Source organism: Trachurus trachurus (genome assembly GCF_905171665.1).
Source record: "Trachurus trachurus genome assembly, chromosome: 7".
In the NCBI taxonomy this organism is placed as follows: domain Eukaryota; kingdom Metazoa; phylum Chordata; class Actinopteri; order Carangiformes; family Carangidae; genus Trachurus; species Trachurus trachurus.
In genome coordinates this window covers 930,794-1,001,790 of record NC_139901.1, presented here as the reverse complement: position 1 = coordinate 1,001,790, position 70,997 = coordinate 930,794, and the positions used below count along the sequence as shown (strand labels likewise).

The window sequence follows — 70,997 nt, the reverse complement described above, 5'->3', positions numbered from 1 at the left end:
AACAACAGATATGACTTCTTCTCTCGGGTGGTTCCTCCAGACTCGTACCAGGCTCAGACCATGCTGGACATCGTCAAAGCACTGGGCTGGAACTACGTCTCCACGCTGGCCTCAGAAGGAAACTACGGAGAGAGCGGCGTTGACGCCTTCATGCAGATCTCCAGAGAGGCTGGTATGTTGGGGTTCTGGTCTTGTTTGGCCTGCCCTGTCTCCCTTGTAGTAGTTTAGTTTAGTTTTTTATTTGCACATTATATAACCTGCATAAATAATGAAAATAGTAAAATGAAACATTGTGCAGGAGAGGTAGAAGCCAAAAAAGGCTTATAAACATACCTCCCCTATGTAAAAATCAACAACAACAACAGCGGTGGTCTTCATAGTAAGAAGATGATGCAGAAATTCAAAACATAAGAAATAGAAAAGAAAGAAAGACAAATTAACATAGAAAAATGAAAGATACTGGGGCGGTGCGTAGCGCAGTGGTTAAAGCGGCCGCCCCATGTAGAGGCGACAGTCCTCAACGCAGGCGTCCCCGGTTTGAATCCCGTGTCGGGCAGACCTTTCCTGCATGTCATCCCCCCTCTCTCTGCCTCCCCCTTTCCTGTCTATCTATACTGTGTGCTATCAAGTAAAGGCAAAAAATGCCAAAAAAATAAACTTAAAAAAACAAAAAAAGAAAGATACTGAATTAATAATAATAATTAAAAAAAAGAGAGTCTACACACAGTTGGAAAACACCCTCTCTCTCTCTCTCTCTCTCTCAGGTGGGCTGTTACCTGTCTCCGTCTCTCACATGAAATGTTCCTTGTCCCTCTCAGGTGGGGTGTGTATCGCTCAGTCAGTGAAGATTCCTCGTGAGCCGACGGCCGGGTTGTTTGATAAGATCATCAGACGCCTGATGGAGACGAGTAACGCCAGAGGAGTGATCATCTTCGCCAACGAGGACGACATCAAGTACCCATACAAACAAACATACCTGAGATCAGAGATCATATCAAGCCAGGAATCAAGATTACTGATCTGACTGATCCTGACTCCCCATGTGTTTTTCTGGCAGGCGCGTCCTTGAAGCAGCCCAGCGTGCTAACCTGACGGGTCACTTCCTGTTTGTGGGCTCAGACAGCTGGGGGGCAAAAAGTTCACCGATCTCAGAGTTGGAAGACGTGGCAGAGGGTGCAATCACCATCCTGCCGAAACGAGCATCCATAGATGGTGAAAACAACAACACACAAACATCATGATTGTGTACTGTGTGTATCTGTATTTGTTACTGTGTATATATATGTGTGTGTGCTGTTGTATGGAACTGAGTGTTTTTCTGTGTGTGCATTACTGAGGGCTTCAGCGTGTATGTGTGTGTGTCACTGTGTGTCTTATTGTGTGTTTGTTCTCCAGGTTTCGATCAGTACTTCATGTCTCGATCTCTGGAGAACAACCGCAGGAACATCTGGTTCAATGAGTTCTGGGAGGACGACTTCAGGTGTAAACTGACCCGACCTGGAATCAAGTTGGACCCTGACAAGAAGAAATGTACAGGTATCCTCCTGAGACCCCAGCTTTTTTCTGGTGTGCATTTTTTATTTCTCCTTGCTATCTGGGATCAGTAGGACCTAATAAGTACCAAATTATTCTGAAATGCCACATCAGATTGGCCTGAGTGTCATCCTGAGGTTAAGTACTATCAGTCTGAAGTGGAACGGTCAAGTAATAACGAGTAGTTTTTAATAAATATGAATCCTCCTGAGCCCCTGCGTCCTCATAGGAGGACATTATTTTTGCCTCTTATGATACTCCATTTTTAAAAACTTTGACCTATTAGCCACATTTAGGGACACTGCCTGTGCTATCTTGTGGTGATATCACAAATTACACCAATTTCTAATACACTGGTTTCATTCATAAAATTTGGATTTAATTCTTACCTTGGTCTTTTATCTTCCGGGAACTGCCATAGAAGGCTCCGGCTGAAATTCCCGCCACCCCCCCCCCCCCCCCCCCCCAAAGAAATTGGTGTAATTTGTGATATCACCACAAGTTGGTGCAGGCAGTGTCCCTAAATGTGGCTAATAGGTCAAAGTTTTTAAAAATGGAGTATAATGGTGCTAAGAGGCAAAAATGTAATGTCCTCGTATGAAGACGCAGGGTCTCAGGAGCCACACTCTATGGGATGCGGTCTGCGTGTTGAGAGGGGTGGTTAAGGTGATTAAATGGGATGTCATGTGACATGGTGTGTGTCCCTGCAGGTGAAGAGAGAATTGGTCGGGACTCATCCTATGAGCAAGAGGGGAAGGTCCAGTTTGTGATTGATGCAGTGTACGCTGTTGCTCATGCTCTGCACAACATGCACCTGGATCTGTGCCCAGGAAACTCTGGAGTCTGCAGCGACATGGACCCTGTGGAAGGTCGCTCACTGCTCACCTACATCAGAGCAGTGAATTTTAATGGTGAGAAATCATTCCAAAAAAATAAAAACATGCCTTAGAACAACTTCTGAGATGAAAACACCTCACCTGGAACAGGGAAACGTAGCCTCATATACCAGCCTCTCCCGGAAATGCATTTCATTTCATTTCTGAGGGAGAGTCTGGCCTCATCCATGGCCTGAAACTTTCAGAAGACCGAGCCAATCAGTGTCGCCGCTCAGATTTCTGTGATTGACACAGCACGTTGGCCAATCAGGGACCGACTGGTGCAAAGCCCTGTCACTACACTGGGCGACTCTTACCACAACAAATATGGCGGAGCTATCTATCAGTAGCAGCCTACAAGGGAAGTTCTTACTGAAATACCATCCGTTACAGCAATTAAACAAGAGCAAGAGTCGGCGCTTGTTGAGTTTCTTGAAGGAAAAGAAGTTTTCACTGTTCTTCCAACTGGATTCGGCAAAAGTTTGATATACCAACTTGATGATTGGCTGAATGGGGATGTCTGTCAACGCTACTACTCCCGCCCAGCTCCCGCCCACCCCAAACGCTCACAGGGGGAATGAGGCCAGACTCTCCCTCAGAAATGAAATGAAATGCATTTCCGGGAGAGGCTGGTTTACGAGGCTTAGGGAAACGAGGGCCCCTCCCAAATATAGACCTGAGGGGAGAACCTCATCAGTTCTCGAGTTATAGTCAGATTAAGGCAATAATTCGTTTTTTTCAAGTGTCATGTAAACGTACTGAGTGAGTATCTGGTGGCGAGGCTTTGATGAGTAGGACCTGGTAGATCACTTTGATGCAGCTACCACGGTGTGGCTCCACCACCTGCTGAGACAGGTCAGGGGTGTGGAGCTTGGTGTTCTCACCCTTTCAGTTGTAAGCTGGTTCCTGGGAAAGGGTGCAACAATGGGGAACAGATGTGGTTTAGGAGGTGGACCTACCAACTAATCAGTGGACGGGTATGATGTTACTCTGGTGTTCTGATTGAGAACATGTGGCCTCTTCCTAACACTGCCCCACTGATCCATAGTTTTACTGCTGGACTGGATTTCAACATGTGGATAGCAATGGACAAACCTGGAGGAGGAACAGTCTGATGTGAACCTGAGTGGTGTTTTGTCATACCTATTCCACATAAAACATGACATTGTAGCAAAAAGTGGGTCATAATGTACCTGGAACAAGGTACTTTGAGCAAAAGATCATGGGATCAGTAGCTGCATGTCCTGGATAGCAGATGATCACCACTTTTTGGTGAGTTGGATCAGAGGGTGGAGACAGGACCGACCTGATCTGGATTAAGTCCCTGTCCACAAGATCCTCACCTGCCACCTTGGTAGATGCCAATAGTTAAAGGATAACTATGCAAGTCTGGGTTTGGTCCTTTTTTTTTTCTACAGAGCTCCCCCTACAGTTTCAGAGTGCATGTTTTCACCCTAACCCTCCTCCCTCCCCCTATGGCCATGTGCATTTGTTTTCAATGAAGCCGGTGAGAAGGCAATCTGTGGAGTGATGTCTACCAAGGTGGATAATATTAAAGCAGAAGTAAGTGATCCGGTGGTTTTGGCTAACTTCCTGTCAGCCGATGGAGTTAGCAGTCCCCGCCCTCGTCCCTACGTCACCACATTCACGCGCATCCCTTGGCTGCACACACAGAGAGGACCGCCCCTTTATGCCGTTCTCTCTCCTCATTGGATAAAGGTTGTAGGATACAAGGAAAGTTTTCTCCTGGGCTTACAGCAGAGCAGAGTGACTGACAGACCCGTGTTTCAGACCAAACACTCTATATAAGTGATTGCTGTCGGAAGATAGAACTATTTAAGACTTATATTAACACAAATATTCCGCTTACTTCTGCTTTAACAAGAGATTACGGCTTACCGGGCGTGTTTGTGCCATTGTGCTGTAAAGCAGTCCATATTTCTCCCCAGACGAGATATGGGACAGAGGCGTTTATCTTACAAGGTTGGTTTTCGAAGGAAGTCAGAGAGCCTCCATTCTCACAACAAGTAATTTAGCCATCACAATTACTCCGAAGCTGTTTAATTACTGTAAGGTAACAAATCTAGCATAGATCCTCTTTAATGAGTCCCAGGCACAGGAGACTCCTGAAGCAATTTGGTATTAGGAAGTCAGAATAACTGCAGCCTCAGAGGTCATCAAAGCAAAACAACTCAACTGGTAATGGAATTCAGGGAGAAGGGCTTTCAATTATCCTCATGGCTTTGGTTCTGAACATTCATCAGTTGAGTCCAGAGGACTAAGGATATTTTTGGACAAGAAGCGCCTGACTGACACCTCTCCAACAGAAGGAAGTTATGGTAGGAGGTCATCAGGTTGGACAAAAATTTTTCTGATGACCCTAGACTTGCTGAACAGTCCTGGTTGACTCACAACTGTTTCCTGGAGGTCAGGAATTCGACTCCACTGGGCTGTTTTCTGTCACAGATTCAGTTTGTGGTCTTCATTAACAGGCTCTGTAGTGGTAGTCAAGGTGCAGAGAGTTCTGGTGTGGTTTCCTGTGGTTCTGTTGGTTTCAGTTTACAGTACAGTGAGAGGCAGCTGGACCAGAGTCTGGACCACCCAGTCTGAGGTCCTGGGACACTGCTGGAAACTGGTGGAGGTTAAGGACTTCAGGTTTCTTAGGGTCTATTCACGATTGACGATTACATGGTGAGGACATCAAAAAGGAGATCCGTGTTGGCAGTGATGTGGACCATTGGCTCAGAGATCCAGGACATAAAGCTGGAGGAGAACCACCATCAGGACAGACAAGAGCCATTCAGATCAGGATGAGGTTTTCAAAGACTTTCATAGCAGCAGAACAAGCTGTAGCAGCTTCATCTCATGAGACATCAAATCTATATTTTATAAAGATGAGAAGCTGCAGCAGCTGGGAGAGGGAGATGTTTTAATCTGTAAGTGCCGGGACTGCATGGTCTGTCCCTTTGCCTGTCTCTCTACATGAGACCTCGTCTTTGGCTGAATATTTAACCAGTACAGGAGACGTGTGTTTGTAGTTAGATGTTGCTGTAGTTAAAGAGTTTGACTAAAATGAGCACAAGGAGATCCGTTCTATTCATTTCTGATTCAGTTCTGTTCTGGTCCAGTTCTACCCACAGTTTATTCTGGTTCACTTCTGTTTTGGTTCAGTCACACCCTGGTCTTCTTGTTTAGCTCTACACTGGTTTTATTTTGGGTTAGTCCAGTTGTGGTTCTGTTCTGTTTTGGCTCAGGACTGAACAGAAGTGTTGGTCACAGCAGCTTTTTCTTTATTTAGACAGAGATAATAAGTTAATGCACTTTACATGTTTCCTCTGAGGACTCAACGTGTTACTGCGTTACTGTGTGTGTGTGTGTGTGTGTGTGTGTGTGTGTGTGTGTGTGTGTGTGTGTGTGTGTGTGTGTGTGTGTGTGTGTGTGTGTGTGTGTGTGTGTGTGTTTGCGTGTATGTGAGAGAATATTAATAATTAAAGTGAGTAGATGCTGAAGACTGAAAGAAGAAAACATCATCCAGATGTTTTTATTCACATTAAAAAATGAGAGATAAAAAGTGTAGAAAAAGGTGTCACTGATGATCTTTAGTCATGTTAAATAACATGAAGAAACAGATTTTGTCTGTTCAATTTATCATGACTCAAGCAGAACATGAAACTGATCATGAATGTAAAGCTCAATATGAAGCAGAACATTAAGCTTAATCTGTTTTGACTTTTATGTCACGTAGCTCAGATTGGATATGAAACAGCAGCAACTATTTTTTTCCCTGTTTCCAGGTGTCAGTGGATGACAGGAAGGAAATGGGTGATTAAATCATCAGTATTTTGAATGGAGGGGTGTCAAGATATGTGGGGATGGAGGAGCATGTGTGCTCATTTCCATGTGTTTCCATATTCTGACTGTTTGTAAAAATGGGCTATACAAATAAAATTGCCTCGCCTTGCGGAAGATAGATAGATAGATAGATAGATAGATAGATAGATAGATAGATAGATAGATAGATAGATAGATAGATAGATAGATAGATAGATAGATAGATAGATAGATAGATAGATAGATAGATAGATAGATAGATAGATAGATAGATTGATGCCAAAGGAAATTCCACAGTGGCCAGCTGCTCTCCCACACAATAAAAACATAAACACCATAGAATCACAAATAACAGTTGATAAATAATGTCCGTCTCCAGCTCCAAGGTGCTTCAGTGCACCATGAGGTGTCGTAGTGTATTTGTCAACCTGTCTGTCTGTCTCCAACAGGTAGTGCAGGTACCAGTGTTTTATTCAATGAGAATGGAGATGCTCCTGGTCGCTATGACATCTTCCAATTCCAGATGACCAATCACAGCCACCCTGGATACCATGTCATCGGTCAATGGACCAATAATCTGAGACTAAATGTATGAAGCTGATTGAAACATTACTTTTTTTGATTTTTAGACTGTGTCATTTTCTACCAGTCTCTCTCTCTCTCTGTACCTCTCTCTCCCTGAGCTTATCTCTGTACCTGTCTTTCCCACAGGTGGAGGATTTGCAGTGGTCTGGAGGAGACAGATCAGTTCCAGAGTCCATCTGTAGTTTTCCATGTGAACCAGGAGAAAGGAAGAAGATGGTGAAGGGTGTCCCCTGCTGCTGGCACTGTGAGGTAAGACATCACAATGGAAACACCTGACTTAAACCCAGAGACCATGATGTCATGGGACCATGTCATCTCTTATCTGTCTGTCTCTCCTGTCCTGACCTGTCTGCAGCTCTGTGATGGCTATCAGTATCAGCTGGATGAGTTCAACTGTGAGATGTGTCCGTCAGACATGCGCCCTACGCCCAACAGAACGGGCTGTCGTCCCACCCCCATCATCAAACTGGAGTGGAACTCCCCATGGGCCCTTGTTCCTGCCTCTCTCGCTATGCTTGGTATCCTAGCAACCAGTACTGTGGTGATCACCTTCATCCGCTTCAATGACACTCCCATTGTCAGGGCGTCAGGAAGGGAGCTCAGCTATGTACTACTGACAGGTGAGTTCCACAGACAGGTAAATAGCTTACTATTAATGGGGTGGGGGGTGCTCAGCCATGAGCAAGCACAAACTACACATAAACTTAAACCTGGATTAAACCAAGTTTAAACCTGATCTGAAAAAGATTTAGTCTGTCATCATGTTTGAACCAGGATTAAATTAGATTTAATACATACTCCAGATTTAAACCAACTTTTAATCAGACTTTATAAGACTTTAACCAAATTTGAGCCAAGATTAAACCAAAACCAAATTTAAACCAGGATGTTACAAGACTTAAAGGGATAGTTCAACATTTTGGTAAATTGGCGCATTGCCATAATCCCTATAGTCATAGCAGTAGGTTCATTACCTTTAATTGTCGGTGCAAGCTATTTTTAGAGCGGCGGAGCAGAGCCATTAGCTGCTCAGAGCTACGCTACGGAGGCTCATGGTATTTCTTGGTTTCCCCCATCAAACTCTTAAAGGGACAACGAGGAGTTTCTATTCGGTTATAAAAAAGTCTCACGTTAATGTGGATGAATCTCCGCTACCCACACTTGTTAATGGGCCCATTTTCGATAAATATATCGTTCTGTCTCTATCGTTATTTTGTTATTATTAGTGGTGGCGGAGATGCTGGTCGAGCCGACCAGTGTTTTTTACTTTCGGTTTCGCAACGAGTCATGAGAATAACGCAGCTGAATCGCCGTTTATGGTCGGAACTCCGACGGTATGTGAACCTCTTTGAACCTCTGACTTTAATTCTTGATGAATGAAAACATGAGTCCGTCTTGCGCCGGTCAAAAGAATTTTACGGTGCGCGCGGAGGCTCATAAATGTAGTGTGAAAACGCTTCGCTTTTCCAAAACTCCTCGTTGTCCCTTTAAAATACACAATCCAACAACTCCACAACGCTCTGGTGGACAAGTTGTGAGCTGCACATTCACCACGCTATGAGATAATAACAGAACGTTACCAGACAGAGTTGTTTTAGAGGGAAATTCATGCAAAACCGCTGATGCACGTTGCGTTCAGGGACAGTTTTTCAGCAAGCAGTCTCTGTATTTACCTCGAAAACGGCTCAGTTTCGTAACGTTCCATTATTATCTCATAGCGTGGTGAATGTGCAGGTCACAACTTGTCCACGAAAGCGTTTTGGAGTTTTGGGATTTTGTATTTGATGAATTTGATGAGGGAAACCAAGAAATTCCTTTAGCCTCCGTAGTGTAGCTCTGAGCAGCCTGCTGCTCCGCTCCGCCGTTCTAAAAATAGCTTACACCGACAAATAAAGGTAACGCACCTACTGCTATGATTATAGCGATTATGGCAATGGGCCAATTTGCCAAAATGTTGAACTATCCCTTTAAGTACCACAATCAAATCAGACATTAACCAGATGAACCATTATCCAGAGCATGACATCACCTTCAATTCTCTCTGGCTACAGGTATCTTCCTGATCTACCTTATCACCTTTCTGATGATTGCGGAGCCAGGTGCGGTGGTTTGTGCGTTCCGGCGCCTGCTTCTGGGCCTTGGCACGGCCATCTCCTACTCTGCCATGTTGACCAAAACCAATCGCATCTACCGCATCTTCGAACAGGGCAAGAAGTCAGTGACTCCACCCAAATTCATCAGCCCCACCTCCCAACTTCTCATCACCTTTACCCTCATCTCTGTCCAGGTGAGTGAACAGGTGTCACATGACCTCCTATTACTGACTGCAGCAACTCATCACATGACTCAGGTCCATCTCTCCATGTGTGGCATCAGGTCCTTGGTGTGTTTGTGTGGTTTGGCGTCATCCCCCCTCACACCACCATCGATTATGAGGAGCAACATCCCCCAAACCCCGACCTGGCCCGAGGGATCCTGAAGTGTGATATGTCTGACATGTCAATTATTTGTTGCCTCAGCTACAGCATTGTGCTCATGGTAATGTACTGATCCCATACTCCCATACTGGTGATGAAAAGTATGAAAAGTTGTAGAGGCTTGTGCTGTCTGTGCTGCTTGGAAACCTATGCTGTTTCTGTTGCTAGGTGACATGTACGGTGTATGCGGTGAAGAGTCGTGGTGTCCCGGAGACCTTTAATGAGGCAAAGCCGATCGGTTTCACTATGTACACCACCTGTATTGTCTGGCTCGCCTTTGTACCAATCTTCTTCGGTACCGCCCAGTCCACTGAGAAGGTAAGAGCCAGTCCAGAACCTGGGGGGACAGAGACAGACTGGATCAAGTGTTGAGTCAAGGTTTTGCAGACTTGTGTTTTTTGGTCCTCAATGCATTGTTGACAGTCGGAACACAGGACACAACAAAATGTTTTTCATTTCACCTTTATTTATTCAGGGCTCTCTTTTTCAATGATGCCCTGATTACAAAAACACACAATTATACAATATACAAATACAGTCAAAATCATAATCCAAAATTACATTCAGGCTGTAGAACATTTGATAGTAAGTTCTTAAAGCTATCTAAAGAAATAAGATGATCCAGTTTCAGACAGTTTTGTAGGTTATTGTAGGAGTTTGTAAAACCAAGATATCCTGCGAACGAGTGTGCAAGTTTTTTTTTTTTAATAACAAGTGTGTTTATTAATTTTTTTCAGAATAAATATTCACACTACAACAAGTAAAATACAGGTACAGAACAAAACTGTCACAATAAGGCTCATCTTAAATGATACAAACATCACAGGGCAGTAGCATGTGTTATTTACACAGTCCATAATATAAATAATCCATCATCTCTCTTGGAGAAAAGCATTTCAAATAAAAAATAAAAGGAGCGGAAAACAAAAAAACAAACAGACGTATAATAAATACATGGTAATTTCATTTGTTGATGGCTTACATACAGGGGGAACATGCCTCCAATGCTTTCCTCCCCTCCAAGAACACCATAAAAGATCTCCACATACCTTTGATCCTTCCATGATTGATGCATAGAAGCTTGGAGTCAATCCCTTCTTAGGATGTTGATTTGTTGCTATTTCTTCAATAGGGCTAAGTGTAGGTAGAGATAAAGACTTCTGTAACTTAAATATATACAGTAGCTTCTTATTTGCAAGTGAGATTAAGCTGGTAATATAAACAGGTAAAATTTCAAGTAAGGCTTTGTAAATAAAAAACATGCAATGTTGTTCCCTCCTTACACTTAAAGCAGATATCAGTGGAATGTTTTTGTTAATATAAGTCCTAAATAGTCCTATTTTCCGTCAGCAATCACTTACATGAAGTATTTCAGCCTAGACACGAGTCTCTCCGTCACTCTGCTCTGCTGTAACCCGAGGAGAAAATTTTCCTTGTGGGATACAAGTGTTATCCAATGAGGAGAGAGAACGGCATGAAGGGCTGTGTGTGCAGCCAAGGGATGCGCGTGAATGTGGTGACGTAGCACGAGGACCAATTGATGCCTGACAAGGGCGGGGGCTGCTAACTCATGGTGCGTTCAAAGAAACTCGTACTTTGTGTTTTTCCTTCCTGTGAAGTCATACCAGTTCGATCTGGTACGAGTTCACAGGTCGGAAGTTACGAGTGGCCGTTATAGGGAACTTTCACAGACAACAGGATGGTAAAAACACGAGCTACGGGTTACCTGGAACGCTACCAAGTCGTAGTTGTGACTTGAAGCTGTAACTTACGGTTTCAAAAGCCTGCCTTGAACGCAGCATTAGCCGAAACGGCCGTGAAGCTGATATCTGCTTTAAGGATAGCCATCCAACCCTGTTATAAAGAACACAGTGATGGGTTGGGAACACATCTCCAGTAATAAAACGAAGAGCAGAATGATAACGTGCATCAAGGGGTTTCAATGTCGAGGGATGCATGTAAATGACATCACCGTAATCAAGTGTGTGCAAAAAAAATGTGCAACAAATATTCTGCCAGCCAGGTACTGAATGGGTGCCTCCATGTGGCAACCGTAAGACATCCCAACAGTCACAATTACATGCAGACTTTTTGCTACTTGACCACTAAACATTTTTGTAATTGCTGTAAAAGAATGTAAAGAGGGTGCTGTATTTCTATCTTTCAAGTTGAGTTGCAACTTTACAAACTCCAGTTTATAAGCAGAGCAGCTGACAATGTTACAGAGTCCCATTATCACACTGCAAAAGTGTTTTTTTTTTTGCCAAATATCAACAAACTAATAAAAAAATACTTTTTATTTTGTTGTTGGGATGAAATTCAATATTTCATTTGAACTGAAAATGTGATGTGTGAAAACAGCTGTTGAGTCTGATGACATAGAACACTATCTCCTGAGTGAATGAGCTGCATGTGAACACAGAACATGAATCAGAGTTGTGAAAAGTTTAGTAGTCCTGTGAGGGAAAATAAATCAGCAGTTGTCAGTGGGTCGGTTCAGTGTGAGTTCAGGTACGAGAGAAACACAACAGCAGAATTAGACACAAAGTGCAGCCATTTCCAGGCAGAATGGAACAGATGGATTATACAGATTATAATCCAACACAGGATGTCATTATAGAATAATAACTTTGTTAAAACCATAGTTACAAAGAGCTTCAACAACCAAATACAAAGAGACAACAAAGCCAAAAATAACACAAAGAGAGAGACAGCAGCATCAAATTTAACCAGGGATGCAAAGAAAAGAAAAGAATGAGCAGATTCATCTTCACATGTCTGATTTACCTTTTTAGCTTAGTTTAATTAGTTTATAGTTCATTTACTATCAGTTTACAGATCATCTAATGCCAGTTTATAGATCAGATAAATAAATATCATTGTAGTTACAGTACTTCAATCAGCTGTTCATCTTATAGAATCTCTGGAGGTGGGTGAAGACGTCTCACCTCCCATGTGAAGGTTGCCTTGAAAGCAGAAGCTTGTTCACCCTGAGGACGAAACAACAGGAAATACAGAGAGAACAGCAGTTCAGTGTTCAGGACAAGGAATCCCAGAAAGAAGTAATAACTAAAATTAGAAGTAAAATCATGGGAAATCCTCCTCCTGCTTCTCTGTGATAACATTCAGTTTTCTTTCCTCATTTCTTCTGTTGAGGAGCAGAACACACAATAAAATATAAGCTGTTTTCTTTTCTATCTGAGGAAGACAGAACAAACACAGAGCTGCGGGAGGATTAACGCTCCAAGTGTGTGTGAAGGTTTTTACAGCAATGTAAGAAATGTAGGAGTTCTGCTATTGTCAAATGGCTTAGCACACACAGAAACACACTTGAATCCTTATAATAAAGAAATACAATAGAACCAGGCAGCACTGTGTGTGTCTTTGTGTTTGTTGTGCAGACAGGTGATGTATGGAAACAGGAGCCTCACTCATATTCCACAAATAATCACCACTTAATCATCTGAACAGCAAAGGCAGAACCTGAGACTCAATGTAAGAACCTAATCTCCACCAAGAGAACATGTAAAGATTCACATGTGCTCTGCAGCATGAGGCTGTTCTGTAGATGTGAACAAGCTTCTATGTGCAGAGTGTTTCCTCACTGTGTCTTCTCTGTCTCTACAGATGTTTATCCAGACAGCCACTCTGACCATCTCCATGTCTCTCAGTGCATCTGTCTCTCTTGGGATGCTCTATATACCCAAGGTTTATGTCATCATTTTCCATCCTGAACAGAACGTCCAGAAGAGGAAGAGGAGCTTCAAGGTCTCAGCTTCATTGTGTTACCTGTTGGTTGCTGTGTTGTATATATATACAGTATGTTGTGTTGCCCGGCCTGCATTACTGTGTTTATCTACAATGACTGTCTTCCCTGTGTGTTGCAGGCTGTTGCCCAGGCTGCGTCTCAGAAATCGGTGGGCGAGAAGCAAAACGGAGAGACCAAGATTATACCTGACAGATCGCAGTAATGCTTCATAAATACTAAGAAATCCTACAAACTGAAGGTATTGAAATGCCACAGTAGCCTATGCACTGACAAAATGAAAAACATTTACTACATATACACAAATAACAAATCTATGTTTAATGTTTCACCACTTTGGTCCAGACTGAAACATTTCAACAACTGTTAAAAAAAAAAAAACCATGGTGATCATCTGCGACTTCATTAGACTAACATCTCTTCATGACATACAATATATATGACCACATAACGGACATTCCCATCCGCCTCATCTGTATGCTGTTAACTCTCAACAACATCAATTAGAACCTTGTTGTATGTGCTTATCTGGTCAGTAGGCGAGGTTCTGTCTTTAGATGATCTGAAGGGGAGAGTGTCCTCATATGACTGGTAGGCAAAGTAATGTCCTCAAATGATCAGTAGGTGTTCTTATGGTGTTATGGCTGGTATGGTGAGCTACTGTCCTCATATGGTCAGTAGGTGGGGTGATGTCCTCGTATATGTTCACTAGGTGAGGTGATGTCCTAAAAGGGCTGGTGGGTGAAGTCAAGTCCTGTTCAGTTGTTGAGCTAATGTCCTCATGTGGTCAGTAGGTGGGGTTAGGTCCTTGTATGGTCAGTAGGTGAGGTTCTCATCATAAATGCTTAATAAGCAGGGTTTTGTCCTTGTATGGTAAGTAGGCAGGGTTACATCCTTACAGTATATGGTCAGTAGCTGAGGTTACATCCTTATATGGTCAGTAGCTGAGGTTACATCCTTATATGGTCAGTAGGTGAGGTTACATCCTTATATGGTCAGTAGGTGAGGTTACCTTATATGGTCAGTTGGTGAGGTTACATCCTTATATGGTCAGTAGGTGAGGTTACAGTACATCCTTATATGGTCAGTAGGTGAGGTTACAGTACATCCTTATATGGTCAGTAGGTGAGGTTACAGTACATCTTTATATGGTCAGTAGGTGAGGTTACATCCTTATATGGTCAGTAGGTGAGGTTACATCCTTATATGGTCAGTAGGGGAGGTTACCTTATATGGTCAGTAGGTGAGGTTACAGTACAGCCTTATATGGTCAGTAGGTGAGGTTACAGTACATCCTTATATGGTCAGTAGGTGAGGTTACCTTATATGGTCAGTAGGTGAGGTTACAGTACATCCTTATATGGTCAGTAGGTGAGGTTACATCCTTATATGGTCAGTAGGTGAGGTTACATCCTATGGTCAGTAGGTGAGGTTACATCCTTATATGGTCAGTAGGTGAGGTTACCTTATATGGTCAGTAGGTGAGGTTATAGTACATCCTTATATGGTCAGTAGGTGAGGTTACCTTATATGGTCAGTAGCTGAGGTTACCTTATATGGTCAGTAGGTGAGGTTACCTTATATGGTCAGTAGGCAGAGATCTTTACATGTTCTGTGGGTGGAGCTAAAATGAACAGGATGAAATGAATCCTGACTCGTGGAAGCTGTTGTAGATATTTATAGAGACTTTGATGAATATTTCAGCTGCTGTTTAATGATTCATGTTGATGTTCAGTGTAGTTGCTCTGCGTGCGCCGGAGCAAGGCATTATCGCTGCAGGTTGGTGGTTCAATTATTTGTAGAATAAAATAAACTGTGTCCCAGACACAAATGGAGTAAGGAACTTGCAATTTAGAATATCTTCTGCTCTACTTGCTTTCTTTTAACATTTTTTGTATTTCACCAAACACTTGGGGGTAAAGAAGCAACAGATAGTATGATTCAAGGTGGAGGTGAACCATGGACAGCTTGTTTCTGTGCTGAGTTTGGACCTGATGCCTTAAGGTCATACAGTCAAGTCAGACAAATATAGACAGGTATAGTTGGGAACAGTCAGGTGCAGTCTTGTACTTGGCCCCTCAGGGTTAAAACCAACATCGACACCATATTTCATTCCATTGCAAGGTGAGTCAATTGCAATCAAATATAGACGGATGCAGTGCTGTCAGGTAAACTCTGTCGACACTGTCCAGAAGCTTCAGTTACAGCTGTGTACTGCTGTATTGAAGTTACACTGTCTGAAGTTGTCTGTAGTTATTAGTCTTGAATCTTAAATGACTGTATTACTATGTATTTTCTGCTAAATGTAAGTGAACCAGATCAAAGGTACTGTGTGGAAGTACTACTGATGGTCTAATCCTCTGTTCTCAGGTTGCTGCTGACCAATCCCTGGACAGAGCCTGATGACATCACGATCAGGAAGATAAAATAGCAACATAAACACACACACACACACACACACATACACACCTACAACCAATTGTCCTTTCATCCTTTTCCATGATATTTAACAGCTATTCATACTTGACCTCATGCAACTCCATAAACTCTGAAAGACTTGATAGCTTGGTCATTTCACCTGTGAGTCAGAACTGAAGAAACCTCTTGGATGAGAGATGAAACATCTGTAAAGTATCTACAACCAGGTCCAGGTCTACAGATCCCGTTGCCCTCACTTAATCTCTTTTTGAATTCATCTAACTTCTTACAAACATCTCAAGACAAGCACATGATGAACCCTTACACATGTCTCATTAAAACACAGGAGAAAGTTATGAATGAAATAAACTTTGTATGTGCAGACACTTTAATACTGGTACTGGTAGTATTAACCAGCATGACAGTTTCATCAGATATAAATATAAAACCTTTTTTATTTTATTGGTTGAAATATACATTGGTATTGTTCTCTCTACTGAAGTAAACCTGTGGACTTCTTGTCTGACATTCCAGTGCAAGAGTTTCATTAAGAAACATCATTAACACATTAAAAACTGAAGATGTGTGATTTTGGCCTGACAACATCTCCATCTTTAAAAAGGACCTATGCAAGGTTTTTTTTTTTTTTTTACCTTAACTAAACAGGTTTGGAGTAATTGTGATGGTTAAATGACTTGCTATGGGGAGAATGGAGCTCTCTGCCTTCCACCTACTGTCTCTCGGCCGAAAAACCAACCTTGCAAGAGCAGAGCCTCCGACCCAGTGTCCCAGCTCTCGTCCAAGTCTCGTTTGCGAGAAATATGGACTGCTTTATGGCATTGCGACACAGTTAGGCCTGGTAATCTGTAATCTCTTGCTCAGGTTACCCACCTCAGTCACTCCATGGATTGTCTTCTGGCGGGCTTCATTAAAAACAAAGGCACATGGCTGGGGGGAGGGAGGAGGGTTAGCTGTGAGTTTTTACGACAGTGAAAATATGCACTCTGAAAGTGTAGAGGGAGCTCCGTAGAGAAAAAAAGCAACCAGACTTTAACAGTTCCCCTTTAACTGGTGAAAGTTAACTGGATAAACTATAATTGATTAAACTGATCCACAGTCCAGTTTGTTTAGAGGAGATATCCTCCTGTGGACACCTGACTCACCAAGAGGGTTTGTTCATCCTGAGGTTCTCCATCTTCAAAAACTGTTCAGCAGAAAAACTGTGAGACCAGAACTCTGGAACCTGTTCAGGAAAGTGTTCAGACTTGCATCTCTTTTAACAAACATTGGTCAGCAGGGAACAGCTGACTGTTAGGAGGAATTTGCTCTCCTGATCAGGTTGTTATGTTGATAGTTGTGTTGTGCCTCCCCAAAATGGCCCAGTGTGAGATCTACAGGTCTCCTTTAATTGATTTTTAGACACAGTACCAAGAGTTACCACTGACTGAGGGGAGGCACTGTATCACATCTGTCAATACATTGTTGGAGAAATACTAATTATTAGCTGTGTAGCATAGCCTAAATGCTAAAACAGGGCTAAGGTGTCCACTGTGTGCTGATGGTGAGTTGCCATTGGTTGGTTGCATTTACTCTTTGTTGCAACACAGTTGCTGGGGTTGTCAGGGAGGTTGAATTCATTCATTTGATGACAACTAAATGCAAGGGTTTGCAGGACAATATCCAAGACTGCACAACATCCTTGCTGGTGAGCAACAGCAACAGCAGCAGTGACACTAGTAGGGGGCATCAGAGCCCCAAACAACACTTGCTCACTTGTTAAGTTAACTTTTGAAACTTTGGAGATGGTGGGAACCAGAACCTGAATCAGCTGGTGTGATCACATAGTCTGATCCAATCAGGAGTCTGACACAGCTTTCTGTGGGCAAGGTCTGACACAGGAACCACCCAATCACATCTCTTCAGGTGTGTTCAGATGTTCTTTTGTCAGAAGCAGGATATGCATTCCTCCTGTGCTGCAGCTGCATCACTAGCTACTTTTAAACCTGCTTATTTATTCATTCAATTATTCATTCATTCATGTTCAGTGTAGTTCAGACAGAATTGAATATTTCAGGCAGAGGAGCAGATGTGTGTCTGTATGGTCTTTGCAGCTGGATGCAGTTGGTCTAAACTGAGTTTTTTAAATATATATTCTGTGTCCAATCAGGCTACACTCTGTCAGTCATGTGACCAAAACCTTTCAATTCAGGATGAAGTGTCAAGTCAAATACAAACTGCAACTAGTGTGTGGTAGTTCAGTTGTTAGTAACACATTGTTATTGTTATCATAATTATTTGCTTACACAACAAACAAATTGTCAGATCCTGATCCTGATCCTGATCCTGATCCTGACCCCTATCCCAATTTAGAAAGTTCAGTTTCAGTTTTTATTTCTTTCTCTCTCTTTTTTTAAAAATCAGTTGGATTTTTTTTTTCACTGGAAATCACCAACAAAACTCATGAAGTCATTTAGTGGTCAGCTGTTCTGAAGCTTTTGATCATTTATAATAATCCTTGATTGATTTCTCTACAACTGGACAACTCCAACATGGGATAGCCTACAATAGAAGGACAACAACAGAAGTGGTCTCTGTAAAGCATCCTCACAGAGACAGAAGAATCCCAGTCTGTGGTGTTTCTGCTGCTTTTCTCACAGGCAAATCGGCAGCTTCAATTCATCCTTTAATTTTCTGTCTGTGAGGAGACATCTCATGACTTAATACTTTGTGGACAAAGGTATGTGGACTGGACACCTCCTCTTTGGTGCAGTGCATCAGGTTTTACAGAGCTGACCTGGATTCATGTTGACTTTTTTCACCCTCTGCTCTCAGTGAGGAGGATCGGTTTAACTGAGACTGATTGTGAGTCTTGGGTGATTCATTCCAATGACATTCTGAGAAGCTAGAAAATAATATGTCATCCCCCTTTTTACATTTTTTTTCTTGTATAAGATTGATTACAGTTAGGCTACTGTACATTGTCTGCATGGTCAAAGGGGGTTCAGCAACAATGCATCTCTCCATTGCAATAATAAATCATTTATGAATATTATGTTTTGTATTATATCATTACAGTTTTTAATGGGTTGAGCTGTCAAATTTGAAACGCAAATATTTTTAAAGCTACTGAGCAAAAAACGATCTTGCACATTGATGTAGCCTATGCAGTTGAAATATGGTTCAAAGAACAGACAACACACCTAAAGATAACTAAAGAGTTTTGCCAAGAACCCTCAGCCCTATGTTCCCACATTTCTAACTTTTGTTGTCACTGAAAATTAGGCCCTATGTTCCCACAGCCCTTTGGTCCCACCATTGGTTGGGTTTAGGCAATGAAGAAAGGAGTTGGTTAAGTTTAGTAAAAAGACCAGGTACAGTAGAGGCTAGACAGGCCAGATAGATAGAGTCCAGATAGGTAGAGAATCCAGTGGGAACATAGGGCTGAGGGAACATAGGGCTGTGGGAACATAGGCAGCTAAAATCAAGATTTTATGTTTATTTCGTGATAACAAAGACGATTATCATAATACAATATCCTAAAGGCAAGCTCAGGTCTTTTTCTGGCCTGACCATTGCGTTTAGATCAAGATTGTTTGTTTCTGTCTGATCCGGTTCCTGCTTCGTAAGTCGACTGCTTCCGTCTGTCACATCCAACATGGCGGCCTCCGCAGCTTCACGTGAGGTCTTCACGGAGGGAGTGAGAGCCGTTCTCCACACCTGGCCCGTCTTACAGGTAACTGTCCGCAGAGGTAACAGAGCAGACAGACACATGATATTTCAGACAGGCAGGTGACAGACAGACAGGCGGTCAGTGCTGCGCCGACGGTCCGAAGCTAGCAGGGTAAAGCTAACAGGCTAACAGAAGCTTCACTAAGCTCAGACCCACTAGATAGATAGATAGATAGATAGATAGATAGATAGATAGATAGATAGATAGGCTTAATTAAAGACACACATCCCAAAGAGAGGGCCATAGCACCATGAAAGTAAAACACATAGGCTACAAGATAGAAACATTAGTAATCTACAATCATAAACAAAACATGAGAACAAAAAGGAAAGCTCAATACGAGACCAGACCATTAGGTAGTTATAGAGGCTTTTAAGCTAGTGTATCCTAGGCTGGAGGAGTATCTGATACAGCTTCTCACCGGGTTATGTATACTGCTATGATGACATACGATAGTATATGTATGTCGCTTGGAGCAGTGTGAATGTCATCATTAACAGTGTTAGAGCGCCATCTACTGGAAACAAGGTGAAAGAATAGGCCACACTGAAAGTCAACATCTAATGTTTATTATCAGTCAAGTGCGTTTATGGTGTCTATCTGCTTGTCATGGACTCGGGAGTGAGGCAAGACACGAAAGAAATGTTGGCGTATCCCTTTAAACCTCATATTTTATATTCGTTTATCTCATATTCTTCAGTTTTGTTGTCTTGAGGCTTTGTTTACTTCTACATCTGATCAGTTTGACCTGTTATATAACTAGGCCTACCGTATGTATTTTCTCTATTGACTGAACTTATGTGAATATGTTCATCACACTCTGTTTAATCCTGTGTGTGTGTTTTTTTTTTTTTTGCTTACCGAGTTGGGCTTACACATTTGTGATTTGAATCTTGCGCACAGAGACACATGAGACTGTGATCCAGCAGCACTGTTTATTAAAACTGTTTCTTTTGTTATGGAGTTCTTTACGTGAACAGATGAAAATATCTAAGCAGACACTCCTGATGGACATCACATAATGAATTACAAACCTGGCTGCTTCAGGTTTGTTACCAGTTGCTCATGCAGAGCGCTTCAGCTCATGAAGTCATGAAGCCAAATGCACCTAGTTTGAATCCAGTTTAAATCCAGTTTGAATTCCGGTCAATGCAGTTTGAATCCAGTTTAAAAACCAGTTTAACTCTAATACCTGTCTGTGTTCACATACACATCTGTCTGTCTGCTCACATTATCTTCTCACTTGAATGCCTGTTTGCCAAATAAGGGTCGGCAAGATGAGCAATTCAGAAATATCTCAAACAGATGTTTTAACAGCATGCATCAGATTGTCTGTCCATCTGTGTTTACATTAAAGGGATAGTTGAGGTTTTTTTTGAAGTGGGGTTGTATGAGATACAAAATTACAAATGGCTCACAATAATGTCTAACGTGTGGCTAAGTGGGGGAGAGCAGAGAGCTGTGTAATCCAGATATTATACCTAGGAGCCATTTGTACCTCATACAACCCCACTTAAAAAAAAAACTCAACTATCCCTTTAACTTCTGTCTGTCTGTCTCCCTCAGATTGCTGTGGATAACGGGTTTGGGGGAGTGTACGGGCAGCAGAAATCTGAATGGATGGTGGATGTTGTTCAGCAGTATTTCCATGACAACGGTAGGTAACTATGTTAACATGTCAGTTGACAGTCTGTGTCTCTGTGAATCAGTCAGATGGACTGAGTTCGGCAGGTGTTTACTATTTTATTTATTAATCGATCAGCCGATCTCCAGAGCTGCAGCTAACCATCGTTCTGATTAGACAGCAATCTGCAGGTTTTTAATTAATTATTGCTTCCTAAAACAGGTCAAAGCCCTAGGGGGATTTCTCTGTTAACTCAGAGCAGTAATGGTTTTTTTTAAGGTTTCCATAAAAACACTACAGCAGGTCATTCACGTGTGTGTGTGTGTGTGTGTGTTGTGATCAGCCGACCTGCAGCAGTATGAGGTTGAGGACTTCATCTCTGACCTGATGGATCAGGAGTTTGACACAGTGGTGGATGATGGGAGTTTACCTCAGGTACACACTAACAGTAACGCACACACACATTGACTTACTGCTAGGGATGTCACAATTACTTGTTTTCACAATTAATCGTGGTGTTGAACGCCACAATTAATTGATCTTAAAGATTCCTAAATACCGTTACTTTCCCAAAAAAGACTGTCGGAACCGTATGGGGAGATGTGCACCAAAATAAAGGTAATGCTCAGATACTGGTCCATTTAACTAACGTAACATTGAATTGGTAGGAATTTAAATGCTAGTGTGTCATTTGTATTTAAAGCCCCTGTACGGAGCTCCTAACTGGATACGCAAAAGTCTCTGGTTTCTGCTGACGTGTCTCTGTTACCTACCAACAGCAAATGAGCCCATCAGTGTGAAGATACGCTCTGTCTAAGTCGTCTAATTCTATACCTCTGGAAGGCATGGTCGGGTCGGACCACTGACCAAACCATACCAATAGATACATGACGCTGCAAAAAAAAAAAAAAAGCAAGTCCCGGGAAACGGGGAAATGCAGTCTTCATTCCGGCAAAACACCACCGCTTTCGTCCACAGGGGGCCGCCAAAATCAACACTAAATGAAAAGTCTGTACAGGGGCTTTAAAGAAAAAACTAAACGATTAAAATAAACTTAAACATTTGGTATAGATGACAATTTAGGACCTGAATATTTCAAACACTTCCCCTGGGGATTAAGAATTGGTCATATATTAATAGATACTTGAAATATTTTGTGTAAACAATGAATAATGTAATTATATTTTGACTACCGTATATTTGATTTTACACATTCATAGTGTTGTTAAATTAATTCATGCATAATAATCGTGATAATCGTAACACCGTGATTATTTCTCTGACGATAATCGTACCAAGAAAATGTATAATCGTGACATCCCTACTTACTGCAGAACCAGATGCTCTACTTGTGTCCAGGTATGGCTGTTAACCCGACTCCACCTGTCTCCAGGTGGCCGGCAGGCTGCTGCAGATGTTCACTCAGTGGCGGCAGGGGGCGCTGCAGCCGCTCCAGCACACCATCGACAGTCTGACCCAGAAGAAGAGTCAGAGGGCAAAGGTCACGGCTCCTCCCACAGAGTCTGATGAAGAAAGTGACAGTGAAACACAGGTGAGTGCCACCTGTAAGGTAAATAGCTCTGATTGGACAGTTAAAGGACAATTCCGGGCAAATTCAACTCGGGGTGTATTTTCCTAACATTTTAGGTCTAAAAGAAGGAATCTGAAGATTTTCAGTTTAATTGCTCCTGTTTTGCGGTAGTTGTGTCTGTCCCCGCATCGCCACGGCAGCAATGAATGGGAGCGGATGCAAGTTCCGCTGCTTAGGCTGTTTACATCCCTCAAAGCCGCAATTTTTTTCCACAGACAGCGTCAGATGGCGACTCAAACATGCACCGAGAAGTTTATTTACTTCAAGCAAGCCGACATGTTTGTAAAACTAGATCTCAGGCATGAAAATCACTCACCTTTTGGCGAAATTCGCCGTTTTGAAACCAAAATACACTGCTCAAAAAAATAAAGGGAACACTTAAACAATACATCTCCGATCTCAATTAATGAAATATTGCAGTTGAAAATCATTATTCAATGTATTGTAGAGTGCGTTGAGAACAAAATAACATAAAAATTATCAATGTAAATCAAAATTATCATCCCATGGAGGTCTGGATTCAGAACCATACTCAAAATTAAAGTGGGAAATCACATTGCAGGCTGCTCCAACATCAACGAAAACTCCTCCAGACAAGTCAAAATGAGGCTCAGTAGTGTGTGTGGCCTCCACGTGCCTGTATGACCTCCCTACAACACCTGGGCATGCTTCTGATGAGGCGGCGGATGTTCTCCTGAGGGATCGCCTCCCAGACTTGGAGCATCAGCCTGGACAGTCTGTGGTGCAACGTGGCGTTGGTGGATGGAATGAAACAAGATGTCCCAGATGTGCTCAATTGGATTCAGGTCTGGGGAACAGGCAGGCCAGTCCATAGCATCAATACCTTCATCATGGAGGAACTGGTGACACCCTTCAGCCACATGAGGCCTGGCATTGTCATGCATTAGAAGGAACCCAGGGCCCACTGCACCAGGATATGGTCTCACAATGGGTCTGAGGATCTCATCCCGGTACCTAATGGCAGTCAGGGAACCTCTGGCTAGCACATGGAGGGCTGTGCGCCATCCAAAGAAATGCCTCCCCACACCGTTACTGACCCACCACCAAACCGGTCATGCTGCAGAATGTTGCAGGCAGCATAACCTTCTCCACGGCGTCTCCAGACTCTGTCACGTCTGTCACGTGTGCTCCGTGTGAACCTGCTCTCATCTGTGAAGAGCACAGGGAACCCCTGGCCAATCTGCCAATATTGGTGTTCTCTGGCAAATGCCAATCGCCCTGCACGGTGTCGGGCTGTAAGAACAGGCCTCACTTCTCGGACGTCAGGCCCTCATACCACCCTTGTGGAGTCTGTTTCTGACAGTTTGAGCAGAAACATGCACATTAGTGGCCCGCTGGAGGTTGTTTTGCAGGACTCTGGCAGTGCTCCTCCTGTTCCATCTTGCACAGAGGAGGAGGTAGTGGTCCTGCTGCTGGCTTGTTGCCCTCCTACGGCCCCCTCCACGTCCCAAAAAACATGTTGGTACCGATACCAAAATGTTGGTATCGTGACAACACTAATAATGTTATATAGCATGTGACCATACTTTATTATAAACTCATACTGTCTTGTAGTTCTGCTTGAATTTCTTCTCAAAATGCATCAGATTGATGCTTTCAAATATGAAATATTCAAATTTTTCTTACGGGGGAGCATGCCCACGGACCCCCCTAGAGGGGTCAGATCCTTCTCACCTTTTTCAAACGGGAGCTTCCGACTGCACCTGAACACACCGAGCACGGCAACTTGGGTCTCGCGCGAGACTCCGGGAGACTTTGAATTAGATCGAGTTTTACAAACATGTCGGCTTGCTTGAAGTAAATAAACTTCTCGGTGCATGTTTGAGTAGCAGAGTAGTAGTATCTGTGGAAAAAAATTGTGGCTTTGAGGGATGTAAACAGCCTAAGCAGCAGAACTTGCATCCACTCCCATTCATTTCTGCCGTGGCGATGCGGGGACAGACACAACTACCGCAAAACAGGAGCAATTAAAGCAGAAGTAAGCGATCCGGTCGTTTTGGCTAATGCTGCGTTCCAGGCAGGCTTTTGAAATCGTAAATTACAGCTTCAAGTCACAACTTACGACTTTGTAGCGTTCCAGGCAACCCACTCGTGTTTTTCCGACCTGTTTTACCTGTGAAAGTCACTATAACGGCCACTCGTAACTTCCGACCCGTGAACTCGTACCAGATTGAACTGGTATGACTTCACAGGTCAGAAAAACACGAGTTACGAGTTTCCTTGAACGCACCATAACAGTCCTCGTCCCTACGTCACCACATTCACGGCGTTCCTTGGCTGCACACACAGCCCTGCATGCCGTTCTCTCTCCTCATTGGATAAAAACTGTAGGATACGAGAAATGTTTTCTCCTCGGCTTACAGCAGAGCAGAGTGACTGACAGACCCGTGTTTCAGTCCAAACACTCTATGTAAGTGATTGCTGTCGGAAGATATAACTATTTAAGACTTATATTAACACAAATATATCACTTACTTCTGCTTTAAACTGAAAATCTTCAGATTCCTTCTTTTAGACCTAAAATGTTAGGAAAATACAGCCCCGAGTTGAATTGCCCGGAATTCTCCTTTAACACACTGCTGAGCCCAAGAAGAACGATCTAAACATTGGTTATAATATATTATCATTGATGAACTGGTCACCTGGTTGATAACAGGCTCCTATAACAGAAGCTGCTGTTCGTTGGGATATGTTGTTGTAAATCACTGCTTCCAACCTCTTCCAGGCCATGTTCCACATCTGATCCCAGAACCTTCTAGCTGCACATTGTAGAACAATATAATCAATGTTATTCACTTCACCAGTCAGTGGTGCTCGCACGATGCCTGATCAGTGTGTATATCAAACACACACTGTATGTACTGTGTGTAACAGTGATGAGGTCCAGCAGACAGGACGTGACAGTGAGGATGAGCTGTGATCAAGTGTCTCTGTTCTCAGCAAATGGAGTGTGAGTCATCCAGTCCATCAGTCAGCAGGACGCACCCCCATCCTCCTCCTCCTCCCTCTCAGGATGAAGAGGACGGCTGGACGGTGGTCAGGAAGAAGAAGTGAACAGGAGGATGAAGGGCAGTATGAACTGTTGAACTCAGAGACTGAAGCAGCTGACCTTTGACCTTCAGGATGAGAGTGTGTGACCCGCTGGAGCAGATCTACGTCAGTCTGAGATCCTGCCGGGTCGACCCGGTCTGCTTGGTCTCATCTGAACCTGATGTTTGGATCATGTGTGAACCTGAAGGACAGAGTCTTCAGACCAGAGCCACTCTGGTTTTTTATATTAAAACTCTTTAAGATACTGTGTCCTGTATGATGTCATCATACCCTACCTGAGTACACCTATTACACTGTTACATCACACTGTTCATATTTTTACTCTACACATCCCAGAAAACAACTGAAATTTTAAACTTACTATTCTCTGACATTGTTATGACACTGTAAATTGACATTTTTACAACTGAACATACTATTGACTTTTAAACTTAATAAAAATACGATGGTTTTATGACATAGACTTACCATACATTACATTTTTAATGACTATGTTATGATAGTTTTATGACTTAATAAACTGACATTTTGTGACACAATATTTTTAAATTTTTTCCTATAATGTTTTTATTACATGTTATAAAATGACATTTTATGATAATAATAAACTTTATTTATATAGCACCTTTCAAAACAAATGTTACAAAGTGTTGTACAACAAAGTGACTGACAACCAATAAAATGACAACCAAAACAATTAAATAAAATCAGGAAAGGAGTGATTTAAAACATAACACTGATGAAGCTGACCTAGCAGATCATTCCAGAGCCCTGGGGCCCGGACTCAGAATGCTTTGACCTTTGTCGTCAGTCGGGACCCAGGGACAGTTAAAATCTCTTTATCTGAGGATCTCAGAGTACAAGCAGAAGTGTGAAAAGATACAAGGTCTGTGATGTACAGGATTGAGACTGTTGAGTGCTTTAAAAGGAATCAATAAGATCTTAAAATCAATTCTTAAACCTTCATGGTAGCCAGTATAGGGAGGCTAAAACAGGCATGATGTGCTCATGTTTCTTAGTTCTAGTTACAGTTTTTCTCAATCGCTTTGGTGCTTTTCTCAGATCTCAGAAGTTCTCAAACTATTAGTTCAACCTCCACAACATTTAGTCATTTGTTCACATCATAGTAGCAGTTTCTTGTTCCTCTGAACAATTTGCAAATGTTTTTGGACATGTATCAGTTGCTCCATCCTATCTGAAAGAACTAATCATTCCTTACTGTCCTACCAGAGCACTCCGCTCCCAGAATGCAGGTCTGTTAGTGACTCCCAGTATCTCTAAAAACAGACTGGGAGGTAGAGCCTTCAGTTACCGGGCTCCTTTACTGTGGAACCAGCTCTCTCCATGGGTCAGAGAGGCAGACACTCTAGCTACATTTAAATCTAGGCTTAAGACCTTCCTTTATGACAGGGCTTTTAGTTAGGGCTGGTTCAGGTAGCTCTGAACCATTTTATAGCTACGCTGCTATAGGCTTAGACTGCTGGGGGACACATCTGGTTACATGGAGCCCTCTCCTCTCCTCTCCAATTTTTCCCTGTTACAGTTTTTCTCAATCACTTTGGTGCTTTTCTCACATCACTCTTAACATTTGCACAACAGTTAGTGCATTTCTCAGAACAATTCTTGCAAACTGCAAAACCTAGTGGATGACCTGCAAAAGTGCATCACTTGCTCAAAATGGATAGTTCATCCCTCAAAAGCAAGTATTTATGTCAATGAAACTGTCAGTGTCGTCAACATGAGAAGTCCTGACACCATCGTTTATGAACAAGATAGTCAAATGGCTTTGTCATGTTTTCATTAGGACACTTTATTCTCTAAGTGTTTTCCAATGCAGAAAGTGATGATACCTGAAAATGCTCCAGACAGCACTATACACTACTTGTACAACCATGTGAAAACTACAGTAAAGTTACACATTACTGTATTTAGTGGAGATACTGAATATGTATGTTTCACATTTCTACTGCATATGCTCTTTGCAATTCTGATTTGTTCACAGCATTGTGCAAGGGAAAAATACACTACAGTCATCTACAACAAACATAAGAAACACTCTTTGGGTACAACTTTACGTAAACAATGTTGCAGTACATAGTAACTGAACCTACAGAGTACTGTAAATCATTCCTGCACATCCAGACGTTCCAGTCACATTTTCATCTACATCACTCTGTCAATTGTAGCGATTGAAACAGATTCAATATTCCCAAAGATACAGTAATGTCATCCTTACATTGTATCTCTTTCAACCTTATGCCATTGTTTGTAATCACCATCGCACAAATGTCTTGTTCTTGTAGCAGAGTAAAAAGGGCTCAGTCTCTTCCACCTCTGTGAGGTTGTCTTGTAATCCTATGTGATGCAGAGTAAGATTACAGTAATGTACAGTACATGTACTGCATCAACCATTATTACTGTAGTGTACAATACTGTCAAAGTGCTTCCTACTTGTAAAATGCTGTAGTACAGTACCGTACTGTAAAGATGATGATATTCTTTCAAAACGTGTGTCCTTCACAATATTCCTACTGAAAATGACTTTCAGACTAAAACGAATAAAAGAGAGAAATAGGACAACCCTCGCTTTATCCCGTGTCTATTAAAAGCATTGAAATGAGTAACTGAACTATTTAGCCTATAGATATCTCTGTAAAACATACAATGTTGACAAAAATCATTACCAAAACTAAAAGCCTTGAGGGACTACAGATGGAATTTGTGCTCAATAGTGTCAATGACTTTCTAAAAATCCAAAGAACAAAAGAAGTGCCTTTGATATCACTGCATAATCCAACAAAATGTAAATCGTATTACAACTGACATGTCGGTTGTTCATAAATCCTGTTTTGGGTCTCGGGTCCTTATGTGCTTGTGTTTCACCGCAGGACAGTGTGTGTAGGCTGAGTTCTCCTCCTCCAGCTTCCTACTTACTACAGTATGGAGTGAGTATATTGAGACATGTGTACAGTTGAAACACCCTTAATATCTTGCCCGCGCTGCAAAGCTGAGCCACCATTTTTACTCAGCTATGCATATTATCATTCTCTTTGGTTGTGGTAAATTTGAAGAGTTTTAGCATCACCAGTCCAAAGATATCAGCAAAAGTCTTTTTACTAGGGTAAGAATGTCACTTTACCATGTCCCTTCCACAACGAATAGCTTATTATCCTTTTGTGACCATCAAACATAACTTATTACATCACATCACTGTTAAATTGTTATAAGTCATAATAAGACCAAAAAAACAAAGAAAATGGAAAGAAAACCTAATATTTGTGATACCTGAACAGTGTTATAGCCTATTAATATTATAATTTTATGTTACATAATTATAATATAATAATATTTATATTAATAATACAATAATATTCCATTGTTTTTAATTTGGATAAAGAGGAATGAATTTATATTGAAATATCCTGTCATTTTTTAAAAAAGTTTATTGCATTTACAATTGATGTTCAGTCATCATCAATGGGTTTCAATAGGCAAGGCAAGGCAAGGCAATTTTATTTGTATAGCCCGTTTTTACAAACAATAGGTGTCTCTAAAAAAAAAAAACATGCCAGCTAGCCTGATCCTCCAGTCAGTGCCCCTGACCAAAGGCACTGGCTCATAATCTGGAGTTGGTCCCCGGGCGCTGCACCGTGGCTGCCCACTGCTCCTCAGGGATGGGTTAAATGCAGAGAAAGAATTTCACTGTATTAGCTGTATATGTGACAAATAAAGTACCTTTACCTCAACTGTACCATGGTACCGTCTCAACTGTAGCCTACACGTATGGGGTATGGCTGAGACGGGACCATGATAAAAATGCACCTCATGTTTATGTTATTTTCAGTGTATAGTTTTTTTGCAATATTCAAAAATGGAAAAGAAAAAAGTGTCTCAAACGTACTCGGTCTACCCTACTTCCTACTGCCACCGCCCCCAGCAGCCTCCAGCAGCCCCCCCACCCCCGGCCCGGGCCCCTCCTGCAGCTCTCCTGCGCTCCTGCAGGAGGCAGTGCAGCGGGGCTTCTGTCCATGGTGCTGAAGATCCGGCTGGACCTGTCCGAGGTGCTGAACAAGGCTGAGGGGTGCTGGGCTCAGTCTGACGCCGCCGTGACACCGCCTCGGACCCTCTACTGTCGTGTGGAGGTGGACTGTGGTCGTGGTCTCTGTCATCGTGCTGTGTAGCGGTGTAACAACGGTGTGTGTGTGTGGAGCTGGAGCCGGAGCTGGAAGCCGTCTGAGCGGAGGGGGAGGGGAGGGCAGGAAGGTAAGGCTTTATGTCTGACAAAGAGCACGGAGCTCCGCTGCTGTCGGTGGAACGGGAACGTTAACGTTAACGTTAACGTTAGTGCTGGGCCGCTGCTGGGCCGCTGCTGGGCCGCTGAGGCCTCACGGGGGCTCACACCGGGACCGGTAGGACGGCGACACTCAGCTCGTGGCCTTATCAGCGCGGTTTGGGTCCTTATATCGGTCAAACGTGTCAGGCTTTAACCAGATATTATTGGGACTCGTTCTTTCTGGCCCCTACAATGGCGGCCCGGTGTCGACACGGTCAGGTTAGTGAGATGATGAACCGACGAGCGGAGGGTTGACGGACGGTGCTCGTCTTGTCTGTGTTTGTCAGTGTAGAGAGGAGGAGGAAGGAAGGAGGAAGGCCTCGCTGCACGGCCTACATCCCGTCCCTCCGTCCCTCAGAGGCCTAACTTACTCCATGTTGGTTTTGTGTTCATGTTCTGCCCGGTGAAACGCGTTTAAAGTGAGGCCGAGCAGGTAAACAGAGCTGTGCTGCTGCTGCTGCTGCTGCTGCTGCTGCTGCGGCCTGAGCTGAGCTGGCCTGCCACCACAACAAACATACTTGTGTTTACTACAGTTAGATTATATTATTATAAATTATATAGCTCTTTGTTGTTGTCTTGTCTAACCCTTCAATAAGTTGTTGTTGTTATTGTTGTTTTTTGTTTTGTTTTGTCTTTGTATGTTTTTGTTGTTCTCCACTTGTCATGCATCACTTAATAAAATAAAATAAATTATATAGCTGTTATTATTATTATTATTATATACAGAGCTGTATTATTATTATTATTATTATTATTATTATTATTATTATTATTATTATTATTATTATTATTATTATTATTATCATTATCATTATTATTAACATTGTTGTTTGTTGTTTTTTTAAAATCTTAATTCTGTCTTAAATTCTCCATTAGACCCATACAGTAGGAAAATACTAGAAAAAAGACTTAACCCTGTAGTAACAATAATCTTTTCACATGGCCGGGCCCTGACAGTCTCCTCTCTAGATTTGTGTTCTTTTAATTTAGTTCCTATGAGTAAAGCCCCAGAGATACAGGGACCTACATCTCCCACAATGCAACCATCAGAAGCTCCCTACTTCATAAATGTCCACATCTGTCATACTGCTTTATGTCCTGGATGGTAATGCAGAGGAACAGACTTGATGCTTGTAAATTTGCAGCTGCTGTTTTGTGTTTCATCAACAGAAAATGAGTTCAAAGACTAGAAACTGACTCAGCAGTGGACCAAGGCAGAGCCATTCAACCACAGAGGACACGCCTTAGAATTAAAGTACATCTATCTATCTATCTATCTATCTATCTATCTATCTATCTATCTATCTATCTATCGCTCTATCGTTCTATCGTTCTATCGTTTTATCTATCTAATATCTGTCTGTTCTCTTTATTTAGATGAGTCAGGACGTTACAGAGACACGAACACGCACCCGCTCCAAAGGCATCCGGGGTCAGCACACACACACACACACACACACACACACACACACACACACACACACACACACACACACACACACACACACACACACACACACACACACACACACACAGATAGCTCTGGTATGACTTTCACTTTTGCGTTTGATGATTTCTCTTCCTGTTTCACTCTCAGTGTCATCAGAACCTGTGGGACAGGAGATGAAGCAGGACTTGAGGTGGGTGATGTGATGTCTCTGCTGAACACTCTCAGTGTGTATACTGTATAGCGGGGCCAGTGTGTATAAAGTGTGTGTTTGTGTGTTTACTGCACCTGCAGCAGCTGTCCCACTCCCGGATGTGATGGCAAAGGCCACGTCAGTGGAAGGTACTCACGACACAGAAGGTAGGATTCACTCTGCACAGCAGCTAGTTAGTTCATTAGCGTGAACACACAGCAAAGACCTCATGATGTGCCGCCCAAAAGCAAGATCACAATCAGAATGTCTGTGAAAACAACTATATTTAATGTGGACTTTAATGACAGTTGCACCATAGTTCCATTGATCTTTGTTTAGTTCATTGTATTCTATGTTTGTGTGTAGAATACAAACAAAATGAAGCAAAACCTTTTAGCAGAAGCTAACTGGAGTCAGGAGATATCACAGCTGTAGTCCACTCAGTGGGACCAGAGTGGAGATGGTTGCTTAGAGACACTTTGGCTTATACTGTAAAAGAAAACACTCAAACATCTGATGAGCACGATGCTGAAAGGAGCTCGTTAACATCTCTGTTCATGTTTCATCCCTGTGATCAACAAAGACAACTTGATACATGAGACTAAGTTTCCTCTACGTGACTGAGGTGAAGGTCAGACCAGGTCACAGTGAAGCCACTCTGGTGTCCAGAAGTATCTGTTCCAGCTCACAGTGAAAAGATCCCTTAAAAAACAAACACAAACTATCAACTGTGGTGTTTGATGGACATTAGCATTACAGTAACCCACCCCGCTCTCCTCAGTGTACTGGGATGTCCCATCGTGAAGAAGAGGAAGCTCGAGGAGGCCGAGGCCGAGGCTGAGGAGAACCAGTCTGCTCCTAAGAGGAGGAACCAGCCTGCCAAACAGGCCACCGATGACGGCTTCACTGCTGACAGTGACGCAGCAGAGGAGGATGAGGAGCAGAAAGAGGAGGAAGAAGAGGAGGAGAAGAAAAACAAAACAAATAGCGGATCAGAGTCAGTACAAGGTGAGTGAAACAAAACCAGGACAGTACAGAGACCACAGACAACAAATCAGAGGTCTAGGCAAAGGTAAGGTCAGGGAACTAACAACACGAGGACATGCTGAGACACTGGACACTCAGGACAAAGACCAGCAGACAACAATGAGACAATCTGTGCAGGGAGTGAGGATCTGATCTGAGGTACATGAAACAACAATAAAACAAGAAATACATCAATCTTAAAGTATAAAGAAAACCTGGCCCATAGGAAGGCGTATGGTGAACCTAATTGTTATAGCACAACTGTTTTTCTAAGGTCAGTCAAAGATGAAAGTTTTTTTTTTAAAGGATATTTTTGGGGCTTTTTGTCTTTAATTGATAACATAGTTGAGAGAGACAGGAAACGGGAAGGCAGAGAGAGGGGGAATGACATGCAGCAAAGGGCCACCAGATTTGGGATTCGAACCGGGGCCGGCTGCAGTGAGGACTGTAGCCTCTGTATACTATTTGCTATTTCAGTGGTCTGAGTCACAGCAGCACCAGCTGCTCTGTGACACTTTCAGTGGATTTGTGCGCTCAATACAAACACCAGCATCTTAACATGCTAACAACAACAACTATGGTAATATGCTCATGCTCAGCTGGTAATATTAAAGGGATAGTTCAACATTTTGGCAAATTCGCCCATTGCCATAATCCCTATAGTCATAGCAGTAGGTTTGTTAGGTTTGATTGTCGGTGCAAGCTATTTTTTTGATCGGTGGGGCAGAAACGCTGCTCAGAGCTACGCTACGGAGGTATATGATATTTCCAGGTCTCCCTCATCAAACTCATCAAATACACAATCCAACAACTCCTCCATGCTCCCTCCATCAACTCTTGTTAACTTTTCCATGTTTTTCACATTCTGTGTTATAAACTGTTTTCTTGCCTTGCCTTGCCAAAACACTCTGGTGGACAAGTTGTGACCTGGACATTCACCACACTATGGAAAAATAACGTATAATTAGAGCTGCTGTGCAGCAATGGTCGGGGCCGGGCAATTTTTTTATAGACAAAATTAGGCAAAGTGAAAGTTGCAAAGCTGTAGCACATATGGTTGATCTGTTATGAATTTATTTTCACAGTTTTGACATTTAGATGCTGTAACGCCACCATCAGGACTATTGTGTTGTGTTACTAGTTGAGAACATCTGGACAAAAGTTTCAGCAGTGTTGGGGCGACATTTTGGTGAAAGTTGCAAAACTGTAGCATGTACTGTTGGTTTGGTTGAAATTTTCAAAGTTTTTAAATTGAAACGCTTATTGTGCCCGGGGGGCACATGTCCTTGGAGTTGAGTAAATCTGGCATGGGGTTGAACATTTCTGTGAAGTTTTTTTCACTGATTATGCATGGGAAGTACTTCCTCAGAAGAAGAAAGAAGAGGAAAACAATAGGGTCCTGGCAGCTGATGCTGCCCGGACCCTAATTATGTAACATTACGACACACGAAACAAATACTCGGAACTACTTGCACTTCTGAAGTCACTCTGCCGAGCAGCCATGTATGGGATGTAGTTCCGGTTACGTATTTGCCTCAAAAACAACTCTGTTGTAACGTTCCATTACGTCCTCATCGCGTGGTGAATGTGCGGGACACAACTTGTCCACCAGAGCGTTGTGGAGTTGTTGGATTGTGTATTTGATGAGTTTAATGAGGGAAACCTGGAAATATCATATGCCTCTGTAGCGTTAGTTGAGCAGCTCGTATCTCTGCCCAGCTGATCAAAAAACAATTTGCACCAACAATTAAAGGTAATGAACCTACTGCTATGACTATAGGGATTATGGCAATCAACTTAAACAGATTAGAATGTTGTACTAGTATATTGTGGTGTCATGCAAATCCTAGCCAGTTAGCCAGTTGTTGTACAGATGCAAAGTCATTTTCCACCATTTTGGAAAAAGGATGGTGTGTCACAGGAGGAGGGAGGACCAGAGTGGACCATCACACTCCAGGTCAGGGTGTCGCCACGGGTCCAGTCACTATTTTCTGTCAACTTTCATTTTCACTTTGACTCCACAGCGGACTGCTCACCAGAGACAGCAGAGGACAAGGACGCAGCAGAGACGGCAGCTCGTCCTTCACCTCAAGATGACAAGGACAAGACCAACCATGAGGAAACTGCTGAGGAAGTGAAGGAGGACGAACTCACCGACCATCACCAACAGGAGGAAACAGAAGCCCAGGAGGAAGAGGAGGAGGAGGTGGAGGAGGAGGAGGAGGAGGAGGAGGAGGCTGAGCTAGTGATACAGGACCAGCCATCAGACAAACCTGAGGAAGACGAGGGGGTTACAGAGCTGAAAGAGACAAAAGAAGAAGAGGAGGAGGAGGAGGAGGAAGAAGACAAGGAGGAGGAAAAGCAGCAAGAAAGACAGGAGGATACTGTGGAGGAGCGGGAGGTGGAAAGACAGATGATCAGCCAAGAAAACTCTGATCACCAGTACTCCAGTGGCGATTACAACCACCAGGCCAAAGAGAAGCAGAGAAAGAGAGAGGAGCAAGAGGACGAGGACGAGGAGGAGGAGGAGGAAGAGGAGGAAGAAGGAGAGGAAGAAGATGAGGGAGAAGAGAGGGAGGTCCACCAAGACGTGGATACTCCTTACACTATGAGTCCTCGCATTCAGGGATCAGAAGCTGAGGTGTCACTCAGGGAAGAGAAGGTCAACACCCCCATGACTGAGGAAGAGGAGGAGGATGAAGAGCAGGAGGAGAGGGAGGAGGAGGAGGAAGAGGAGGAGGAGGAGGAAGAAGATCAGAGGCAGGGTAAGGAAGCAGGAGAGGTAGTGGAGGAGGAGGAGGAGGAGGACCGAGACTTCGGCAAAGCCTCCCCAGCCACGGTGGTGATAGAGGTCCACTCTGAGGAGGATGATGACGAGGAAGACGAGGAGGAGGAGGAAGAGGAGGAGGAGGAGGAGGAAGAGGATGAGGAAGAGGAAGGAGACGAGCAGGACCGCGTCTCCGAAGGCTCGGGAGTCACAGACGACTCAGAGAACTGGGACATGACGCGGGGGAACCTGGGGCTGCTGGAGCAGGCCATCGCCCTGAAGGCGGAGGAGGTGAAGGGGGGGCAGGAGGTCCGGAGCTCCCCGGAGTACCAACCATACGGCTCCTCCAGTAAGAGCTCTGAGCACGCCGCCGTGGCCCGACGCACCGCCCACTACAGTAAAGGTACGCCCCCTGTCAACAACTACCCAGCATGCACCAGCTGAGGAGGAGCCCCTCTGGAAAAAAGCATCTCATCACTTATTAAACCAAATTTAAAGGGATAGTTCACTCAAAATTGAAATTTCACTCATTATCTACTCCCCCTCATGTGGACTAAGGGCTGGGAGAAGTTTCAGAGTCCTCCGTGGCTTCTCTGAGTTACAGGGGGTCTCGGCGTAGCAGTGCATGTCCATATTACGGTTTCAAATGGATACCAACTGTCTTCATAACAAAAAGACACAGCTTCCGCTACAAACAAGCTTGAAATATAGAGTTATTTAATTTTTTTCGGGACAATTTCGCATTTCGGGGCTTCAATACAAGACGGACATTACATACAAGCAGCATGGAGGTATTTGGATGTTTTTTGGTGTGTCTTTTTGTTACGAAGACAGTTGGTATCCATTTGCAACCGTTATATGGACATGCACTGCTACGCCGAGACCCCCTGTAACTCAGAGAAGCCACGGAGGACTAGGGGGAGTAGATAGTGAGTGAAATTTCAATGTTGGGTGGACTATCCCTTTAAGTTTCTTTAAAAAAAACTCACCTTTATACATTTTTAAACCCTTAGATCAGGGGTCTCCAACCTTTTTCCCTCTGAGCTACTTCCACATAATTAAAATGACTGAGAGCTGCTCATGTTTTGGAACATACATTCTTTACATTTGTAAAACAAAACTGTTTCCCACTCTTCATGAAAAAAGTCTGTTTTTAGCCTCTGTCATCCTGATAGCTGAAATAATTACTGTCAGGTATTGCCCCCCCTCTATTAAATATGAAAGGAGGCTGAAAATGACAGGACATGTCTGTTCTGATGATTCAAGTTAGAGGTCCTGAAATGTGTGTTTCTCTTCTATAATACATATGCTACATCTGGGGGCGGAGTTGGAGTTAGATGGACAGGGAACCAGGATTTGACACAACACTTACAAGCACTTTTCAGATTGTAACTTCTTAGATTTTACTTTTGATTTTTTTCTTTGGTTCTGTTGTTGTTTGCTTCATTATTGTTCTCTTTTTGTGTTATTTATTTTATCCGTAGAAGGACCTTGTAACTTTGTTAATTAAGGTGCATATAATTAAAATATGTCATTATACTATTATTATTATTATTATTATTATTATTATTATTATTATTATTATTATTATTATTATTATTATTATTATTATTATTATTATTATTATAAGTATTGAAACTAGAATCAGTTTGATCAATACCTGACAGATAGACACATCTCACAGATCTCTCTGTTACAGGAACTGGTCATATTTCAGATGTTCAGTTTTTGTTATTTGTATTCATGAATCATTCATTTGTTATTTTTAAAGGAAAAATTGACAACTAGCTAGAAAGACACGTGCCTTATGATAGAGCTGTAGATACTAATAGCCAATCCTGAGTTTAGCTGACCAGATGTTTACAGCTCAGTCAGACAACTCTGAACTGAGAACAAATCATTTATTGAGCGTAAGCATGGCAAGCACAGCATAGCATAGGTATCCTTGAGCATGGCTGCAGCAAGTTATTCCTTCCCTGAATGATCCGCTGCCGGACATTACAGGGAATGAAGCAGACACCTGCAGGGGATCATAGAGACAGAGCCCACAGGTGGATGCTGGGGAAGAGGTGGGTTTGCAAAACCTCATAAGCAGCAGGAGCAGCAGCAGCAGCAGCAGCAGCAGTGAGATGTAAGCAGCAGCAGAGCAGCAGCAGTGGCAGCATAACCAGGGATGAGCAGGTAAACTGGAGAGTTTAAAGGGATAGTAGCATTTTTTTTAAAGTGGGGTTGTATGATCTACAAATAGCCCCAAAGTACTTTAATTGCAGTAGAAGACTCTCTGCACTCCTCCCGTTAGCAACGCCAGCCCATAATAGCCCTGCCCAGAGATTTACAACATACAGTGTTGTGAACAGACCCAAAGAAACGGCCTATTTTCACGGCCTAAAAGAGGATTTACCTGAAAAAAAATACACAGTTCCATTGTTCGCTATAATATAATTTTTTCCAGCCCTTCAAAGTGCAGGAAAAACACAGTTTTTATTTGGAGCTAACCAACTGCTGATCGGCGGGCGCTAACCCCTGGGCGGAGGGATACGTGAGTTTGTTAGGTCCAAATAAAAACTGTGTTTTTCCTGCACTTTGAAGGGCTGGAAAAAATTATATTATAGCGAACAATGGAACTGTGTATTTTTTTTTTCAGGTAAAACCTCTTTTAGGCCGTGAAAATAGGCCGTTTCTTTGGGTCTGTTCACAACACTGTATGTTGTAAATCTCTGGGCAGGGCTATGGGCTGGTGTTGCTAACGGGAGGAGTGCAGAGAGTCTTCTACTGCAATTAAAGTACTTAGGGGCTATTTGTAGATCATACAACCCCACTTTAAAAAAATGCTACTATCCCTTTAAATAAGTAGTTTTAATAGTTGGATGAGGAAAGCATGTGACTGATCAGCTGATCAGGATAGGCGCAGCTTGAGTCGTCTGCCTGAACGAGCTCCGCAGGCTTCGCATTATTTATTATTCTTTGGAAAACCACTGATCTACACCGTCCACACCAGTCCAGTCATCTTTGTGTTAGGATAGGGGCTTCCTCGTTCCTTCTTCTTACTTACTGATGTGTTTTCATCTCTTCTCTCTCTCCATCTCAATCACACCCTCCTGTATTCAGAGAAGAAGGAAGTCAAGTGTCCTACCCCGGGGTGTGACGGGACGGGTCACGTGACCGGTCTGTACCCTCACCATCGCAGCCTGTCTGGATGTCCTCACAAAGACCGGATCCCTCCAGAGAGTGAGTACCCCGCTGGTAGATGGACGGGCTCTCCTGAGCAGCTCCTGAGCTCTGACACTAACTCTTTGTTTAGTGAGATGTTTAACAGCTTTGAGAGTAAAAGGTCTGCTTAGGTCTTGTTTCTATTTTCTCTTCCATCATTATTTCTACTGGTTCTACTTTAGAAACAACTAATACCACTACTGTCATTAATATTACTGCTTTTTCAGCTACTGCTTCTTTCCACTGTGGGTGATATGAACCCATCAGTGAACTAAACTCACTGACCTGAGTCTGTCTGTCTGTAGTCCTGGCCATGCATGAGAACGTCCTGAAGTGTCCGACTCCTGGCTGCACAGGCCAAGGTCACGTCAACAGCAACCGCAACACACACCGCAGGTCATTACAACACCCAAGGACACACACAAACACGCACAACAAAAAAAACTTGAAATTCTTAAAGGGATAGTTCAACATTTTGGCAAATAGGCCCATTGCCATAATCCCTATAGTCAAAGGTTTCGTTACCTTTAATTGTCGGTGCAAGCTGTTTTTAGAACGGCGGAGCAGAGCTGTGAGCTGTTCAGAGCTACACTACGGAGGCTCATGGGATTTCTTTCTTTCTTTCTAGCGTAGCTCTGAGCAGCTCACAGCTCTGCTCCGCCGTTCTAAAAATAGCTTGCACCGACAATTAAAGGTAACGAACCTACTGCTATGACTATAGGGATTATGGCAATGGGCCAATTTGCCAAAATGTTGAACTATCCCTTTAATCAGAGACAAACATAAGAGATGAACCAACCTCATCTAATACCACTAACACATACTTACACTGTCTGCAGACCTCTATACATATTCCAACCTGTCTGTCTGAATGTTGATGTCTTCATCTTGGCCGTGTCCCTCCTCTCAGTCTGTCCGGCTGTCCCATCGCAGCAGCTAATAAACTCAACAAGACCCAGGACAAGCAGGTTCTCCTCCAGCCCTCAGCCAGTGAACCTTCCTCCAACTCTGATAGAGTACTCAGGTCAGACATGATTGTGCTTTTTCTTCTTGTTTTGAACCCGTTGGGCTGCATGGATCAAACCTGACTCATGGCTGTTTCTCCAGGCCCATGTGTTTTGTGAAACAGCTGGAGATCCCTCAGTACGGCAGCTTCCGACCCAACACGGTGACCACCACACCGCGAGCTAACCTGGCCAAGGAGCTGGAGAAATACTCCAAGGTGTCGTTTGACTATGCAAGCTTTGATGTCCAGGTGTTTGGAAAGCGTATGCTGATCCCAAAGACGCCCGGCACTGCTGAAACATCACCCAAAGCCTTCAAAAGTAAGAGACACATCATTCATCCCCTTCTTCTACTGTTATAAACCTGTCTCCTGCATCATCCAGTGAAGAGCATAAAAATATGATCTTCATTGGGATGATTATTCACATATAAAATGCAGAAGCATTTGATTTAATTACTGCACATATATAAATATTATACATAAATAAAAAGTCAAACCCTCTCTCCACCAGGCTCTGATCATCAGCTTCCAGGTAAACACAGGCACGATTCCTCTGGTATACAAAGATACAAACTGCTCCTGTTCCTGTTCCTATAACCTCCCTGCTCCTCCCCCACAGCTAAATCATTCCCTAAGGCCTCCTCCCCCAAGCACAGTGTGTCTGGAGGATTCTCCAAGAGCTCCTCATCCTCCAGTGGTTATGACTACAGCCAAGACGCAGAGGCAGCCCACATGGCAGCCACAGCTATCCTCAACCTGTCCACCCGCTGCTGGGAGAGACCAGAGAGCCTCAGCACCAAGCCCCGGGAGCCCTGCCCCAAGGTACACACACACACACACACACACACACACACACACACACACACACACACACACACACACACACACACACACACACAAACACACAAACACACACACACACACACACACACACACACACACTCACCGTCTCTGTGTGAACTCCGTAGGAGTCGGACATCGAGGTGGATGAGAACGGCACCTTGGACCTCAGCATGAAGAAGACTAAGAGGGAGGGCATGCAGTCTCCAGAGCCTTCATCATCCTCGTCTTCATCCTCCCAACACGTTGGAGCCACTTTGTCTCAGGGCCACACTCAGCCAGAGTGGGAGGGGCCACTGGACTTCACCAAGCCCAGTGGAGTCAAGGAGGAGGACCACGAGGAGGTAAAGTCCACAACCAGACCAGGAGGTCCAGTGATGATGATGATGATGATGATAATGATGCCATCATGCTCACCTGTTTTCTCACCTTTGTTCAGGTGGAGAACGCGGCCCCCTCCTACACCTCGTCTGACGGGGAGGAGGAGGACCAGGAGAACCTGGAGGACAGGAAGTACCCCGGCGAGGTCACCACCAGCAGCTTCAAGGTCAAGTTTCAGCCCAAAGACAGCAAAAAAGAGGTTCTGGTGTAAGTCCCACCCTTCACACTGAGACACCACGCTTCCACTACTCCTCTCACTCTGTCAGCTCATCACTGTAAAACATATGGCCCGCGGGTCAAAACCGGCCCGCCAGAGGGTGTAATCTGGCCTGCCGCATGATTTTGCCAAGTGTGAAAATCACATAGAAGCCAGGAGAGACATAACATTGTTGAAATTGCAAAAGTATTGTTCTCAAAAAAATGTAGGTTAAAGGGACAACGAGGAGTTTTGGAAAAGGGAAGCGTTTTCACACTACATTTATGAGCCTCCGCGCACCGTGAAATTCTTTGACCGGCGCAAGACAGACTCATGTTTTCATTCATCAAGAATTAAAGTCAGAGGTTGGAAGACGATCACATACCGTCGTAGTTCCCACCATAAACTGCGATTCAGCGGCGTTATTCTCATGACTCGCCACGAAACCGAAAGTAAGGAAACGCTGGTCGGCTCGCCCAGCATTTCCACCACCACTAATAATAACAAAATAACGATAGAGACAAAACCATATATTTATCGAAAATGGCCCATTAACAAGTGTGGGTAGCGGAGATTCATCCACATTAATATGAGACTTTTTTATTGTCGCGGAATTTTTTGTTCTGCCGATGGAGAAACTCCTCGTTGTCCCTTTAATAATAATAATAATGGTTTACATTAATATAGCGCTTTTCTATTGATACCCGATACCCAAAGTGCGTACAGAAACCACTATTCATCATAACAAGGAGTAAAACAAAGGGAATATTTACAGTTCTCCTCATGTATAGGTTATTATGCTGATATTTGACTGGTCCAGCCCACTTGAGATCACACTGCGCTCTGTGAGGCCCCTGAACTAAAATGAGTCTGACAGCCCTGCTGTAGAACCATGAAACAGCGTTCAGATGGACTGACACACCCATCAGTCCGAATAATAAACAGTGATCTCTTTGTAAATATTGTAAACACTGTGACACACAGGGACAGAAACAGCATTACAAGCCTGATATGAAGTTGTATTTGATATGAGCACCATGTCCTGCTCCTAGATGTCCCACCCCCGGCTGTGACGGCAGTGGACACATCACTGGAAACTACGCATCACATCGAAGGTGAGGGCTGCTCTCAGGACTTGGAGATGAGGAGTTTTCAGACTGTGGTCAAACCACGTCCCCCTCCCCCCTGTCAGTCCCTGTTGCCCACTGTTCCCCATCTTACCCCTGTTACCCCCAGTTACCTCCAGCTGTCAGCCTGTTACTCCCTGTTATCCCATGTTTTCCCCTGTTACCTCAGACACACACATATTCATTCTTTATATTTTTTCCACTATTTCTTTTCTGTAGAGATCAGCCCTGGCTCTGTAGTCCAGTTCTGTCCTGGCTCTGTAGTCCAGATCTGTCCTGGCTCTGTAGTCCAGTTCTGTCCTGGCTCTGTAGTCCAGTTCTGTCCTGGCTCTGTAGCCATGTTCAGGCTCTGGTTCTGTAGTGCATTATTGTCCTGGCTCTGCAATCAGTTCAGGTTCTGTAGTCAGTTCAGGTCCTGGCTCTGTAGTCCAGTTCAAGTTCTTGCTCCTTGGTCTAGTTCAGGTTCAGGTCTCTGGTTTCCTGACAGTCTCTCTCTCTCTCTCTGTATCTTCCAGTCTGTCTGGCTGTCCTCTTGCTGATAAATCACTTCGGACCCTCATGGCTGCCCACACAGCTGAACTGAAGTATGTCTGCCTCTGTCTCTGTCTTCTCATGTTCAGCTCTGTCCCTGCTCTGCTCCCACACACTACAAACACCACCACAGCCTTTATATCTAGCCTCTTATACAGCTTTCTGTTCATCAGCCCTGATACGGTACAAATAAATATGTTCTTTGATTACAGATCAGGTCTAGGTTCTATATTTATACTGTTAAAGTATCAAAGCTGCAGTCCACAGAGAAGCCTGTATTCAGAAACTGAGCCATCAGGACGTCTGTGACTTTGTGATGTCACAACAAACCAGTCACTGCTCTCAGCCCCGCCCCAAGCCCCGCCCACCCGGACCCTACAGGATTTGGTTTTACCTGAAATCTGCTCTATTTTTATTTGATCACTCAGAAACAGGGGGCGACTCAGAGCCTCCTCTCCTCTGATTGGTTCACTGACCTGTTGAGCTCCAGAGAGAAGTCTGAGAGATGAGACTTAAAACAAAAACATATCTGCTCATGGATCAACACTTCAAATAAATCACAACAGAAGTGTGAAATATGGGACCTTTTAGAGATTATTATCATTATAATTTTGCCAGGTTTCACAATTCTGGTTTTCAATTACTTTTATTTTGACAGTTTTTGTATCATTTAATATTAACATCATGTAAATTTAGACACTTATATGAATGTGTAATTTTAGATTTCAGCTTGTATCGGGACAGTCATGTTCTGGTCGATTTGCTATTATGATTCATAAAACTCAACAGATTGGAAACGGTGAAATATTGTATTGTATTGTACTGTATTACTTCCTGTTGCTGGGTTCTTCATGAGAACATCCAGCTGTTTGCAAAGAGCCCTGCTGCAGTGTGGCAGCACGATGTCCCAGGGTGGACACGGTGTCCACACACTCAGTGTATACAGGTTAAGGTTAGAGAAGCTGGTTTCAGCCTGGAGATTGACAGAGTGTCTGTGCCTCAGGTGTCCCACTCCGGGCTGTGACGGATCAGGACACATCACCGGGAACTATGCTTCACATAGAAGGTAGGAGCTCTCCTCCTCCTCCTCCTCCTCCTCCTCCTCCTCCTCCTCCTCCTCCTCCTCCTCCTCCTCCTCCTCCTCTTCCTCCTCCACCTCTACCTGCTCCACCATCACCCTCTTTGCTGATGGATGCTGTGTCTCACCTCTCTGTCCCTCTCTGTCAGTCTGTCTGGGTGTCCCAGAGCCAAGAAGAGCGGGATCAAATCAGTGCCCACCAAGGACGACAAGGAGGACTCAGAGCTGCTGAGGTGAGCAACAGGAGCTGGAAGACAGATTGTCTCATATTATAGACTGAAAATATTCAATGGCATCAATATGAATGTTCATCCACAACCTTAAAGGGATAGTTAAACATTTTGGCAAATTCTCCTATTGCCATAACCCCTATAGTCACAGCAGTAGGTTCATTACCTTTAATTATCGGTGCATGTTGTTTTGAGATCAGCGGGGCAGAGACGTGAGCTGCTCAGTGAACACAATGGAGGTGAACGGTACAGGTGCCCTGTCCCCCATCAAACTCATCAAATACACAATCCAACAACTCCAAAACGCTCTGGTGGACAAGTTGTGACCTGCACATTCACCACGCTATGAGATAATAACAGAACGTTACCAGACAGAGTTGTTTTAGAGGCAAATGCAACCAGAACTACATCCCAGACACGGCTGCTGGGTGGAGGGATTTCAAAAGTGCAAGTAGTTCAAAGTATTTGCTGCATGTGTTGTAATGTTACATAATTATACGTTATTATTTCATAGCATGGTGAATGTGCAGGTCACAACTTGTCCACTAGAGCGTTTTGGAGTTGGATTGTGTATTTAGTTTGATGAGGGACAGGGGACCTGTACCATTATGTTCACTGAGCAGCTCACGTCTCTGCCCTGCTGATCTAGGCAAGGTAAGGCAAGGCAAGGCAAGGCAATTTTATTTGTATAGCCCATTTTTACAAACAGTTAGTCTCAAAGGGCTTCACATGACATCATAACAACATCCTCTGTCCTTAGACCCTCACATCGACTGAGGAAAAACTCCATGGAAAACCCTTTTTAACAGGGAAAAAATCGGAGAAAGCTCAGGGTGAGCAACAGAGGAGGGATCCCTCACCCAGGACGGACAGACATGACATAGATGTTGTTACAGACAAGACAGTTTACAGTTTATGTTACAGAATGTGCGAAATATGGAAATGTTAGCAAGAGTTGATGAAGGCAGTCTCTGGTGAGGGGGGGGGGCAGGGAGAGCTGGCCAGCTCGATGGGAGGACTGGATGGCAGACTGGTCCATGGGAAAGGAGGGGAGGGTAGGGGAGGGGAGGGGAGAGGAGAGGAGAGGAGAGGAGGGGAGGAGGGGAGAGGAGAGGAGAGGAGAGGAGAGGAGAGGAGAGGAGAGGGCTCCATGTAACCAGATGTGTCCCCCAGCAGTCTAAGCCTATAGCAGCGTAGCTATAAAATGGTTCAGAGCTACCTGAACCAGCCCTAACTAAAAGCCCTGTCATAAAGGAAGGTCTTAAGTCTAGAATTAAATGTAGTTAGAGTGTCTGCCTCTCTGACCCATGGAGAGAGCTGGTTCCACAGTAAAGGAGCCCGGTAACTGAAGGCTCTACCTCCCAGTCTGTTTCTAGAGATACTGGGAGTCACTAACAGACCTGCGTTCTGGGAGCGGAGTGCTCTGGTAGGACAGTAAGGAAGTTCTAAAGTAGTTCTTTCAAGACTATCTAAAAACGACGATCTAAAAACAGCTTGCACTGACAATTAAAGGTAATGAACCTACTGCTGTGACTATAGAGATTATGGTGATAGGAACTATCCCTTTAAGCTCCAACCAAATATATTTGTATTTCCTATACAAGAGCATTTCAGTGTAATAACAAAACAGATTCATATCCTGTATTATATTTAAAGCAGAAGTAAGCGATCCGGTGGTTTTGGCTAACTTCCTGTCAGCTGATGGAGTTAGCAGTCCCCGCCCTCGTCCCTACGTCACCACATTCACGCGCATCCCTTGGCTGCACACACAGCCCCTTTATGCCGTTCTCTCTCCTCATTGGATAAAGGTTGTAGGATACAAGGAAAGTTTTCTCCTCGGCTTACAGCAGAGCAGAGTGACTGACAGACCCGTGTTTCAGACCAAACACTCTATATAAGTGATTGCTGTCGGAAGATATAACTATTTAAGACTTATATTACAGTTTTTCTCTGTTGGTTTGGCTCATTTCTTGAAACAGAAATTACATTCTTAAAACTATAAGACCATTTGGCCAAACAGTCTTACAGTTCTGCACAACATTACAGCTCACTAGCAAAAGCGCATATCTCTCCCAAAACTGTTCACACATGCTTCAAAACTAGATTCCTTTACCATGTACAGTGTCAGTACCATCAAAATGGCAAAGATCTTTCTCAATTGCTTTTGGCTCATTTGCATTCACTTAGTGCTTTTACCAAAAATAAACTGGATGGTTCAGCATAACACCATGGATGAGCTGCAGAACCTCATATCTCTCCCAAAACAGTTTACTTATGTGTCAAAACCAAACTTCTTTCTCATGTACCGTAAGTAGTCAGTGCCCCCAAAATGCATCATCCCTGTGGCATTCTGTGAGCACTGCAAGTCAAAATGCTTAGATGTTTTGTCACTATGGCAGAGACGTAGCTATAAAACCTAAGAAAAGGACTTTACAGTAAGAGCAGCCTCCAAAGTTTGACATCACACACACTGCACTCATATTGCCAAGGAAATTGTAACCATTTTTATTCACATATAGCCTACATAATTTCATCAGGCACAACTCTGTGTCTTCTTGCTCCTCGGCCTCTTCCGCCTATTCCACCACGCATCTGCACTCCTCCTCCTCTTCTTCTTCTTCCTCCTCTTCCTCTTCCTTGAGCAGGGAGTTGCTCATGACAATTTTCTTGGCCAGGTACCTCCATGTTTATACTGCAAAAGGTACAGGCCCTAGCCAAGCTCTATATATACGCGTTTGGCAGCATTCACAATCATAGACAGCACCAGTCAGGTAGCTAAACAGCTGATTGATTGGTCATCTGAGATGTAGGAACTCCTCCTTCGTTAGTCAAGTTCTAATTTCACCTGACTGTCAATTACTGTCATGAATTTATGAAATGCTGCAAGAAATTCATATGGTTTTCATGGTATTAGCCTACAGTATGTTGACAAATTTTGACAGTTGAACAGACTATTGTGCATATGATGATTTACACAGTGAAATCATGCTGACATGTTTTGGAGAGAGCAACCATTAGACTGAGAATCAACTAATCAGCTTAGATCAGCAAGATCTATTCATTTGGAAAATGTGCTAAATGTATGCTCACTGTGCTAACTCTAGGGTACTTGTACATAACCATTTGCAAAGATGCACTAAGACACTTGAGACATGTACTAAGACATTTGCAATTTGATGAAATCAATGAGAAATGCCATTCTGTTGTGAACATTTGCAAGGTGGTTTGGAGATTTGTCCATGTTATTTTGAGAATGTAATTTCTGTTTCAAGAATTGAGCCAAACCAATAGAGAAAAACTGTAACACAAACATTCCGCTTACTTCTGCTTTAATCCTATTATTAGATCTTTTCTGGGATGTTTAGAAGTGGCTTCCGATTAAATTCTGAACCTGGAGGACCAGATCTGGTGTCTGGGGTCCATCTGTTGCTCCTCCTCCTCCTCTCTCTCTCCATCAGTGTGTCAAACCAGTGTTTCCTGTCTCCAGGTGTCCGGTCCCGGGCTGCGACAGTCTGGGCCACATCAGTGGGAAGTACGCCACTCATCGCAGTGCCTACGGCTGTCCGCTGGCAGCACGTCGGCAGAAGGAGGGTCTTCTCAACGGAACCCCCTTCTCCTGGAAGGCCTTCAAGACCGAGGGCCCCACCTGCCCCACGCCGGGCTGCGACGGCTCCGGCCATGCCAACGGCAGTTTCCTGACTCACCGCAGGTATCAGAGCAGAGAGCAACTCAGTTCACAGCCGTATCTCACAGTACATTCATTAAAGGGATAGTTCACCCAAAATTCAAATTGCACTCATCTACTCACCCTCATGTGGACTAAGGGCTGGGAGAAGTTTCAGAGTCCTCCGTGGCTTCTCTGAGTTACAGGGGGTCTCGGCGTAGCAGTTCATGTCCATATGACGGTTGCAAATGGATACCAACTGTCTTCGTAACAAAAAGACACACCAAAAAACATCCAAATACCTCCATGCTGCTCGTACGTAATGTCCGTCTTGTATTGAAGCCCCGAAATGCGAAATTGTCCCGAAAAAAGTTAAATAAGTCTATATTTCAAGCTTGTTTTGTAGCGGAAGCTCCTCTTCCTGGTCTGTCCAAATTGGACGAGACATTACATACGAGCAGCATGGAGGTATTTGGATGTTTTTTGGTGTGTCTTGTTGTTACGAAGACAGTTGGTATCCATTTGCAACCGTTATATGGACATGCACTGCTACGCCGAGACCCCCTGTAACTCAGAGAAGCCACTGAAACTTCTCCCAGCAATTTGAATTTAGGGTGAACTGTTCTTTTAAGTGTATCATTAAGCCCCCCGCCCCCCCATAAACAATCCCCCCCCAAGGTGTGACTGCACAGACTTGACTGTAACCGTTGAGCTTCAGTGGTCCATCAGGTCAGAGCTGGAGGTGAATGACCACTTATCCTTATCTCTATAGTTTCCCCTGGAAGACGCCCAGTTGACTCTTCACAAGTCAGTCCTGGTCCATTCATTTGTGATTGGTTCATACAGATGCAGCTCATCTCCTTCGGTAGTCGTTAAGTGCTAAAATCAAAGGCAACTGGACATTTCATCTCTCTAAAAGGCTTCTTCAGTTCTAAAAAAAAAACATTTCCTGGGACTCTCACAGCAGGCTTTGTGAGACATCCACAAAACCCAGGTCTCCCCCAGGTCTAGACTCAGGTGGACTGGATAGAGAGACTGGAGGAGGTCATCACAGGAAATGTGAGATCTACTGTAGCAAGATCTGATTGGTTACTGAACACCTGGAGTCAGCTGATGATGATGAGTGGGTGCAGACTTCCTGTTAGAGTTTGTCTAAACCAGAGATGGACAGAGTACTCCACCCCAGTACTTGAGTAAGAGTACAAATACTACTGGTCAAAATTTACAAGTAAAAGTAGCTCAGTCCACATGTTACTCCAGTAAGAGTAAAAAAGTACTTGCTTTTAAAGGTACTTAAGTATCCAAAAGTACATGCTTTTAAATGTACTTTAAAGGGACAATGAGGAGTTTTGGAAAAGCGAAGTGTTTTCACACTACATTTATGAGCCTCCGCACCGTGAAATTCTTTGACCGGCGCAAGACAGACTCATGTTTTCATTCATCAAGAATTAAAGTCAGAGGTTGGAAGACGATCACATACCGTCGTAGTTCTGACCATAAACTGCGATTCAGCGGCGTTATTCTCATGACTCGCCACGAAACCGAAAGTAAGGAAACGCAGCGTTTCCGCCACCACTAATAATAACAAAATAACGATAGAGACAAAACGATATATTTATAGAAAATGGCCCATTAACAAGTGTGGGTAGCGTAGATTCATCCACATTAATATGAGACTTTTTTATTGTCGCGGAATTTTTCGTTCTGCCGATGGAGAAAGTCCTCGTTGTCCCTTTAAGTAAAAATAAAAGAAAGAGTAAATTTCTTATTTTTAACATCAATGAATTACTATAATTGTTTCTAAATGAATTTAAGGAGCTTTTAACTCTTGTTTCTGAGAATGAACTCTTTGAAAGCGCCTGCACTGATGTGCTGCTTTTAGGGGTTAGGGTTCCCTCCTTTGACAAACATCTGATGCAATATGTAACAACTTATTACAAAATGTGGCAAAGCTTATTACATATTGCGTTCAAGAATTTTATTATAAAATGTGGCAGATTAATACAAAATGTGGTGTTATTACATCATGAGGTACAAATTGATGACATTATTACATAATGTGGTGCTACAGTCTTTGACAGTGATAGTGATGAGCTGCTCCTCTCAGTCTGTCAGGTTGTCCCAGAGCGTCGGCCAACAAGAAGAGAGCCAAGTTGCCTGGAGACGAGTACATCACCGCAAAGTTCAGAGCCAGCGACGGTAAGAGACACGTCTGCTCACGTACACACCCGGGCCTTCATGGTTGCTAGGGACAACATCACAGTAAATGTCTCAACGTCAAACGTCTCAGAGACGTAATAGGATCAGCTAGCGGTGTTGACTCTTGTGTTTTGCCGTGCGCGTTCACACAGTTCTGGACAACGATGAGGACATCAAGCAGCTCAACAAGGAGATCAACGAGCTGAGCGAGTCCAACTCAGAGATGGAGACCGACATGATGAACCTGCACACTCAGGTGAGCTCAGCCGGCCGGCTCGGTGCACGGAGAGGAGAGGAGAGGAGAGGAGAGGAGAGGAGAGGAGAGGAGAGGAGAGGAGAGGAGGCTCATCCAGCAGACGCTGCCTGTTCTGAACCGCTGCGTCTGTTTGGCCTTTAGATCACTTCAATGGAGAAGAACCTGAAGAGCATGGAGGAGGAGAACAAGCAGATCGAGGAGAGGAACGAGGCTTTGTTCCTTGAGCTGTCCGGTCTGAGTCAGGCCCTGATCCGCAGCCTGACCAACATCCGCCTGCCCACCATGGTGAGTCTACCCCACCCCCACTCCTACACACCTGGAATATCCCTGGAATCTTCCCATTTCCGGGAGGCTTCACCCTCTAGGACGATGGTTCTTAAAGTGACGTCGAGAGGCTTCGGGGGGGGGGGGGGGGTTCTTGAAATTTTACCTTAATATTACACTACCAGTTTTTTGAGAAATTTAAACCACTTTTTTAATTATTATTTATTTATCTGTTTATTTTGGGGGGGAATTTTACCACTTTTTCTAGATTTTTTTTTTTACTTTTTTGAGAAATTTTACCAGTTTCTTCTAGAATTTTTTTAACAACTTTTTTTTTTTAGGAATCTTTATTTTTTTGAGGATTTTTACCACTAATTCACACCATTGGCCCTAATTTGAACGTACATACATTGACTTAAAAAAGTAGCGTTCTTCAGTCTCAGAACAAATATTTGTGTATTTCTGGTGTTTGCTTCAACATTTTGTCCAATGGGGTTCTGTGGTCTAATTTCTGTCAATTTAGGGGTCCTTGATTTAAAACAGTTTGAAAACCACTGCTCTAGAGGGGGTTGCTGTTGGGTTTAGCTCTTGTACATGCATGATGCTTGGATCTATTTCCTTCACTTGTCCACAGTTTCTGATAAACACAGTGAATCTCACACTCAGCATTTACTCAGCCCCGTTAATCAGACCCTCCTTCAGAGAAGAATCCAATCCAAATTAAAACAAAAGTGAAAAACGCTAAGTCTATTTTGTTCCTTTTGTTCCCTTCATGACTTAGCCTGTGATTTGCAGTTACCAGCCTGTGATCCTCAGGCAGGAATCTGATGACTGTTTCCACTGCACCATTAAAGGGATAGTAGCATTTTTTTTAAAAAGTGGGGTTGTATGATCTACAAATAGCCCCTAAGTACTTTAATTGCAGTAGAAGACTCTCTGCACTCCTCCCGTTAGCAACGCCAGCCCATAGCCCTGCCCAGAGATTTACAACATACAGTGTTGTGAACAGACCAAAAGAAACGGCCTATTTTCGTGGCCTAAAAGAGGTTTTACCTGAAAAAAAAAAAACACAGTTCCATTGTTCGCTATAATATAATTTTTTCCAGCCCTTCAAAGTGCAGGAAAAAAACACAGTTTTTATTTGGACCTAACCAACTGCTGATCGGCGGGCGCCTGGGTGGAGGGATACGTGAGTTGGTTAGGTCCAAATAAAAACTGTGTTTTTCCTGCACTTTGAGGGGCTGGAAAAAATTATATTATAGCGAACAATGGAACTGTGTATTTTTTTCATGTAAAACCTCTTTTAGGCCGTGAAAATAGGCCGTTTCTTTGGGTCCATTCACAACAATGTATGTTGTAAATCTCTGGGCAGGGCTATGGGCTGGCGTTGCTAACGGGAGGAGTGCAGAGAGTCTTCTACTGCAATTAAAGTACTTAGGGGCTATTTGTAGATCATACAACCCCACTTTAAAAAATGCTATTATCCCTTTAAAGCCAACTGTGGAAGAGCTGGGGGTTTCGCTCTCTGGTTGTGTAGAGTCATTTCCTTTTACAGTACTGTTAACTGTAAATACCAGTCTTTAATTGAGCCCCACTCAAGGACAGAGCTAAACGTGCATCTGTTGACACACACAACCAGTCAGACATGACTGACTAGAAGGTGATTTCAGTGTGGTCCTTGCATCCTGTCTTGTGTGGTGTCCTCTGACTGAGAAGAGTGAGGCAGCAGCTTCTTGTCACCAGAGCAGAGGTGTAGACGTTGCTGTGACTCAGGTTGTTGTTCTGGTGAGAGGGAGAGCAGGTGGTGCATGGCCCGGCCAGCAGGGGGCGCTGTGTTCTCTCTGTTCCAGCCAATGATGTGAACATCATTAAAAGACCGTCACTTTCAGGAAAAAGAGTTATATAGAGTCACTTTAAAAACTAAAGGACACAGATGTTTAATGTTTATCTGCTTCATTTCATCTTTGTGTTTTTATACCTTGTTGTCCTCGCAAATCGTGACGCACTTTTGTTTTTTTTACTTCCACTTTGATTCACAAAATTGACTTTACATGTCAGTAGCGCACAAGTGTTCCCCCACCCACCCACACACCCACCCACCCAATGTTACCCTTACAAACAAATAAAGTACCAACAAATGTATATGAAATATATGAAAAAAGTGATTAAATGAAATATATATAATATATATATATAATGTATAAACATATATATATATATACACTTATATGCAATTTTCTTTAATTCTAAGAATAAAGTAACTAAATAATAATTAAAAGAAAAAAATGTAAATAGAGAAAAAAAGTTCCTGAATCATTTATCCATGTAACTGTGTCAAAATTACACATATACAAATCAACACACACATGTACATACATAGAGCAAGAGAGAATCCACAGTAGCAAAAGTAAAGTTGTTCAATAGGAACAGCCTCTTGTATTCATCTAGTGGAATACATTTGATTTTCAAGCTGTGATATGAGAGGTTGCCAGTGTTTAGAGAATTTCTCAGTGGATCCACGGAGAGCCAATTTGACCTTTTCTAATTTCAGAAATGTCATCAGGTCTTTAAGCAAGGATTCATTTGAAGGGGGTGAAGGATCTTTTCACAAGAATTTGACGACGAGCAGCCAGGGATGCAAAGGAAATGACATTCTCTTGTATTGAATTCATCTTCATTTCTTTTCCTGGAGTGTCAAAAACAGCTACGTATTTGTGGTGATGGCTCGATGTTCAACTGCAGTGCATCTGATAGGAATGTGAAAAAGATGCACTTTCTAACATAGTTTGGGGCTATACAAATGGAGTGTTATTATCACACATACAGTAAGAGGAAGAAAAAGTAAATGTAGAGTAAAACATAATCAGTAAGACAGACATATTTGGAGGGTCCTCACAGAAACACTGCTCCTCTGTTCTTCCTTGAGTCCACTAGACAGAAATACCTTGTGTGTGTGTGTGTCTGTGTGTGTTCAGCAGGAGCCGCTGTCCGAGCAGAACTTGGACAGCTACGTGGACACCCTGACCCACATGTTTACGAACAAAGACTGCTATCAGAACCCAGAGAACCGGGCCCTGCTGGAGTCCATCAATCAGGCCGTGAAGGGCATCGAGGTGTGACCGAGGGCGTCGGCAGCCACACCGCTTTCTTTCCATATATTTAGATACTGTATGTAATTAATTCTTCTCATTTGGAACTTTGTCATCTGTTGTTTGCGTTTGTTTCCTGTTTGCATGTTGCGTTACGATGGTGTGAGTGTGAAGAGACGGGGGCGTGGATCAAACTGCCGCTGTGCACACACAGAGCAGTGACCAGATTAGTTAGTGAACATATCCCATTACACAATAATGTTGATAGTATCTATAAGAGCATAGTGATGTTGCACCTCCAGGACTAGTTTGTAGATTCATTCTTACAATTGCTGTGTAACTATTTAAGTCCTTTACAAATGTTGGTTTAATAACAACTTATTTAATCATGTCTGCGGTATTATTTTCATGTTGGCTTATTTATGAAACATTATCTATTTATTCCGTTTTTACTTATTTAATTTATTTATTTGAAAATGCTACCTGAGAAGATTTTAACCAGTACCCAAGAGAAGGTGATTGTTTCCTCTGCACTGTTGAACAAAGAGGAAATATTTTAAGATATCAACTATGAATTGTTTTATAAATCTTATTATTTATTTAAAATACAGGATCTTTTTAAGTGCAAATATTTTGTAACTGAAAGTTTTTAATAATTTTCTAAAATATTTTTTGGTGCTTATGTTTATATGATTTTCCTTTTTATTTCCACAAACTATTTTCAGTACATTGCAATACACTGTGAATATTGAGCTGCACATATTTGTTATTTATTTGGTGATGAAGAACAAAGTGATGGTGAATATTTATTTTGTATCGTCTGTGTTAATGATGGCTGTGTCAGGATTAGTCTTTAAGTTGCTCTTGAAATAAAGGTTAACCCACAGTGCACGTGGACTCTGCTTTCACTCTCTGGGACTTTTCCACTCATTAGCTTATTAGCTACTAACATTTTTGAACTCGATATAAAAACACGAAACAAAGGAAATACACAATATGCTTCAAATTCAGGGAACAACTTCTTCAGTTTGAAAACACATGAATTGTGAAACTCACAACCCAACAGAAGTGTCAATTCATAACAAATGATGCAGACAATTACCTGTTGTGTGATAATGACGCACTAAACCAAACAAACTCACCTTATTTTCACCACAACACTGTTTGCTTAGCTTACTGTGCCCAGAAACACTTCTGTTGTGGTGTTAGTTTGTGCAGTGCATGTGTTTTCAAATTAATGGTGTGGTTTTTCCATTTATGTCTTTGTTGCAGTGTGTTGAGGCCTCAGGGCCACCGTAGGTATATTATACTGTGATGTGAAAGGCTTCTGAGAGAAGACAGCAAATAGATGTCTGAGCTCATCTGTTTAGTATCCGATTATCTACATTGTTCTGTGATACAATGAATTGTGGATAAATTATTCCTTTTTAAAAGAAAAAAGAAAACACTGGCTGACTAAGGAACTGCTTTTAACCAAGCAGCATGTGTGTGTGTTTGGAGGACATTTTACAAATTCAGCTTTGACTATAACAAATACTCTGACATTGGAGCTGTCAGTGTTGCCATGGTAACACAGGTCTTAGAACTGAGTTAGCCTGTGGATAAGGTTTCTGGCTTTCAGTGAGTCAGTCTGTATTTTGGTGAAACAGTGTCAACCTCCAATAGATTTCTCTCTTCTCACAACTTGGAAGAAGATAAGAAATCTGTTTGTGAAAGCAGCTCCAGAAGCTCTGACGGTCTGCATCCGTTTCCTCATGGAGGATCAGAGGAAGACCACAGAAATTAAACACTACTGGGATAATAATGTTAAACCACTGGTAGTTGGTGTGTTAGCTGCTTCAGTATCAACAATGGTGATGGTGGCCCTTGTGTTACATGGTACTGGACCAAAGTGGACTGTGATGTTGATGTGATGGTCAGGTGTCTGGGAGGAGGGGGAGGAGGGGAGGAGTTAGTGTCAGGTATTAATGATTCAAAAAGCCTTTGAGCGCTCACTGATCATTTTATTTTCAGACTGGAGCTGAAGTGTAACCAAGTCAAACACAAACCAGTCAAACAAACTCATTTACTCATTTTAATGGTTAAAAAAATACTTCTTTGCGCAAAGAGACAACAAGTCCCCATCTGCCCAGGAGAGCAGACAGGGACCAAAACAAACATGGCCACCGAGTGATGAGAGGTGGAGCAAGATAAGATGAGGTAAATGTTTTTGAGGAGAGAAAACAAAAAAAAAGGCACAATCTACAATCAATCATGCCCCAAATTCACAATAACAATAATAATAATAATAATAACAATAATAACAATAACAATATATCAGTACAACTAAAAAAACTGCAACAACAAAAAATACAGACCAGTTATATAATACAAGGCAAGTCCTGCCTGTCAGGCTCCTCCTGTGAGCTCCACTCCCATCAGGCATCTGTACACGGAGCCCCCCCAAGTCCTCCTGCTGATCCTGTACATACACTCACACACTCACGCACGCACACACACACACACACAAGTTCACCATGCTATCTGACCACCAGACATGATACGCAGAGTTTGGAGGGCCCGATGCAGTCGTCATGGCAGAAGGCACCGCAGCCTTGGCACATGATCATGGCTTTGAGGCGGCACGAGCACTTGAGCGCCACCTCCTCCGTCGTCCCGTCGGTGAAGGCCTGGATGCTGAGGGTGGTCTGGCCGGGGGCCAGGTGGGGGTGCAGCTGGAGCACGCCGTCCACGCTCCGCGAGAAGCCGCCATTGTCCATCACCGACACGTTGGCCGTGTAGCTCACGGCGCCGCAGCCCCCGCCCTGCTTGGGCAGCTTCCCGTACAGCTGGAAGGGAAGGGAGGAGGGGGAGGGAGAGGAGGAGGTGGAGGGGGGGCCGGAGGAGTAGGGAGCCTTGATGTGCTCCTTTTTTGCCATCCTGGCTAAAGTCATCTCCATGTTGAGGAGCCCCTCCATGGCCCCCCCACTCAGGTAGCTGTCTACTGAGCTCACAGGCTCCTTTTTGGTAACGCTCATGGGCATGATGTGGGAGGATTTGGTGAGAGCCTGGCAGGAGGGGCGCGCCGCCACTTCATTCTTTATGGTGAGTGAGATCTGCTGTTGGTGGGTGTGGGAGAACTGAGACTGGGGGGCGCGCCAGTTGATCTTAATAGTGGGCAACACCTCCGTGGGACAGGTGTCTGCGTGGGGAGGAGACGGGCCGTGGGGCATGGTCCGATGGGCCGGCTGGGGCCGATCCGGAGTGGCCCCGGGTGAAGGCTGGGGGCCACGGGACTCTTTGATCACGGCGGACTCCACGGACGTCTGAGAGCCGAGGTCGGCCTTACTCCTGGAGGACAGCGAGCTGGTGGAGGAGGAGGGGGGCAGGGAGGTGATGACGGGCACGGCCCCGGGGTGCTGCTGGGCCTGGTACTGTGGCACGGCCGGCGCCTCCATCAGACAGGAGGCCGGGCGGCCGCTCGGAGACTTGGTGTGGATCTGAGAGGCCGGATTCAGTTCTGGACTAGGAGACTGGGCCGGAGCCTCGGGCCTGTGGCAGGGTCCCGGGGTCCTGGCAGGCTGTGGTCTGGGGTGGGGTCCTGGCAGTCGGCTGATCTCCAGCCTGCTGGCAGAGTGTGAGGGGAGAACCTTCTCCAGCGACAGGCTGCCCTGCAGCAGCTGGGTCACTAGAGGGTTGTTGGCCTCCACACTGGACACGGGTCTGGCAGAGCCGGCCAGTCTCTTGGAGCCGGCCGAGGCCTTCGAGCCTCCACGACACTCGTCCTCAGCAGAGCCCTGTCTGGAGGCTGGACCGTCCTCTACAGGCTCCGTTTTGACCCCGTCGTGGGCGTCCTTCAGCCCCTGTGTGTGAGGTGTGGGGTGAAACTGGTGGTCCAGAGGATGGGGGCGGCTCTGCAGACTGTTGGGGAAGCAAGGCTGGATGACGGTCTGACCTTGGCGGCTGGACACGTGGGCCTGGATGACCGGCTGCTGGTTCTGAGGAGAAGGGCTGCAGATGACCAGCTGGCTGTTTCTCTTGGCGCTCAGGGGGGGGCCCCAGTCCCGGTCCGGCTGCTGCTGCTCGTCATCCTGGCTCTCGTTCTCGCAGTCTGAGGCGGTTTCCGTGGAGTCGCTGTGGGTCCCTCCCTCGTCATCTTTGTCTGCTCCAGAAGGGCCCCGGTGGTGAGGAGAGGCTGCGGCCGGGTGCCGTCTGTCTGTGGAGTGATAGCGTGTCTCCTGAGGCTCCACGTGGTGGGAGCCGTGCTGGATGACGCCTCCTTGTCCCACCTCCTTACCTGCTTCCTTGGAGCTAGCCAGCGTCTGAATAACGTCCACACCCTGAGCCCCAAACCTGGGGAGGGAATCAGGGATGGAGGTCAGAGCCAGTGAGGGTTTTTTACAGCCCTGGTCTGCCCTCTCTGAGGGGGCGGCCACAGACTCTGGGACCTGGTCCTGCCTGGTGGGCTGGGGGGCCACAGACTCAGCTGCAGCGTCAGGCTCTGGCGAGTCGGTGAGCTTGTCAGTGGGACCATGGGAGGGGCTCTGGACACCGCTTGATGTTGTCTCTAGTTCCTCTCCAGACTCTGGCCGCCCCGATGCCTCCTCTTGACGGGGGTTGGGGGTCTCCGAGGAGACAGAAGTTGAGGTAGTGGACAGGGAGGGGGAGGGCTGAGGCGTGGGGTCTACACTGAGAAGCAGTAGTTGTGTTCCAGACGAATTAGCGCTTGAAGGCGATCCCTGCTCCTCCATCCCACCATCCCCCCTGCTGCTTCCTCCTCCTCCTCCTCCTCCTCCTCCTCCTCCTCCTCCTCCTCCTCCGGGCTCGATAGGTCCTGGATGTTCTCGTGCTCTTCTTCCACTGCTGCTATCCGGTAGCCCAGCAGCAGGCCGCAGCCGGCCCCCGCTCGGCCCCGGCCCGTCGCCAGAGGCTGCAACAGCAGCAGCGGCCTCGCGCTGGGCCCGGGCTTGCTGGGCGCGGGCTTTGATGTCGGCCAAGGTGCGTGCGCCCCCCGTCCCCGACCGCCGCGAGCCCTCCCCGGGCGGCACGATGCGGGGGCAGATCTGGTAGGTGGGGTGGCCCTTGACCCAGGGAGGTTTGATTCTGGACAGTTGAATCTGAGACAGAGACAAAGGAACAGTGAAAAAACGTTGATGTTATTGGGATTAGTTAAAGGGATAGTTTAACATTTTGCCAAATTTGCCTATTGCCACAATCCCTAGTCATAGCAGTAGGTTAATTACCTTTAATTGTTGGTGCAAGCTGTTTTTAGAACGGCGGAGCAGAGACGTGAGCTGCTCAGCTAAAGCTACGGAGGCTAATGGTATTTCCACGATTAGATCGGCGGGGCAGAGATGTGAGCTCTGCATGGCGTGCGTTATTTCTGGGTTTCCCTCATAAAACTAAATACACAATCCAACAACTCCAAAACACTCTGGTGGACAAGTTGTGACCTGCACATTCACCACGCTATGACGTATAATTATGTAACATTACAACACATGAAGCAAATACTCTGAACTACTTTTCGCTTTTTCACTCTGCTGAGAAGCCGTGTCTGGGATGTAGTTCCCGCTAAGCATTTGCCTCAAAACAACTCTGTCTTGTAACGTTCCATTATTATCTCATAGCGTGGTGAATGTGCAGGTCAGGTATAGGTCAGGTATTTGATGAGTTTGATGATGCCCCGCCGATCTAAAAACAGCTTGCACCGACCATTAAAGGTAATACCTTTATTACCTACTCCTAAAACTATAGGGATTATGGCGATAGGAGAATTTGCCAAAATGTTGAAATATCCCTTTAATGGTCTGTGCAGGTTAGTGCAGTGCAGTCTTACCCTGATTGGCGGCACCTTGGGCTCTTCTGTTGTCGGCTGCGGCTTCTCCGAACGGACACTGTCAATTGTGGTACGAAAGGACTGACGGTCGTCGAGCCGCGGCCTCTTTTCTGAGAAGCTGGAGAAGGCCTGAGTCTCCTCTGGCCTCCTCTTCTGCTCCTTGAGCTGGGCGCTGGGGGCGGGGGTGCTGGCTGGGCTGGCTGAGGGGCTGCTCTCGCGGCTGCTGGTGGCGGTGCCTCCAGTGACGGACGTGACCACGGAGGCCGTGTCATCCAGGGGATCGGCCGCCACCGCCGCACTGGAGGATGCTGAGGATGAGGAAGATGAGTCCAGGCCGGCGGCAAACGATCCATGTCTATCAGAGGGCGAGGAAGGTGAGGAGGCAGGTGAAGAGGCAGATGAGACAGAGGAGGAGGAGGATGATGAAGGTGAGGAGGTGGAGGTGAGGACAGGTGCAGCCTCCTCTGGGAGCAGGCGAGCTGTGACCTCGGGCTCTTCGTTCGCACTGGTGGAAGCTGGACTGGGACTGGGACTGGGGGTGGGGGTGGGGGTGGGGGTTGGAGTCGGGGTAGGAGTGGGGGTTGGAGTGGGAGTGGGAGTAGGAGTAGGAGTGCGAGTGGGAGTAGGAGTGGGAGTGGGAGTAGGAGGGGAGGCTGGTAACGTGAGTGGCTCTGGGTCTGGAGAGTCCTTGGGCTCCATGGAGGCGCTCTCAGCTGGGAGCTCCACGCCACACTCAGCCTGCAGCACCACCTCGCCTTGGACCACCGTATCGTCCGACTCAGGAGAGCCCACAGAGACCGCCGAGACGTCGGCGGCGGTGCCGGCCTCGGCCTCGGCCGCCTCCGCCTCCGCAGCTGCCTCCGCAGCCGCCTCTGCAGCCGCCTCCGCAGCCGCCTCCGCAGCCTGCAGGGCCGCAGCCGGGGCCGGGGCCTTGCAGAGGGTCCTACGGGCCCTGCGCCTGAGGTCGGCACGCGTGCGTCTCCTCATCCTGCCGTCCCTCCTCCGCCGGCCCACGCTGCGTCTCTTGGGGGTTCCGTTGGCCACCACTGCCACGTCACTGTCGAGCACACTGGCTCCAACTTCACTGGCTTCGCTCATGGTGAGCTTCAGAGACTCCTCTCGTGTCAGACCGGACCTGCACACACACAACCTCAGTTCAACACATGGTGGAGATAGAGACAACAGAAAGGCTGACACTTTTGCTGTGGTATAATACAGTGTGCTCAGTAGGTGGGTGTGTAGGAATACAGTAGCTGAACTAGCCTCGCGTCACCAGGCTCTTGATACAGAGAGAAAAGCCTGGTTTCCGTTCACTCTGAATTTGTCTGGATTCTGGTTCCGGTCTCGAGAGCGGATCCAGAATTTACCAAATTCACCAAAGTAAAAGTGTTCACCAAAATAAAACTTTAAATTCTGGCGCACCATTGATTTCTGTCTCTGGTTTTGAAACATTTTATTCATTTAAGCATGCTAGATGGCGAGCATCACACATTTATCTCTCTTCCGCCCCACCGCCCCAAACTTTAGCGAAAATATGCATTTACAAACTACAGGTATAATGCGCAAAACTAGGATCAATTGCCTATTGCGCATCCATCGAATTCCGCATCCTGTCTCTCTCGCCCTGGTTCTGGTTGCTTACCAAAACTACTAAGCTGAGCATAAAAAAAAAGTAGTGCTGTTTTCATGGGAAGATTAAAGGGATAGTTCAACATTTTGGCAAATTCTCTGTTTTAAGAACCTACTGCTATGACTATAGGGATTATGGCAATAGGAGAATTTGCCAAAATGTTGAACTATCCCTTTAAAGGCTGAGAATAATCTATATAAAAACATTTTTGGTGCATCTCTGCTGGTCAGCTCTCAAAACTGGGAGCACACTGATCAGACTCTACCGCTGCTAACATAACCAACTATGTCAAAAAAGCCGAACTATCCATTTGACAAAGTTCAGATATGGATAAATGTCTGTTCTTACTTTTGCCCGTGGTATTCTTCAAAAAACTTTTCCTTCCAGGCCTCCACTTTCTTCTCTTTCTCCATCTCCTGTCGAAAACGCACCTGCATCTCGTGGGTGAACTCACCTGCACATATCAAACACATGAGAAGGTTAAAGAAAGAGGCTCAACAAGCCGGAGGAACATCATCTAAAACTGTGTTATTTCCAGTGTTTCCAGTGCATTTGCTGGGGCTGTTTCATTGAACATTGATCACTTTTTGCTTCACTACTTCCTTCATTCAGAGATCTCAGTAAATCTTTACCTTCAGCCAGCCTCTCTTTCCAGCTCTGCGAGGCGTGGGTGAAGAACTCATTGTTGAGAGCCGAGCTGCTCAGTCTGGCCATCCCATCAGGTCCAATCTGCACAGAGAGATCATGATGTACAAACAGCAGGAGAACAGTCAACACATCTGCTTCACATGATTGTAGAGAACAGAACAAGGTCTGTATTTCCTGACGTTTAGCTAAGCATCAAATTTCATTCATGAAAAATATAAAGGATACATTTTTTATTTTAAAATTACCTATTCTATTTACTCAACTTTATTGTTCAAATTTGTATCTCTTCATTCTGGTTGAGCTCAATACCCGTCAGCTTCAAATGGAGTTTGTTTGGTATGCTTTGCCTATTATTATGACCGTGTATGCGAATGTGTGTGTACATATTGTACGTACATATTATTTGTCAATGTGACTGCAAAAGCCAGATTTCCCCTTGGGGACAATGAAGTTCATCTGATCTTATCTGAACTTTTAGATGGTATATAGGAGCTGAAAAAAAAAAGAATCACTAGCACTGACCAAAATGTACAGATTGCTTCTAATGTAAAAATGTTGGGCTACAGTTTACTTAAGTGAATGTAATAGATGCAGATGTTTTCATTTCACTGTACTGTGTGTGACAAAGCAGTCATTCATTCATTCAAGTCAATGGTCCATGGTGTTGACCGTCTGAGTTGAGTTACAGTTTTTTTTTTTTTTTTTTTTTGAGTTGAGTTACAGTTGATCAGGCTGGGACATGTGAGCTGAGGAGAAACTGAGGGCAGAGAACCACACACCTGGCGGTCCACCTCTGGCAGCAGCTGCAGCAGCTGCTGCTGAGAGTGTGTAGGAAAGGCTGAGAAGGTCCGCACGTTGATGAGGGCTCTAATGTTGGTGTTGACCAGGATGGAGCCTGGTGTCTCAAAGTCTACATCCACCCCTCCTCGACTCCTCTTCATGGGACCTGCCACGGTAAAGAGTTTCAAGGTTTGAGTGGAGGTTCAGCCTGATACTGAACGTTCAGGTCTGTGACTGTGCTGTTCTTTACCTGAGGGGACGTGTTCCCCGTTCACTTTTAGAGGGGTGAGGACCACACGAGGCATCATCACTGCTTTCTTCCTCTGCCTCCCTGACTGTAACACACATAATGTGATGGACAGTTAGTGACTAATGACTGAACTTCATTAAGACAGTTACCCTTAATTCTGTAACAAAACTAAGAACCTGTCTGGAGCGGCTCAGTCTGGTCTGGGCATGTTGAGTGTGCTGGGCCTGCTGTGTGTCTGTGCGTCCCTGTTGTCCTGCTGCCCTGCTGAGGCGGGTCTGTGGCTGGGAGCTGGTGGTCTGCTGCTCTGTGGAGCAGGAGGCGCTGGATGAGCTTTCATCCACCGAGGCTTCAGATCAGGGAGAAAACACACTTAAGAGAAGCACTCAGGGGACAGAGGATAAGGCTCGTGTTCCTGATGCTATCTCTGACCAACACTCGTCACAAATTCTGCATCGTTACCATCATTGTCTCCACTGGCAGCAGCGGTGGTCTCAGTGGAGTCACAGCTCTCCTGCTCCGTGGCCTCGGACGGGCCCACGGGGACCACGGCCGAACCTGCTGTGGCGCCGCTGCTGCTAGAAGCTGAATGGGCGGTGCTACCCGCCGCTTCGGCCGCTGTCTCCGACTCTGAAGTAGTCTTTGTCCACTGGAGGGCGTTTTTCTACAGAGTGAACAGTAATGAGTTAGCGTGTACGAAAAATGTTCTCCGCATGTTCATCAGACAGTTGATGCATCAAATCCACAGCTCCACAGAAACAACCAACATAATGAGTGTGTTTGAGTGTGAGTGTGTTTAATCTACAGTGTTTTTATACCTTAGCAATTACAACCTTGTGTCTTTATGTTTTTTGATAACAAGTAGGGATGCACATTCTGAATATTTTTTTTAAACTGTTAACTGATAGGATTAAAATGCTCTGAGTGTCTGTGACTAGGCTCATGGGCGTGGTAGTGGGGCCCATGAAAATCCTGAAATTATTTTTGTGTGTGTGATGTTTTTATTTTGAATGAATTGGACCCTCCAATTAAAGGGATAGTTCACCCAAAATTCAAATTTCACTCATTATCTACTCACCCTCATGTGGACTAAGGGCTGGGAGAAGTTTCAGAGTCCTCCGTGCCTTCCGCTACAAACAAGCTTAAAACATAGACTTATTTAATTTTTTTCGGAACAATTTCTCATGTTGGGGCTTCAATACAAGAGGGACATTACAGACGAGCACTGTGGAGGTATTTGGATGTTTTTTGGTGTGTCTTTTTGGACAAAGAAAAGTGGGCCCCGTTCGCAACCGTCATATGGACATGCAGTGCTGCACGGAGCCCCGCTGTAACTCAGAGAAGGCACGGAGGACTCTGAAATTTGAATTTTGGGTGAACTATCCCTTTAATTGGTGTTGTAATTTATTTCAAATATATTGATAACATCAACTGAGAGAATGAACTCTGTGTCACAGTTCTCCCAACATATTGGACATTCTGGGGGCCCCCTCTTGAAGGCACAAAATGGTTTAGTCCGCCCATAAACAGGGGCCGGCGAAAAGTGAAACATGAGTGAGCCCAGATTGAATGACCTGGAGGCTAACTGTCCTCATGCTGACCAAAAAACAGAATCGGGGTATCGAAAAGAGACTGTTTGCCGAAAATCTGTCCCGACAGCGTTCCTGTTAGAGCCTAGATCAGGCCCAAAAAAATCAGGCACGACCCTATACTGAGCCCATGCACGTTGTGTCCAAGCCCGGCCAGACATGTTAACTGTAATTATGAGCCCGAGCCCGATTTAAACCCGACTTCTTTTTTTTTTTAATTCGTGGGCTGATAAAATTGGGCGGCGGCGCTGTCCAGGGTCCTCAGTCATGCAGCACATCTCTGCCAGCAGCTGCTGCACCCTCCACACCCCCCACTTTCCATCAAACGTGTTCAAACTTAATTCTCCTGACTTTATTTTTTTCCTTATATTCTCGAACTCCATGTTGCTCAGCTGCTGCTGCACCAGCAGACCGGTGATGTGTGCAGTCAGTGTGCGCGCGCCGCTGCTGCACGTGAAGGAGACGTGATGCTTTTTTTAAAAACTTTGTGCAACATGGCACACTTTCGTTACATATACGGTAGGCTTACTTTTCGAAAAATAAATAATTAAATAAAATATTGCTGATTATGGCCCTCTGACATGAAGAGTGTACAGGGCCCAGAATTTGGTGCTACACCACACACACACACACACACACACACACACACACACACACACACACACACACACGCAGCGCCACATCCACTGTGCTCTGGCTCAGCTGATTGGTGTTCAGATGGTTAGAAGGTTAGATCTTCACATTTTTGAAGATCTAACCTCCATCCGGGGTCTGTAGGTTGACCTACTAACCTCTGACCTGGATGATATCATCTCTGAGTGCTGTGCAGTGCAGCTTGTTTACCTGAAAATTGCTACTGCCAATACTATGGTTTGTTTCAGCGTGTTTCTGACTTGTCAGAACAAAATGAGCAGCTGGATTAAGTTCAGCTTCCACGGGCTTCCTCTCCTCAACCTGGACTCACTAAAGCTCTGGCTAGTTGCGCTTAAAAAACCAGAATGCCCAAGTGGAATGATTATTATCAGAATGAGCCGCACGGCGCTCAAAGATGACATCATCCAGGTCAGAGGTCAGTAGGTCAACCTACTGACCCCGGATGTTGATAACAGCTAACCCCGGACTCAGAGGGGAATAGCACTAGCCTATCAGAACTAAATATTGGTGAAATGAATAGTTTCATGGCAGATAATGTGTTATTTAGAGCAGTGGTTCCCAAACTTTTTTGTCTTGCGTACCCCCTGAGCCGTTTTGCCATACCACAAGTACCCCCTCCCTCATACGTGTTGATGATTCTCCAAAAGTGGTCATAACGTAACACAACTGATGAAGAAACGAAAATCATTTCAATTTCTCTCTTCAATTTGTACAAAGACATTTTGCACTATTCTCCTGCATTTTAGTTGTTTCTGACATCATATTCAATACAGCAGCAGTGCCTCTCAGCTTATTATTGCTCCATTATTTTATTTTTTATTATAATCAAAAGGACAGATGTTTTTTTTGTTTTTTTTATTAAATGAAAAGCTAACTAAGAGTTGTGCAATTCCAGCGGGCGGGGCTCCCCCCTCCCTCCTCTCTCACAACACACACACACGTGCACGCAGACAGCGGAGAAAAAGAGAGGAGACGAGAGAGGCGTGTTGCCGTTAATATCATCGTTTTAAACTCTTATGGCTAAATTCACCCTACGTGCGTCTAGTTCTGTGTAACTACTCACACTCAGGTCCAAACGCTGGACGCTGCCTGCTCTCCTCTGCTCTGCTCTGCCTGCTGTGGGGGCGCGCTGTTAATATCGATACTTTTAGAAACCAGTCATGTATCCAGATGCGCCGTTTTGCATCGATACTTTTGACAACTATACAAAGCTGTGCTACAGGTTGTTGTCTTCTGGGGGGAACTAGTTGTGGCGCACGTACCATTTCAGTAATGGGCTTATGAAGTGACTCGGAATATCAACTTCTCATCTTGGTAATAAATTAATTAATGTTTCTACGTACCCCCTGCAATGTGCTCACATACCCCTAGGGCAGGGGTGGGCAATTATTTTTTCCAGAGGGCCACACTGACTCCGATAAAGTGAGTGAAGGGCCACACGATTCAAAATCAAATTGAAACATCAAATATTTATTGCTGAATTATATATAATTATATATTATATAACTAGCCTACATATATTTGGTGGAAATTATTGCATTACAATAAATAGGCTGACAGCCCACAATCCATGTAATCGCATTTTCAACTTATATCCATCACAGATCACTGAAGAAACATGCTGTAATATGATATAAATATGGACTCGAGGCAGATTGTTTTATCAAAACTTACTGACCATAAATGACTGCACCAATTAATAATGTTCACAGACACCTGAATATTAGGCTACAATTAAGCACTCAGATCCTTTTCAGTTCTGATTCAGTGAGACTGTTCTATTTGTATGTAGATAACCTTTTATTTATGAAGAAACACAATACTCCTTTGCTGCTGCCCAACATGAAAAAAAGAGTGATTTGATTACAAGCGTAGCCATTGGTGGATGGAGGCTTCAGACGCACGTGGCTACAATCAGTCATATGGTCGATCACGTCAGAAAACCCAGCGATCTCATAAAATACTCTTTTAATCACAGTTTGCTAAACTTCAGTGTTTGGGAAATAATAATTAGGTGCCGCGATGTGGCTTTATAACCGTCAGAAGTTATGACATGGTGTGGCTGACGGAGGGTTGTGAAACACCGGCCCGGTCCCGCGGTCTCCCACTGACAGGGTCGCGGTGGTCAGAAACTCCGCTGTGGAGAAAACCTGCACCAGAGCGGCTCCTCTCTCTCCTCCGTCGGAGCTCTGGTGTCAGACAGAGAAAGAGACTGAGCAGCCGTCTGTCTTCTACCTGGAGGAGGTTTCTGTCTGTCTGCGATGTGCAGGCTCCTGTTCTAACAGGGCTGTCACTGTTTCAAACAGCTGATTAGTGCGCATCAACGTAATAAAAGTAATCGGGTCATAATAGCAGTTCGGCTCGCGCTTCGGCTCGCGAGCCGGATTGAGACGGCATGTGGGCCGTAAAATGCCCTAGGGGTACGCGTACCCCACTTTGGGAACCACTGATTTAGAGGCTGCATTCCGCTGCCCTGTAGACTCACATTATATGGATATACGCTGCTCTCGGCTGGAGATAATTTCATCAGAACAACTTGTAAGGTGTCGACACGCCCCCACGAGTTGACCACATAAGGAGCCAATTTTAAAAAAATCAACCGACAGTATTGATCGGTCAAGGTTTTTGTTATCGGTTAATCGTGTGCATCCCCAATACCAAAACAACTATATTTGTCTCTGTAACCTCTCAATAGCATCTTAAAAAATGTGTTTTTGTGTGGAAATGTTCTTCTGACCACACTGACGTTAGTTACATGAGCTCAGGCCGGTGAGTGTGGGTGGTCCTCACCTTCAGGGTAAACAGGCTCATCCGTCCAGGCAGCTTGAAGAAGATGCTGTTCTTGACTCGGTCTCCTCTCACCTGGGAGTGCAGCATGGTGACCAGGCAGGCCAAGGGAGCCGTCCCACTGCACAAACACATACAGGTTTACAACTCATCTGATTACACAGATTTCCTCACTACACCTGTACACTGACATGACTCCACTCCTGACTCTATCAGGTTATTTTGGGAAATGTCATAAATCAATCAGCAGGATCATTGGATGACAATATTAGAATTTAGTACTATGTTACTGTCAGTTTCAGTGAAGTGGTCATGTATTGATGTGATTTGGTTTCTGGTGAAGAGCTGATGACAATGAAAAGCGGAAAATCTTTTGGAGAAGGAATTTAAGAAGTAATATGGTGTATGGGTGTATTTGTGTTTTTTGGAGGGGGCATAAAATGACCAGACCATCAATTATTCCTGCCTCCATACAACATAGAATAATAAAAACTGGTTAAATCCATCTGTATTTACCGAAATACTGCAAACACATTGACACTCAACTAGGACGATATAAAGAGAGATGGCACTGGATTGTAACAAGTGTGAGAACCTACCTTCTGTTGGTCAACATGGGTCGAGAGGTCCAGATGTAGTAGAGGGGGAAAAAACCAAAAAACCCTGAGTTAGAACCAGTCTGGCATGGTCTACTGATGTGTGTGACCACTACAAATACTGGATAGAAAAGTAAAAGTATGACAGATCATCTCTTCTAGCATGGGAACAAATGTTAGCATGTACAACAACACAATGTGGAACAATATTGTGTGTATGTGCATGTGTGTGACCTCATTTCTTTCAGTCCCTTGGTCTGGATGACATGGAGGATTTGTTTGGGAGTCATGGGAGCATCAGAGAAGTTCTCCAACACCTGAAAAACATTCACACTTTTTTTTAGCCAGACATAGTTGAGACACACACACACACACACACACACACCCAGAGCTCTGCAGGAGAAACTCTTAACACAGGACGGAGCTTTAACTAGTAAACGTAAAACTAAAAATTCTCTGTACAGTTTATTTATCTTCATCAATTTTGACATATTTGAAAAAACACAACCACTCGCATTCATCATCATGTACAAATACACACACACCCACGTGTTTGTTTCTTTTTTTCCATCTTTAGACCCATAAAATATTATTCCAACAGCAAACCCATAACCCTTTAGTAAGATCGAGGCAGTCTGATACAGTTGTCCATTTATGTGGATATCTATGTAATGGAGTGGACTGGAGTGGAATGTGTTTCTAATGTTATTCTCATTGTGTTAACTTCGTTGTCATATTTTCATATGTATCTATCTATCAGAGTCTGTTGGTTTATTTGTCAGCAATTTCACAGAAAATGTCCTGCACTGGTTTTTACTGAACCAGGTGGGGGGGACGGAGAGGAACCTGTTCATCTTTAGGGCAGATCTGGATCATTTACAGTGACTTTGAATTTCTTTCTCCCGCGTCTGTGACAGTGCTGCGCTCCATCAGTCTACACTCAAGGACCCAGAATGACAAAGAGAAACAAGCTTTTAGACAATTTCACAAATCTCTCATTGACAAAAGTCGTCTTCAGTCCTCTTGAGTCTCTACAAGCTGTTATACCTGGATTTGGTCAGTTCCTCTCAGTCTTCCTGTCGGATTCTCTCAGACAGATTGACTGGAGGCCTCTGCCATCTTAGAGTCTCTCCATAGATGTTCTGGCCTTTAACTGGGACGCTCAAGGACAGTCAGACACTTGTAATCACACATGGAGAGGCTGGAACTTGTAGCTGCAGCACACACCTGAAGAGCACGTATGTTACACTTTATGTTTAGAGCTATACGGCTAATTAACTAGAAAACTCTCTTCTCTGCTAAACACCATTACCTCCCGATCCATGCACACCACCTATGTATTAAACGGCAACGTTAATTGCAACAATATTCTGGCTCAGAATTCCCAAATTAACTGCAGAGCTTAAATGGTAAATGGTAAACGGACTTGCACTTATACAGCGCTTTTCTAGTCACTTGGACCACTCAAAGCGCTTTACAATGTAATGGTCGCATTCACCCTTTCACACACATTCATATAGCACTGTTCACAGACAGGCTTTGGAAACTAATCATTCACACACATTCATACATCCGATGATACATCGGAGGGCAAGTGTGAGTTCAGTGTCTTGCCCAAGGACACTTCGACATGCGGACTGGGGGAGCTGGGAATCGAACCACCGACCTTCCGGTTAATGGACGACGCTGATGCTCTACCTCCTGAGCCACAGCCGCCTTAGACAGAGATGATGATGCTTCTGCTACTGTTCTTACTTCTGTCAAACATCCCAGGTCTGTCCTTAATGTGAAAACCCTTCAAAAACAAGCTGACAAGCTTCAGCCTGTGTAAAATGGTACATGGTCATCCCAAGGAAAACGACAGATACGAAACGATAGATACAATGTCTGGTAGTCAAGCTGGCGCTCAGTGACAATGCCCTGGTGCCACTCCAGGTGGGCAGTAAATAACATGCCTGCAAAGAGACACTGGATCCTTTATGGAGCCGAACTGTATGTAAGAAGAGACTTCCACTTTCTGAGGAAGACTACCTAAGGTATGTCACAGTGGCCGCTGGCTTCTTGGCTTCCTCCCTGACCCGGGTCATTTTTTTCCTGACATCAAGTGTGAACTGTGGGACCTACAAAGAGAGATCTGAGTCTTTCAAAACTGTGCCCAGTTCAAGTTTGCAACAAATAACTTGCAAAAAAACAAAAAACAAAACAAACATCAAGCATAACTACAATGCCATTTTGATGAGCCTGTTCAGTTTCTGATGTTTAATGAATTGAGAAAAAAAAATCTAAAAAAAGACATTTAGCTCGTTTTTTGTTTGTGGCTATGGATCATTGAGTGTACGGCCCATTAACAAATTTTTCAAAAATAAATCTCCCCAGGTGTGTACAAAGTGAATGGATGACAATAAGCATTCTGGACCTGCTGATTTATGGTATTTACACAATGGTTCCCTGCTCACAGTGAATGTAGTTTTCTGTTCATTTGGAGCTCAATCAGGTTTTGGAGGTCTGGGCCTATTGAATCCATGGCCCTCACATAGAGGATAAACACTGAATACTATACCTAACAACGGTGGCTGATAATCAACTTATCTGACATGGCATCTTTGTGATAAAATATATCTTCATGTGCAGACTGTTTTTCGTTTGCTTTGCTTTGATTATTTTCCCAATTACCAAAGCTGCTCGGTTTTCGGCCGAGCCAGACTTCGTGTAACTCGCCCTCTTTCTTTTACCATTTGGTACCAATGTAGGTTCACAAGACAGCTGAGTTAGTGCTTTACGTTAGCCCCTTAGCTTTGTTAACATTAGCCTGCATTTTAGTCAACAACGTTAGCTAGCTAATACTACGTCAAGTTAGGCGTGTAAAAACGGCATAGATTTGACAAGGACACATTTTCTTAGTGGTTGGT

The 70,997-nt window shown here is 44.3% G+C and overlaps 5 protein-coding genes across 7 annotated transcripts in view; 3 read left to right on the top strand and 2 right to left on the bottom strand.

The window, feature by feature from the left end:
• Positions 1-13,272, top strand: part of grm6a (glutamate receptor, metabotropic 6a) — a gene marked incomplete at both ends in the record, with an annotated part of 15,703 nt that extends 2,431 nt beyond the window's left edge. The window contains 13 exons of one of the 2 annotated variants that reach the window (XM_083974861.1): positions 1-172; positions 819-954; positions 1,058-1,212; positions 1,396-1,536; positions 2,244-2,444; positions 6,689-6,828; positions 6,951-7,073; positions 7,180-7,444; positions 8,876-9,111; positions 9,201-9,362; positions 9,470-9,619; positions 12,929-13,069; positions 13,189-13,272. The exon at positions 1-172 is cut by the window's left edge and continues 45 nt beyond it. In XM_083974861.1, coding sequence (XP_083830987.1) covers positions 1-172; positions 819-954; positions 1,058-1,212; positions 1,396-1,536; positions 2,244-2,444; positions 6,689-6,828; positions 6,951-7,073; positions 7,180-7,444; positions 8,876-9,111; positions 9,201-9,362; positions 9,470-9,619; positions 12,929-13,069; positions 13,189-13,272 — 2,106 coding nt within the window. Of the gene's footprint in view, positions 173-818; positions 955-1,057; positions 1,213-1,395; positions 1,537-2,243; positions 2,445-6,688; positions 6,829-6,950; positions 7,074-7,179; positions 7,445-8,875; positions 9,112-9,200; positions 9,363-9,469; positions 9,620-12,928; positions 13,103-13,188 lie in introns of both variants that reach the window. The other variant, XM_083974860.1, reaches the window with a different exon arrangement.
• A 5,859-nt stretch (positions 13,273-19,131) lies between these two features.
• On the top strand, positions 19,132-25,992 carry tsr2 (TSR2 ribosome maturation factor). Of its 2 annotated transcripts, none has more exons than XM_083976044.1 (5): positions 19,132-19,218; positions 20,782-20,872; positions 21,183-21,274; positions 22,233-22,391; positions 25,395-25,992. In XM_083976044.1, the coding sequence occupies exons 1-5, from the start codon at positions 19,141-19,143 to the stop codon at positions 25,503-25,505; spliced, it is 531 nt and encodes a 176-aa protein (XP_083832170.1). In that variant the 5' UTR covers positions 19,132-19,140; the 3' UTR covers positions 25,506-25,992. The 2 variants fall into 2 exon arrangements, with proteins under 2 accessions (XP_083832170.1, XP_083832169.1); XM_083976043.1 differs by having other exon boundaries at positions 25,392-25,992.
• A 5,220-nt stretch (positions 25,993-31,212) lies between these two features.
• LOC310988892 (myelin transcription factor 1-like) lies at positions 31,213-53,369 on the top strand (the record flags this gene model as incomplete). The annotated part of the gene is made up of 21 exons (XM_083975696.1): positions 31,213-31,267; positions 31,433-31,475; positions 31,577-31,642; positions 32,257-32,425; positions 34,780-35,671; positions 38,377-38,496; positions 38,784-38,874; positions 39,389-39,502; positions 39,586-39,803; positions 40,104-40,306; positions 40,453-40,668; positions 40,764-40,912; positions 41,954-42,016; positions 42,544-42,612; positions 43,563-43,625; positions 43,787-43,870; positions 47,355-47,576; positions 49,639-49,730; positions 49,883-49,986; positions 50,128-50,271; positions 53,226-53,369. The coding sequence occupies 21 exons, from the start codon at positions 31,213-31,215 to the stop codon at positions 53,367-53,369; spliced, it is 3,321 nt and encodes a 1,106-aa protein (XP_083831822.1).
• Positions 53,370-55,440: 2,071 nt separating this feature from the next.
• LOC310989100 (polycomb group protein ASXL1-like) lies at positions 55,441-67,614 on the bottom strand. The gene is made up of 9 exons (XM_083975998.1): positions 67,496-67,614; positions 62,925-63,126; positions 62,642-62,811; positions 62,466-62,550; positions 62,215-62,381; positions 61,420-61,516; positions 61,136-61,241; positions 59,158-60,292; positions 55,441-58,435 (listed from the first exon to the last, which is right to left on the bottom strand). The coding sequence occupies exons 1-9, from the start codon at positions 67,580-67,582 to the stop codon at positions 55,859-55,861; spliced, it is 4,626 nt and encodes a 1,541-aa protein (XP_083832124.1). The 5' UTR covers positions 67,583-67,614; the 3' UTR covers positions 55,441-55,858.
• A 633-nt stretch (positions 67,615-68,247) lies between these two features.
• LOC310989134 (polycomb group protein ASXL1-like) overlaps positions 68,248-70,997 on the bottom strand; it is a 3,542-nt gene continuing 792 nt past the window's right edge. The window contains exon 2 of the mRNA XM_083976048.1: positions 68,248-68,405. Coding sequence (XP_083832174.1) covers positions 68,265-68,405 — 141 coding nt within the window. The 3' untranslated portion in view covers positions 68,248-68,264. The remainder of the gene's footprint in view (positions 68,406-70,997) is intronic.

Coding starts and splice junctions, on each gene's coding strand:
- tsr2 (XM_083976043.1), top strand. CDS start 19,141: ATGGCGGCCTCCGCAGCTTCACGTGAGGTCTTCACGGAGGGAGTGAGA. Junction 19,219..20,781: donor ACACCTGGCCCGTCTTACAG/GTAACTGTCCGC, acceptor TGTCTCCCTCAG/ATTGCTGTGGATAACGGGTT. Junction 20,873..21,182: donor GCAGTATTTCCATGACAACG/GTAGGTAACTAT, acceptor TGTTGTGATCAG/CCGACCTGCAGCAGTATGAG.
- LOC310989100 (XM_083975998.1), bottom strand. CDS start 67,582: ATGCTGCACTCCCAGGTGAGAGGAGACCGAGTCAAGAACAGCATCTTC. Junction 63,127..67,495: donor TGAGCCTGTTTACCCTGAAG/GTGAGGACCACC, acceptor TTCACTCTGTAG/AAAAACGCCCTCCAGTGGAC. Junction 61,517..62,214: donor TGCCAGAGGTGGACCGCCAG/GTGTGTGGTTCT, acceptor CTCTCTGTGCAG/ATTGGACCTGATGGGATGGC.